Here is a 72089-nt window from a genome sequence, read left to right on the forward strand (position 1 = left end):
GTCTGCCAATCCTCACTCCCGTGATCACAAAGCTCATCTCTGTGGTCATGGATGTGGAGGCGTTAGCAGAACTGAATTCCCTCCCTGCCCTCGAAATGCATTCTGCGCTTCTATCTACAATGTCTCTGGACCCACCTTCCTTATGCATGTCTTCACAAACCCCTTCCTCTATCGACCAACTCCTCATGCAGGGAGCCCTTATTCATAACTGCCACCGCCCTGTTGACACTTACTGCTCCCCTCCCCAGTCCCACCAGTCCCAAAACTGCATGGTCTATACAGGCCAGCTTACCTCTGCCTGTAAAAATCCTCTCACCTGCACCCACTGCAAAACCTCTCATCTTCCCTCCTTCTTGTAATACATGTAATGAAGCCACCCCCACCTATTCCTCTAAATGTAGGGCAAATCCCCCCCCCCCCATACAATCCGTAACTCACTCCACTGTTCATCTCACTGATCAACATCTCGACCCCAACAAATCCATCCACCCACTATCCTTAGCCAAAGAGACCACCAGGTTTCTTAACATCGCCTTTTAGAACGTCCACCCCTTCCAATAATCATACACCCTCTAGCAGATCTCCGTTGGCACCCACTCCATAATCCATCTGAAAACCTACGCCACCTATTACAATAGCCAGGACCACTGTGTCTTTACCACTTCGACACTGTCATCTACACATTTCTCTCCCCCCTCCTTTCCCTTCCTCTCTCTCCATTCTGATGTGGCAACAGTGTTATCTCCTTTATCAAAACATCCGTTCCTTCCCTGCCAACAGGTTACTCTTCATGTGTCCCCTGTCGCAGCACCAGGTTTATGCTCATGAAATCTTCCTCCACATCTCTTCAAATGTTCAAATATGTGTGAATGCCTAAGGGACCAAACTGCTGAGGTCATCAGTTCCTAGACTTACGCACTACTTAAACTAACTTACACTGAGAACAACACACCTACCCATACCTGAGACAGGACTCGAAACTCCAGCAGGAGGGACTGTGCAATCTGTGACAAGGTGCTTTATACCGCATGGCCACTCCTCAGGCCACATCTCTTCCTATGTCTTTTACCATACTAATGATCCCTGCCTCGTAGCATTAGGTGAGGTCACTATTGACCACCTTAAGCATACCCTATCTGGCCACAACCCCTGCTCAATGATCCTACCAAACACCTGATACTTAGTCTTCTTCCCCACCCTCACTGTCACCTGTGCTAGAATCTAAGTTCAACCTGCTGTTCTCATCCCACTATGACTTCCATCCCATACAGATCGCACCTTCTGCACCTACATGATTGCCACTGATCATAAAATTCATAACTGCAACCCAGCCACCCTCTAGTGGTGGCATCAGCTCCTTTCCACCTTCCAAGGCGACATTTTACCCCTCCTGTACCGAGAGTAACACAACCCCTGATGTTGTCCTCGCTTCCCTCAACCTCCTTGGACGTGTCACTGTAGAAGTCTTGGATACCCTTGGCAGTGACCACCTCTCAGTCCTTCTAATCATATCTTTTGGCCCTCACCCTCCCCCAGCCTCCTGCCCTGTCGGCACTACCAAAGTCGCTTGTGACTGCCGCTGTGCAGACTGGAATACCTGCTAGGAATCCATCAGCAACAGGTTGGAAATTACCCCCTCCCTTTCCACCATCCTGATAATGTCACTCACGCCCCATCCTCCCTCCGGAATACCGTCTCTGACCCTGTGGTCGCCCACATTTCCATCAAACTTATCCACCCCCATTATCCCCCCCTTCCTCCACAGGCTGTACTCATTGTCCATTAATTCCACCAGCTCTCGCATTCCTTCCTCCACACTGGTGACTGGGACACACTCCTCCACCACAGGAAGTGACAAATACATGTTCGAAACCTTCTAACAGACACTCTCCCTGACAACTCCTCCAAGCACTGTTCTGCCTTCCACAGCCTTACCAGTAGCCCTCCACCCCCGTATTACCCATTCCTCCATGACAACCGCCCATTCCCTGGCAAACTCAGTAAAACTAATGATCTTGCTACCCACATCTCCAAAGTCTTCTCCATGCCTGATGTCCCTCTCTTTGATTACTCACTCTTCCCCAGTGTCCTTAACCACACTGATTGCATGGCCCTCCCTCCCCTCCCGCCCAATTGCTCACAGCTTCCAGTACTGCACTCAGAATTGAACAATCCTATCAAGGCACACGAAACTAAACTCATCTTCCAGTCCAAACGCAACATGGTCCCTGGCAACGATTGCATTATCTACCACCACCTCAAGGAATGCCCTCTCTCCTTAGCCTTGCCACCCTTTCCACCCTGTACAACTCCATCCTTTCTGCTGGCTTCCCACACTCTGTTGTTCCTTATATCTGTTAAACCCCCTCTTGACACGTCCTGCTATTGTCCCATATGCCTCACCTTTGTGTTCAGTAAGGTCCATCCTCTCCCACTGAATCCATCACCACCTTACTCGACAAAACTTCCTCCCTCCTACCCTGCGTGGTTTCCAGCCCTCCTTCTCCACCATCAACCAGTTCCTTAACCTTACCCGGCTCCTCTTCCTCCAATTTGACTCCCGTTGTTCTGTATTTTTGTTTCCCTCGAATGCCTCTGATCATGTGTGGCATTCTGGGCTCCTTTCCTGGCTCCAGACCTATACTCTTCCATCAACTTGATCTGTCTCATTGCATTTTTTCACACTATCATTCCTAAGCCACTATTCATGATACCAATTCTTGTAGCTCTTGCCCTACTGCAGGTGCACCACAGGGGCCCGTCCTTTCTCCTCTCCTTTATCTCCTGTACACCGCTGATATGCCCAAATCACCCCCACAGATACATCTTCTTCAGTATGGTGATAACACCACCTCCCTTGCCCTCTATCCTAACCTTAAACGGCACCAGCGTTTCCTCTGAACCCACTTAAACCAGTTTACTGCTTGGTGCAACTAGTGGCTCCTTCAAATCAATCCTTCCAAAACCCTGGCACTCATTATAGGACATACCACCCCATCCATCCAGTTTCATGATTTCTATGTCACCATCTATGAGTGTCCTATCCTACTTATTCCAACCTTGATATACCTTAGTCTCACCCTTGACCATCACCTCACCTGGTCTCCCCTCTCCTTACAATCCAACGCAAAGCCCACAGCATACTCCACCTCCTGTAGCTCTGTCTGACTGGACACAGGGATTGCACCCTTCCAACATCCTTCATACCTACAAATCCTTGATGCTTCCCATCCTTTGTTACCAGTATTGCCTAGATCTCCACCTGGATCTCTTTTGTAAAATCTGGGTACTCTCAAAGAATGGTAATATTTTGTGAAGACTAACAGTTACCCTTTTTCCTTTGCATACATTGTAATGCCAGTCTGAAGATGACAGCACGATTTTCTCGAAACGTGCAGTTCGAATAAAGATCTTAAATTCAAGCGATCTTGGCTTTCACAAAAAAATATGTGGAACCACATACTTCAAATGTTATCTGTATGGTAAAATGTTTAGAGAAATAACAGATCATGCAGCTTTATCATGGTTGTTGGAAGTTAAAGGATTCTTCTAGTTCATTGACGCGATGACCAATAAGACCAAGTAACCGAGTGAATTTGATTTCGAAGCCATGCATAAACCTCAGAAGAAACACGGAAATGCAGATGGCTTAAATAGAAAAAGTAGCTGTATTACATATTGGGTAATGAGCTTAAGGAATGGCACACTGCACAGAGAGCGGATGAGGAATGTTAGCCGTGTTTGGTAAGAAGAAAAACCAATTTTGGACCGCCGATAGTGGACCATCGAAGCTAAGGGAAAAGGCTCATGGTCACGCATTAGCGGGCCAAGGAGGTTGCAGATGTACCAATACAAGAGTAGCAGAAAGGTACAGGTGGGGGAACAGGCAGACAGACGTAAAGCAGTATGTGCAGTATTGCATACAGTCCGCACAAAGAGCGGATTTGTGTAGAAAAAGAGTAACATTGCAGAGATTACATGAAGCATCAGCACATTTAGAATTTCTGGAGATTGATGTTTCATAATCATTCAATGAATCACCTTCAGGGGATTAGTTCACACTCGCAATCATACATCATTTTTCAAGATACATAGAAATGATCGCGATGCGAATCCAGCAGGCAGCAACAGTGGCGCAACCACTTGTTAATAATTGGACGCTGAAGTTTTGAGTGCCTGAAACAATAGTAACATACCACAGAACGAACTTCATGTCAGATCTAGTCAAGGAATTGTGTAGGTTATTGATTGTGAAGAAGCTAAGGACGAGTCCTCTCCATCCAAAGGCTAATGGAAGAACTCGGCCGGCCGGTGTGGCCGAGCTGTTCTAAGCGCTACAGTCTGGAACTGCGCCACCGCTCTGGTCGCAGGTTCGAATCCTGCCTCGGGCATGGGTGTGTGTGATGTCCTTAGGTTAGTTAGGTTTAAGTAGTTCTAAGTTCTAGGGGACTGATGACCTCAGAAGTTAAGTCCGATAATGCTCAGAGCTTTTTGAACCATTTGAAGAATTCAAAGTGTGCATAGGACAATGGGGAAGTTGCTTGGATACTACAGTGCCTCATGTCACACCAACGGGGATGTCTACTTTAAGTTCGTCGTTTCTGCCTACAACTCAAAACAGCATACGAACACAGTATTATCGCCATATGAAGTACTGTATGGTCGTAAAATGTCACCACAGTTCGACATATTGAAAGCGAAAAAAGGGGAGACTGAGAGAGTTTGTTAAGGAATTTGCCAGTGTGATTAGGGAAATTTGGAATGGAGTACGGAGGGCAAGTACACGAGTATGAGGGACATTGGAAGAAGCAGTGCGCCATACGTGATGAACGATACAGTATGGGTTTGGTTAGTGGGTGATGCTATCAACTTCGTAAATGATGAAGGCAAAGACAAGGAAGTTTCTTGCAAAGTATCAGTGGCCACACCAAGTGGTAGAGACTAAGTCGCCAATAATTGTCAAGATTCAGTTGCAGAGGAGAACGACAATTGTGCATGTAGGACGGTTCGAACTTTATCAAGAGAGTCCGGAAGATAGTCCAGGGATAGTAGATGCGAACCAGAAAGGGATATTGAGGAGAAAGCTATTGGTGGATAAACAAGCGGCTGTGAATGAAACGGCAACGAGGCACCTGTATGCATTAGGCCCAGGAGATTGTAATTTAATATTTTTCTACATTAGTTATAGATTTAGTGTAATTGATATAAGAAGCTTCGGGGCAGCAGTGAATTTAAGGAGGAGGAAAGTAATAGGTATTCCTGCCAGTTAGTGAAGTGCAGAGAAGGCGAGATGATGCTATTCATGGCGGGACCACTGATCTTCGTAGGAGTGGAAGCATTACGGAACCAGCATCTGGAATTGGGAGTGCTATCCGCCAAGAAGGAAGAGACAGTAATCGCCACTCATCTCTGGGTGATACAAGTGGTATTCAGTCCATGATACATGCATAACGAGGTGAGAAGATTGGAAGAAGTATCCGAAAAATTCCATCAGAGAACGGAATGGCACGGGCTACTCAAAAGAAGTGCCAGTGTATATGAGAGAGTACATGTAGCATACGATAAATTAAGGAGTGAGATGGCCCAGGTACTGGCGGCTGTTCCACATATGCGCAGGAAGAGGAGTTGGATCTACGCTGGAGGTCGGCTTGTGAAAACAATATTTGACACTGCTGATGAGGAAGACATTCGAAGGGTGAACGACACCGTAGAAGAGGTTAAGCAGTGGGTAAAAGGGAACAAAGACATGAGTGATTGGCACACATGTCTCTTGTGACAGTTGACTGGAGAAGTAATAAGGTGTGCCCAAGCAGCAGAAGAGGCAGTTAAGCAGAATATCAGGGAACTATACACCTAAGAAGAAGTTTCAGAGAGGGAAGCAGTACTAAAAAAACTGGTTGCAGTCCATAGAAGATATTGTTTGGGAAGTTTGAGAGACAGTAACAAAACCACAGGAGGCTATGCTGCTGGCTTTAAGAGGTCAGTTCAGGGTAAAACTGTTGTCGACAGAGCAGTATTTAAAGGGACTAAGGTAAGTACAGAAGAAACTACCGCCCTAATTTGGGTTGGTTTTAGAGAATGAGCACAAAACTTAACTTTATATTTCAAGGTGGCCACAGTATATGTGAGAACTGATGGAGCAAAAATATCGATTTCCATTTCTATATCAGTAGCAGGGAGACAATCATATTACGAGTGCTACATAGTTCATGCGTGTCCTATCAAGTGGGGAATACTGAAGAAGCCCACCAAGATATAAGGTGCATCACATGAATTTTCAGCGGCCTCTTTTGTATTAGCCAGAGAAGTGCAAGGAAGTGCAAATCTAACCAGCTTAAAACACATTCTAGGGCCGAAATTATTGGAGTCTATAAATATGCTTTTTAAGCAGCAGGAGTGAGTCTCCCTGAAACCTTATTGCAGCACGTAAATTTAAATCTAGGAAATCAGTACCGGAAAGAGAGAACACTAACTGTTGTCATACCAACCACCTCAGTGTCAATTGTTCTACTGAGCACAGTCCTTGTTTTGGTGCATGTGAGACGAAGTAGAAGACTGAGTTCAGACCCAGTCGTTGTTCAGGTTCCAATGGATTGAATACCCTGATCACAGAAGCAGCAGAATTAAAATTAATGCACAGTGGGGTAGAATTAAGCATATCATTCATTTTCACTTGTACGTTTGGAACAGATATTTAGAAGTTATTGTACAAGAAGCCAAGTAATGAAATAAGTTCCACGTCGTTGAAGCTAAGGAGCACGACAAAGGACCCTGTAGAAACGTGAAAAGTTGAAAAGTTAAGTGATACGATTAAGGAGACCAACTGTTGGAACATTTTTTAAGAGATGAAACAGAGCCAGAAAGGTCCATCGACAGGAACTATAGTGTAAGGGGCCGCTTCTTGGTAAAAAATAGAGCTATGTTACATACCGACTGTATTCGATCAAAAAGTATACCAGAGCGGAAGTAAGTTGCAACAGAGACAGCTGCCGGAAGGCTAGAGTGTTTTATGGTACGAAACAAAACACGGACAACAGGTGTTGTGAAACAGAGCCAGCTGAGCACTGTGTAGTAACCGCCGACGTTGCAATAAACGGAAGCCTATCCTCACTCGCCACCACAGAACTGATTAGACGTACGTCTTAAGCACTAAACGAACATCGTCTAGAGCATTTAAGTACTTAGCCATTCGTGTACTAAACTATTGCCACCTCAGTGTCATAGCCTACACCACAGTTCTGTGACACACGGAGCGACATCCAGGAATGCAGTGCAGGATAGCCCGCCCTGAATTATGAGACAGCCACCAGCGGAGTAGAGAGCCGCCCACTCGCTGGAGGGAGGTCACAGCCACCCCTGCAGTACTGTCAGCTGCGCCGTCATGCTGTCACCATGGTCGCGGCTTGAGTCGTCTCTGACAGTGGCATTCGAGTGACACCATACTCGGTCCCACTCGGTCCCATTCTTTGCACTGTCAGCAGTGCCAGACGTCTATTGTTTTGCATGAGAGGAACTGGATGCCTCCACCAAACTCTTCCTGATGTACTATGGCCGAGAGACAGAAAAAGGAAATTAATTAAACAAACCTCCTGACATCTTGACATCTCATTTCACTCTCCAAAGGTGACAATCAAAAGTCATCTAACAGCAGATACGATTACGATTTTATTGAGAGGATGAGTCTGGCCACAATGTAGATTTGCACCAGGAATTGTCGATCCAGTAAGAAAAGAAACAATAAGAAAATGTGCTTACCAGAGCTTGTATGGGATGATTTGACAGTAACTGGACGGAGGTATCAGTGGTAAATCGAGCCTTTAATCTCATTATGTTACAAGCGACACATCAGACCCGAGCCTAATGGGTGTAAGTGATGGTGATCAAGTAGATTTTTCATTCAACCCATTTGTTCCATTGTGCGTCTAGGCATTTAGTAGACACCAGTGTATTGTAGTGTAGGTCATGGCCATAACTCAGTGTACAGTTTTCCTCCTTCTTTCTGTTCTTGATAACTTTTCTTTCTACTTCCTGGTTACTTATAAAGGTTGTTTGACTTATCGGGAAGAGTAGCTGAGTAGTTATGGAGTCAGTGAAGTCATTGAGGCCTTGTGGGACACATCGTATCAGTAGTATTAAACCCGTCATAGAATGAAACTTTAGATAAAAGAAAACAAGCATTAAGATAAGGTTTAGATAAGGTTTTAAGATAAGGTTTAAGATAAGGTTTTATTTCTATATCAGATAGGTTCTGCTCTTAATTTAATAGTTAATGACAAATTTTAACTGTTTCGTAGATTAAAAGGCTTGCACGTTCTGCTGGTCGTGTAGGATGATGAATATGAGTGCAATGTTGGGTCCTCTTCAGCTTCTCATGTCCACCAAGAAAGCAAGAGGAGCATCGTTCTGAAGTTCGATTCTCCAATGAGCTGTGTCATATGACGGTTTTTAAGTCTACATCAAAAGGTGTTAATTTTATAGAGGAGTTGAGATTATGGTATAGTCGCGCGGGATGTGGACCGTTTTAATTTCCAGTAGTAGTGTTGATTCCTTGGACTAGGCGACGAGTTTGTGTGTTAGCAACATAAATTGACTAACTGCTGAGCGTTAGCTGTTTTTTGTGGCCAGAGGCTAGTCTTATTTAGCACAATGGAATTTTCGATGCTTTTATTTTGTCTTTGATGTCTGTAGTATATTATAATTTATGTATTAATTTGAAAGCGAAAGTGATGAGGTTTTTGTCCATGCCAAGCAAGTTTTTGGGACCATTCTGAGGATTTGTTGGTTCATATAGAGAGTAAGTCAGGATACTGTGTAATAGATAAGCATGTCTTATTATCTTTTTTTCTTATTGGAGTCACTGGAAAAAGAAGATAGATGAGTAGTGGGAAAGTTTCCTGCAGTATGTTGATGTTCAATAAGTCACATATAAGAAAGAAGCTGAACATAACGAAGCGTGTGGCATCCAGCGGCCATAAACAAAGCACATGTAAACCGTATGTAGTGAAGCGATTAATGTAAAATGCTCTCCTCTTTTCTTTTGAGATAGTTCTGAGAGGGCCACCTTGTTGTGGAAGGAGGATGAGCAGTCATCGTCCAGTTTCCTTATTGACATCGTTTTCCAAAACATCTGAGAAAGCAATATTCTCCAGAGCAGTCTCACACTTAAATAGACTCAATGTACTTAGCATATCACAGTTTGGATCCCAGAATGGTTGCTCAATTGAGAATGCTAATTGTACATCGTCTTATCAAACTATAAAAGCCTTGAAGCATAATGTATCGCCAATTTGTATTACTGAGATCATTCCAAGCCGTTTGATTGTGTAGATCACGTTACTCTCAAAGAAAAAATGAAATTATATCGAATTACATACTTCTGCTTTGAATCGTACATAACGAAAACGGTGCAAAAATTTGTGCTGGATAGTTCAGACAGTGGGGGAAGGATAGAAAATCTTAGTGACTGGATGGGAATCAGAAAGGTAAACCCACAGGTTCAGTTTTTGGTCCATTACTGTTCCTTATACATGTGAATGACCTTGCACTTAACATTCAACAAGCAGAATTCGTACACATGCAGACGGTACTAGCGTCATAATAAATTCCATTAGGGAGAAAACAATCTCATCTTCGTTTGAGGTGAAAGGCTATAAATAATAACAAATCAGTGTTTACACATGCACTATGTGAGGTTACATTATTGTGCATTGAAGACAGTGGAAAGTAATGTTGTAGAGAGCAGAATGGGATGCTACTACATACGAACACTAGGGCCACACAGCTGCAGCCTTTTGTTAAGAATTGGAATTTAAAGATGCTGAACATAAGGAACAGGGAGATCGATGAACTGGAAACTGGCTTGGTATCCTTACTGATCTATGTGCATGTTGGCACACTCCATGATCAGATGTTGACTGTCAGAGACATCAATTTTCTAAATTAAGCTAATTAAGGGTACTGTATATAACATTAATCTACATTGGAAAATCAGCGACGATGAATCTAATTGTCACAGGGATGTCATAAGCTCTACATTGAAATTATGACCTTCCTTTTTACTGTTAACTAAGGAGTACAAATACATGGGTCTCACAACCTAACGTTTACTTGAGATTATTTTTGATGGATCTGTCTAAAGTCTCTGGATGCATAGATGCCATTCATATTCTATTCTTTCATTACTTGCTCTCTTAAATCAGAATTCACTTCTGTAATACTCTTTTGATGGTTACTATCTATGTTTTCAATCATTCCTCATTTGCAGTGTTCAGAACTTAGTATATTGTCGACATTGAGGTCACTAAATACTACTAGTAGTAGTACTAGTAGTAGCTTTATTCATCCGTAGGTCTCTTTTTACAAGAATATAGGACATGTTAAAGCATTTACAAGTTTGGACCAATTTAAAATAAGCTAATTCGTATACACATATATTTACAGACTTCTAGTTAGAGACAATCATAACATTTACTCCTGGTAGACTTTTTTTACAAATAACTTATTAAAGAATGTAATGCCACACTGTTCACTCACATCTCTCTATTATTCACTGCACACACTATACAAACATTGTTTCATAATACTTCATCACTACACACACACACACACACACACACACACACTGGTGATCTTTGGGCCATTTTCTGTAATGCACCTTCCCATTTGCTATCCTGAAAAACTGAGTCAGCACCCCTCCATAATGAGCAAAATGCTGAGGTCAGAAAGAGGATGAGGTGTTAGTATTGTGCTATGCATAGCTTGGGAGTAAGTATCTCCAGAAAAGGAAAAAAGAAGGGAGAAAACACAGAGGGAAGGTGTTATATGAAATGTTGAAGGTTTTATAATGGTTAATATTATTTATCTGTATAGCTTTTTTACCATTCCCCTACTCTGCTTTATGTAAGTAATCCTTCAATGTATAAAATGTATTGCATAACAGGTACTTTTTAGCTGCCTTTTTAAATAAGTGTATTTTTGCAATTTCTTTAAGCTCTTTTGGTAATTTATTGTACAGTTTTATTCCTTGGCAGAAAATGCTGTTTTGAATTTTATTTTTATTTTTTCTTGGTAAATGTAAGTTAGGTCTGTCGCTTGTTGCATGGTCGTGGACAGAGATGTTTGTGTTGTAATTAACAACTGACTGGTAAATGTATTCACATGGAGCAGTTATAATCCCCACTGTAATGAACAGATGTTTGCAATGAGCTCAACTAGTATTTTTGGTTATTATTCTTATGCCTCTTTGCTGGAGTTTCAAAACTGTGTTCATATTTTGTGCATTTGTTCCCCAAAAGAGATGGCTATAATTAAGAATTGAATGTACATATGAATAATATGTAACTAAAAGACACTGCATGTTACACACTGATGGTAGGTTTCTAAGGGCATAACATGCTGATGACATTGTGTTTGCGAGTACCTTTGTGTGTTCACAATACTCCAAATGAGAATCAATTTTCATTTGTAGAAGTTTTGCATTTGTTACACAGTCTATAGAGGTGCCATCTACATTTAATTTAATATTGTCATTTTACCTCTTCAAACTGAAATTCATCTGATTACTTTTCTTTATGTTCAATGTCACTATATTGTTTATTGACCAATCATAAACTTCCTAGAGAGTTTCATTTGCTTTCTTGGCAAGGACTTCTCTTGTTTTCTCAGTGGCTACAATACTGCTGTCATCAGCGAAAAGAATTTTTTCACCATGAATAACACTACTGGGAAAGTCATCGATGTATATCAGGAACAGTGTTGGTCCTAATATGCTAACTTTTGGAACCCCTATAATAACGTATTTTGATTCTGATAAGTGTTTTACTAAATGTTTATACCTGTTTGAAGTATGTGTTATCTCTACTTTTTGTACCCTACCTGTTACGTATGATCGAAACCAGTCATTAGCTACCCCTCTTATTCCTAATGCTTCTAATTTATTTAATAGAATCTTGTGGTCGACCGTATCAAACGCCTTAGAAAGATCCAAAAATATTCCTGTGACAGACTCATCTTTATCAAGAGCATCAAGTACAGCTTTTGTGAATTCTACTATGTCTGACTCCACATTTTTGCCACTTCAGGAACCAAACTGTAATTCGCTTAAAATATTGTATTTATTCAGGTAATTCATTAATCTGTCTTTCATAATTGCTTCTATTATTTTTGAGAATGCTGGCAGTGGGGAAATGGGCCAGTAATTTTCTGTTTTCTGCATTACCTTTCTTAAGCAAAAGTACAACTCTTGCCTGTTTTAACTGCTCTGGAAATGTCCCTGATGTGAAGGATTAATTTATTATATTTGTTAAGGGGCCTTGTGTACTCCCTATGCATTGTTTCTGTACACACATTGGTACTCCATGTAAGCCTACTGACTTTTTATTTTTTAGTTTTTCAACAGATTTATTGACTTCATTCTCTGTGGTTGGAAGTAACATCATTGTATGTAATAATTAAAATCAGGCATGTAATATCAACAAATAACACTACACAATTTTTTTCTCAGAAAATATTCGTTCTTAATAGCTGAGAATTGGTTACAATGTCAGTGAGGCATTTCTTTCACTTGCACCTTTTTTTTTACACAGTCCATCTCCCGCAGTATATTTACGATGGCTTTGGAACACTGTGACCGACCTGGAAACCTAATGACATCATGTGAGGTCACTGATCCTGAATGTGTTGTCATCGTATACATAATGAAACGAGGGTTGTGATACTTTCATCTACCTAGTTTCAACTACTTTTCAAGGTCATCATAGTTACACACTGTTTGCTTCTATGTAAACCACTATCCAAAGTACATACAAAAAAGGTTCTTTTAGGATTTCTTGTGGGATAAGAGCCTTGTACAAAATCTTTACACCTTTTGGATGTACATTTACACAGAAAATAACTCTTCCTTTAGTTTTCTTCAATAACAATCAGTTTAATTTATAGCTTCTAATTTGAATCTATGACTGAGCCTTCTAATTCTTTCTCAAGCCAGTCATTTAACAAACATAATGGAAGTACATTCTCAAATTTTAACATATATAAATTTTTTCCAACAATTAACTTTGTCCCTTCTAGCAATTCTTTCAGCTGAGAGCACTCATGAATTTCATGTTGCCTTTTATTACTTGCATTACACTAATGTTAAAGCACTTCATGTCTTTTTAGTGTATATTGTCAACTCTCTTTTTTCACATTCTTCTGAAATTTCTGTATAGAACTGTAAGTTTACAATTTTTGCAAAGGAATCCCTATTAGATGTAGTTGTTCCATCGTTCTTAAAGTGTGCATACAGCTTTGCTGTTGCTAGATGTACAATGTCCAGCCCACCACACTCAGATACAACATAACCGTCCTTTTTCAGTACATTCAATTGGGAAAGGAGGCTTACAGACAGATTTCATATGCATCCATTAATACCTTTAATATAGTAAAAATACTTGGAACTATGGTTTCAAGCTAGTGCTCCAACCTGCAGTCACATTCCATTTATAGTTTCATTAAATGCTGAGATCATGCAGTCCCCATTTCTATCTAATTTTTTTCAGACACTTTGTTTGAAATACAGTACAGCGTCGATTATCCGAACGTCGGTCAACCGAACGACCGCTTAACTGTGTACTCGCTCGCACCTGTTACACTCCCACCCTACCGTCCATCATCCCCCTCACTTTCAAACCAAATTTCCCACAGTAGTCCCCGCACTGGGCCACCGCTGGTGGAACATTGCTTCTAATGGGACCTTCACAAGGCGCTGCTGACCGGCCAAGCCGCCAGTCGCTGTGTTTCAACAATCGGCACACTTCTGTCGGCTTGGCACTGGCAGTAGAAGTAGCGGCTGTTCACAGCAACAGCTGCGCCAGCTTAGAGTTGAGGCGTGCCGCTCCGCGCGGTTTGAAGGACTGCGCGCCCCCAAGAAGAGCTTCTCACGGTGCAGTCACCTTCTGTTCTCTGTTACGACCACTTGTGTGCTGCTGCGTGAAGAAGTGAACTTGACGATACAAAATGCTTAAACGTAAAGGTATTGTCCTTTCTATTAGGGACAGGTTTACTGTACAGTACTTATTTTTGGCAAATAAACATGTGCAGTTCGACTATCTGAACAAACCAGTTTTCCAAACACCCATGTCCCCCAACTACTTCGCATAATCGACGCTCTACTGTAATATGTAAGACATGCTCGTACAACTGCTGTGGCTTCTTCCTTTTCTGGTAGCAGTATACATTGCTCTGTTATGGCAGATGTTTTCATAATATATTCTATTTCACGTTTCTTGATTTCAGTCTCCTCTATTTTCAGCTTTATTTTTCGGACAGTAACACATTTACTGTATTTTTTATTTGGCAAATCTATTTTGACGGTATTGTAGGGCATAATATCATGGTTTGAGGAAAATATGTTTCTCCATCTTTAATATAAAACTTCTAACCAATACTTATGTCATCTATGTTGGAGTCTGTGTTAGCAATTTCCATATAGTTGAGAGGTAAACGATTAAAACTATACGCAAGCAGAAATTTGTTTATAATCTTTCCTTGATCGTGATGGTCTGGGAAGCTTACTCAAACACCTCTCAACTTTTGAGTCTTTTTATTGCAGGAATAGGTAAACCGCAGAAGACCGTTACATACGTACAACATGTAGGGAAGCAGCCTACTCACGCTGTAGTAAATTCACATCAGTTTCCATTGTGTGCCAGCCAGTCTGCTGTAACTAGCTCTGACGTCATAAATGTTGCGCAATACCTTAAAAATCAAGCAAATGGCCTAAAACTTTTCTAGCATGTCAGGATTAATACTAAATTAATGTGTGTTAAATATCAGTTCGATAACTTCAGCCATTTTCGAAATTTGGACTTTTTTCTGAAAAAATTATTGGCGCAACAGAAAAGAGCTAGAGACTTCAAAATTTATATTTAGATTCATCTTTCATGATGATTTAATAAAAACAGTACTTTGGATTTCACAAATTGAGACTTTAGTGGAAATTCATGATTTTCTGGTTTTCGTCTCAAAACTGAAGGAAGCAAGATAGATTAAGTAGGCTGATAAATAAGGCTAGGATGTTTAGATTTAAATAGGTTGGAGGTCCGCTATGACTGTGAAGATGTGAAAAGTTTCTTTTGAATACCTATAAAATTATAGCGATAGCGGATCTCAAAAGGGCCAGTTCAGAGCTCATCTACTACGTGCAGTGTAATTTAATTAATTCTCTCGCCCAAAATATTTAACTTAGCCACGTCAAAATTTTATTATCAATACTTACCTGCGTGCTGAATGCACGTTTAAATTAAGAGCTTCATCGGCCATCAGCAAAAGAAGCTATAAATTATTATGTAACTTGAAGTGGTGCGTTACTAGCCCAGCGGCTAGTCGGGAGAGCCGATTTGATCAGGCGTTCCCTTAGCCGTCCGCACCGCGGCTATATATATAAGAACGCTGCGCGAGGAAGGAAGGCCCCAGTTCTCTCCAGACGCTAAATAGCACGCCATCTGGGTCGGGAGTCGCTTCGCATCGATATCACTGCTACAAACAGCCTCGGGTGCCGTATTAAGTTACTAGAGATACGCGGAACCGTGAAAGCATTTCGAGTGAAGGGTTAATTCTGGGATGATTTTCATTATCTAGCCTCAGTTGGCGTATTGTCGTATTTTCACGTGCCGTCGCGGGACAGACATTCTACCAATTATTTAGCGTTGCGTTTGATGAAATATTCTCATCAAATTTTGGCGAGCATTCTTTTTAACATTTAATTCGGACATTTATAGTTGCATCAGCGCATTAGACTCTGAACTGCTCTGTTAGTTAGGTTGTAGGGATACTTGTGTTTGTTATCAGTGAATTTCAGAATATACTCAACTATTTTGGAAAATCGTTTTTTATTAGAAATCCCGGACAATCTCCTAATTCCTCAGAGCTATAAGCTGCACCTATAATGGTGTTCTCAGATGAAGTGGGCACTAGGAACTCTAATTACAGGCTTCACGTTTTGTTAAATCACTTTCTGGGTGCTAAAAAGTAAATAGAGAGCCAGTGTTGAGAACGGCGAAAGACAGCATTAACAACATTCTAAAAGCCTGAAACTGATGCAACATTCAAACATTTGTACTGCAAGCATTTATACAGCAAAATTTTTATTTTCACGAGTTAACCGCCGCCCCACAAACACAGCATCTGTTCTATAAATTGTCTGATAGCTTTTAACATCAGAAAGTTCCACTTTGTATTGTACAACCACAGGATTTTTATATTACCTCGAAATGATTTCCTTGCAATTTTTTCCAATAGGCCACTTACTGACAGATTATCACTCCAGTGTAGGACAAATGGTAGCCTCTACTTGATGCCATATCTTGCAGAGATGAACTTGGAGGTTTTACTATATAGGTAATTGTTAAATGCACCTCATGCTTGCTTCTTTACCCAAACAGACTGCCCATTCTCTGATTATTCTTTGCAGTCCTCTTGACCATAGATTTTAACCATCGTAGTGTTGTCACAAAATTATACTGCAATAGGCCTCAGCACATTTGGGTTCTTCTTGCTAGGCAGCATAAAATTTTTCGTATAATTTACCTTACCAACAGCACTAACAAGATGTCCAGATTCTCCAACAATAACCACAAACCAAAGTTTTTTCCTCTTGTTTCCTCTTCCACTGTAATAGCTACAGGGTGTTTAAACCTTTGGAAGAAGCCATGTTGACACTTCTTATATACTCTGGCAACAGTTTTTGCTGGCGAAGTAGAATTTTTTGTGACCGAGTAGAATTTTTCTGACGGGGTAGAATTTTTACTGATGTAACTGCATATCAGGTTTCATCTGACTCAGCATTTCACCCAGTCAGACCTTCAGAAAATCATGTAAAAATAATAACGCTTTTTAATAAGAATACTTATTCACTACCCTGCCACAAATCCTAAAAGAATGTTTTTAGGGACTGAGGTCTAGCAAAGCAGCTGAAAGTGAATAGCTGGAGTATTTGAAAATAGGGAGTCGACAGCATCACAACACTTGTTTCTTACCTAACTGAATAATTTTTCCCATGATAATTTGCTGCTTTTGGTGATAACTGTTTAATGAAAATTCGTACATACGCAGGGTGTTTTACGTGCACCAGTAATTTCATCAAAAGTTATTTATACAGTTTCTCTGTTTCCATTTCTGTAGTATCTTGAAATATGCTCAAGTAATTTTGATTTTGTGGCGTGACATAACTTATTAATAATCACTTCAATGTTTCGCTATGTGAGTGACATACAAGAAAATAAAAAGGCATTCTGTATAAGAGTTAGCATGAGCTTGTTATTATAGTATGACACTCTTACCCAGCTACTAAGCACGTAAGGCACTGTGTAGAAAAACTGATAATTGGTCCGTTGTTTTTATGTAGATGTTCTGTATTGTCAGACAGGTATATAGATGTTGGTAATTTTGAAAATAATTTTGTCAAATTCTGTTAGCGAGTGACTGCGGAATAATCTTCGTTGGATTGGTAAAATGCCACAAACTAGTAAGCTCTGTCGAGATAAAAGAGGATCTCTGGAACTGGGGCACTCATTTGAGGAGCGTCAGGTCAACTCTGAGAATTGTGAACTGCATTTGATATTAGATTGTGGCCCAAGGAAGACAACAAATCTTAATTAATAAAATTTCTTCTACTGATATTTCGGCCGCGTATCGTCCGGCCATCTTCAGAGCGAGTCACAAGACTGACGACAAGGTGCCAAGCGCGGCCTTATATGTTCCACCGCGGCGGTACTGCGCATGCGGGTCACAGATGCTGCGCCGCCTGTGGCGAAGGCGTACAGACATTCGATTCGCTTATCGATGTTTGATCGGCGGCGGTGACACGATGACGACTTCTCTGCAATTTAATTACTCCAAGAGCCCGATTCCACGCTTTGTCCAAATTAAAACCATTATCTCTGTTTATTAAATTGTTGGATAATCGAATTTCTATAACTTCCTTGAATACAGATTCCCACAAAGAAGAGGTGGATGTTAAAATCTTCACATCACTGTAATTCATGGAATGACCCGTATCAATACAATGTTCGGCCACAGCTGACTTGTCTGGTTGTAATAAGCGTGTGTATCTTCGGTGCTCCACACACCTCTCATGAACGGTGCGTGTTGTTTGGCCTATGTATGACTGCTCACAATTTCCGCAAGGAATCTGGTACACACCCGCCTTACGAAGCAGTAAATCGTCCTTCACAGAGCCGAGTAAAGCCGCAATCTTCGTGGGGGGCCGGAAGAGCACCTTAACACAGCGTTTCTCAAGAATACGGCCTATCTTTGAAGAAAGAGCACCCACATAAGGCAGAAACGCCCTAGATCTGAAGAAATTACTATCTTCTTCCCCATCACATACCTTCTTTTTAGGTTTTGCATCGAATGCTCTATGAATTTGTTGCGGAGAATATCCATTCGATTTAAAAATACTCTTGAGGTATGTTAGCTCTCCTTGTAAACTGTCTTCATCGGATATACAGTGCGCCCGATGCACTAAGGTCTTAAGGACACTCATGCTCTGAGAAGGGTGATGGCAGCTACTGGCATGAAGGTATAGATTTGTGTGCGTTGGTTTCCGATGTACGGCATGTCCTAATGTGCCATCACTTTTACGGCGAACGACAACGTCCAGAAAGGGGAGGCAGCCATCTTTTTCTATTTCCATAGTAAATTTAATGCTAGCATGGATGGAATTCAAATGCTTAAGAAATCGATGTAATTCATCCATACCATGGGGCCATACCACGAATGTGTCGTCCACGTAACTCCAGAAGACCGTAGGTTTAAAACATGCTGAGTCCAGTGCCTTGTCCTCGAAGTCTTCCATGAATAAATTATCTACCAGAGGGGAGAGGGGGCTTCCCATGGCAACATCGTCAATTTGCTCATAAAATTCACCATCAAACTGAAAATAAGATGATAAAAGCACATGTTCAAATAAGGCCGTAATGTTCTTATCAAAATGTTGGCTGATAAGAGCTAAAGAGTCCTTTAAAGGTACCTTGGTGTATAATGATACTACGTCAAAACTAACAAGAACATCCATACTATTTAGCTTGACATTGCTAAGTCTCTGAATAAAATCCATAGAATTACGAATGTGGTGACTACATTTTCCTACCAATGGTTTTATGAGAAAATTGACGGTGTTGCCATGGGAAGCCCCCTCACCCCTCTGGTAGCTAATTTATTCATGGAAGACTTCCAGGACAAGGCACTGGACTCAGCATGTTTTAAACCTACGGTCTTCTGGAGGTACGTAGACGACACATTCGTGGTATGGCCCCATGGTATGGATGAATTACATCGATTTCTTAAGCATTTGAATTCCATCCATGCTAGCATTAAATTTACTATGGAAATAGAAAAAGATGGCTGCCTCCCCTTTCTGGACGTTGTCGTTCGCCGTAAAAGTGATGGCACATTAGGACATGCCGTATATCGGAAACCAACGCACACAAATCTATACCTTCATGCCAGTAGCTGCCATCACCCTTCTCAGAGCATGAGTGTCCTTAAGACCTTAGTGCATCGGGCGCACTGTATATCCGATGAAGACAATTTACAAGGAGAGCTAACATACCTCAAGAGTATTTTTAAATCGAATGGATATTCTCCGCAACAAATTCGTAGAGCATTCGATGCAAAACCTAAAAAGAAGGTATGTGATGGGGAAGAAGATAGTTATTTCTTCAGATCTAGAGCGTTTCTGCCTTACATGGGTGCTCTTTCTTCAAAGATAGGCCGTATTCTTGAGAAACGCTGTGTTAAGGTGCTCTTCCGACCCCCCACGAAGATTGCGGCTTTACTCGGCTCTGTGAAGGACGATTTACTGCTTCGTAAGGCGGGTGTGTACCAGATTCCTTGCGGAAATTGTGAGCAGTCATACATAGGCCAAACAACACGCACCGTTCATGAGAGGTGTGTGGAGCACCGAAGATACACACGCTTATTACAACCAGACAAGTCAGCTGTGGCCGAACATTGTATTGATACGGGTCATTCCATGAATTACAGTGATGTGAAGATTTTAACATCCACCTCTTCTTTATGGGAATCTGTATTCAAGGAAGTTATAGAAATTCGATTATCCAACAATTTAATAAACAGAGATAATGGTTTTAATTTGGACAAAGCATGGAATCCGGCTCTTGGAGTAATTAAATTGCAGAGAAGTCGTCATCGTGTCACCGTCGCCGATCAAACATCGATAAGCACAGGCGGCGCAGCATCTGTGACCCGCATGCGCAGTACCGCCGCGGTGGAGCATATAAGGCCGCGCTTGGCATCTTGTCGTCAGTCTTGTGACTCGCTCTGAAGATGGCCGGACGATACGCGGCCGAAATATCAGTAGAAGAAATTTTATTTGCGCGGCTGCATGCCCGAAATTTAATGGATTATTCATTACGCCGCGAGAAGTTGAAAATGCACAATAACAAATCTTATTCGTAGTGTATGTGGAGAAACATCAACACGTAACTACTGTGACAGAAATATGCAAGGATATCAACACAGCGTATGCTCAATCACATTTTTTTAAATGTTGTTAGCAAAATCAGGCACCATCAACTAATTTCAATTAACAAAACTTGTTCCTTGTTTTTATAAATGAGGGAAAGCTGCCGATGTCGTAAGCGTGTACACAAGCTTAGATTTTAATCTGTGGAACTTCCAACGCGAGCACCAACATAGAACTTGCCAGATTAGATTGTTAGGAGCATAAACAGGACATATGCATTGTTCGCTTCATTATCAAACGTTTAACAGTAACACATGGTTGCTATGATGATACTTAGTACAACAGTCTACAAGTAGGTAGTTAAACGATAATTTTTAAGAAATTTCTCGATCTATTCGTTACAGAGAGGTCACGTAACACTCCTAGTTCATTGGCAGCATCTGCAGTACACCATGCTTTTTGCTGACAGCATGATTGTGTGTCAGTTTTTTAGTTACAACTTCTCTTGGGTAAAGGAAATGAAGGAAAATGCTAAAACACAAATAAAATTAAACGCTTCAGTTTTTGGAAGCTGTAGAAAATAGGATGGGAATATCAATTGCTAGTAAACTGTACAGAGTTCACAGAACCATTCTAATGCATAAAAATTCTGCAAAATATCTAGTTCAAAGATAGAAGGGCCCTTTCTGTACGCTGGGTGAAGAATGTGAAGCACTGTTGTTTAAGATAATCTTGAAAAATCGAAATAACGGTTTCTCTGTTAGTAGAAAACAACTAATAGAAGATTTCACAAACCAGTTACAAAGATGAGACTCTATGCTCCATTCAAAGATGAGAAACCTGCTAAGAACTTCTGCGCCCAAAGTAGTAGGAGTGGGGGCACAAGAGAAATTTCGAATTTTCCCCTTAGTGTTGCAAGAGACAAGGAAAGCAGGTCAGTAGCAACCTCTGTGCATAATACCAACAAGGACTGACTGCCGATATTACATGCAATTCGACCACAAAATAGAGTTTATTGCTACATAGTATAACAACTGCGTTTTCAAAGTGCCAGTACAGCAGAAAAGCATCATAAAGAGAGGAGAGTGCTATCTTTGTGCTGACCATGCAGAATGAAGTAATAAGGCATAAGTCAGACATAAGGTCGATTATTCAGAGCAGACACACTGTAGAATACATCCACCATTGCTTCTGATACATTAAGTTTCAGCTACAGCTAGAGCGCCTAGAAAAATCCTGGCATAGGAAAACACGTGAAACACTTCCTGTATAAGATTACTCCTATAGAGTGTCTTGATCTACTTGTACTTAGTTTGCCGTTCACGAACATATTGATAGGACCGTGTCTGTTCATTTCCAGTGTCTCCAAAATTTTGATGGCATAGGGAATCCTGCGGCCTGGACTTCATCACTGCCAGCTGTAGTGTTGCCTTAAGTGAGAGCGACAATCAGAACTTCTGAAGGCATAACCAGTGGGGTCATGGAGCTGCCAACAACCTTCATCGTAGAGGGGCTTGCCATAGCTGCCACCCACCTTCCATCCTTGTACACGTGCTCTTAAGCAGTGGGTTGTCCTCCTCTTAAAAGTCGCAGTGAGACGCAGCCCGCCGTCACGCACGCTGTCCAGAGACTATGGGGGCATAACAGGGCGCTGTCTAGGAAGTCAACGAGAGCACTCTGACCACCCACCACCCTGTTTCATTGTCTACGTGCTGTGACGTCGCAGGGCGCTGAGTATGCGCCTCCAGCTCTGTAGTAGCCGACATGGAGCAAAGCGTATTGGTGTCAAAGCAACATGACGTGCTAACGTGCTTCTGCCCAGTACACTTTGGCAGCTGCAAATAAAGACAACAGTGTCTCTTAATGAGGTTTCACTAGCGCCATCAGCTGCCAAGTAGGCGTCTCCCACCGAGCTATAGCTCACCAATACCAAAGCTGAGACGATCCAGCCTGACCCCTGACATCGGCGACCCACCACCTTCGCCTAATGTACCAGCCTTTACCCTCGGTGACTACATCTGATGTCTGATATCAACACTGATCCAGCAATACGATTTCAGCAGCAGTTGCAGGTCTGCAGTACCAGGTAATGAACTGCTCTCTTGTTTTTGTTTTGGCCTTTTCTGTTTCTTTTGTTTATGGGCATGGTAGGGACTTGCTACTGTCATATGAACTTGTTTGTCAAGCAGCAGCAGGCTGCAGACCAGTCTCAGTTTCGCTGTAATTATCGGTAGGTTTACTTTCGACTGGTGAGATGACCATATCGTAATATGGCTAGACACGAGTTGCCGTGTATGCAGGAGGTATCAGCTATAAGTAGCACATGTACGCGTGGTGGCCACGAGGCGCTTCAAGGCGCTTCAGTGCTCTGCGCCCCGTTCGGCTATGACACAGTGCAATAGCTAGTATATTTTGTACCATAGCTGTGTACGTCATTATTGTGTTGTTGGATGGAGAATCGCTGGTTTTTTGACAGACTCCTGGTTGTATTTGTGTGGATACGATGAAGCAAGTGAACGCAGATGATGCTCTGAATATGTGCGTTAATTTGTACCCTTTGGAATGGACAATTTATTTCCTTGTGAGCAAGACATGTGATCCATTGTGTACAAGTGTGTAATAGTGCTAGCTATGCGTTGCCAAGTCAGGCAGAATTTTTATGCAAGTATTGTATTTAGGTGCCTGCATCGTCGTTCTTTCTCTTGTTGTCTGGTTTCGAGTAATTGTTGAAGGGTCAACCATGGCTGCGTCAGAAGCGAAGGAAGCGTTGCGAATTCTCACAGTGCAAGCGAGCCAAGCGGATATGTTTAAGCAACTACAGAAGGGAAAGCAGACCAACTAGTTATAGTACGTAAGAAGAAATTTGAGAGGGCTGTTAAACGAAACCCGTCAGTGTCTTCTTTATCCTCTCTTGCAGTGTGTCCAACTGCCACTGGCCTAATTAAATCTGAAGACCCTGTAAGGAGTAAGGAAAAATCAGGACGACTGGATGGACGATTTGGTAAATGGTAACATTAGAATAGTAAAATACTGTTGACATTTTGTGTTGTATTGACACAGCTAAGAAAAGTAGTGTAGATGTAACTGCCCCAGTATCTTCTGAAAACGCTGATTCATAAGTAGTTGTAGTGCCGAACACAGTAAGTGCAGGCTGTACGAAAGTGAATTAGTGAGTAAAAAGGAAAAGGAGTGATGCTAACTTACGTGCAGTAGTATCTACGTCACTGAGCGAAAATGGTTCTCGTTTTGAGGTCATGGAGCCTGGGGCCAGATGTACGGGGAAGTACATGTGCAACTGATTATTGGGTCGTGCAATGCGGAAATGTAGACGGTAATTTTATGGCAGAGAATTATCGCACAATCGGCTTAATGTTTCACACATCCAAGCTGTTGACCAGAACAGTAAACAGAAGGACAGAAAAGGAAATTGCCAGATGACGATCAGTTTGACTTTCGAAAAAGTAAAGGCACGAGAGAGGCAGTTGTGATGTTACGGGGGCAAGACTGAAGCAACACACGATAATGGCTTTTTCGATGTGGAAAAAGCGTTCCACAATATAGCATGGAGCTAGATGTCCGAAATTCTGAGAAAAGCATAGGTAAGTTACAGAAAAAGACGGGTAACGTACAATATTTATAAGGGCAAAGAGGGAACAATAAGACTCTAAGTCCAAGGACGAAGTGCTCGGACTAAAAGAGTGTAAGATAGGGATGTAACCTTTCACGTCTACTGTTCAACTTATACATCGAAGAAACAATGACTGAAATAAACGAAAGGCTCAAGAGTGGGAATAAAATTCAAGTTGAAAAAATATCAGTGTTAACATTGCTATCCTCACTAACAGTGAAGAAGAATCACAGGATGTGTGTAAAATGTAATGAGCTTTGTAATAAAAACAGAATATGGATTGATAGTATATCGAAGAAAGACAAAAGTAATGAGAAGTAGCAGAGATGAGAACAGCGAGACACTTAAGATGTGAATGGAGTGTCACGAAATAGACGAAGTTAAGAAGTACTCCTAACGTGTTGGCAAAGTAAAACATGATGGACGGAGCAAAGAGGATGTAACAAGCAAGAGAATTCGACTAGTATCAAGCATAGGTCTCAGTTTGAGGAAGAAAGTTCTTTCAAAGCACGTTTGGAGTACAGAATTGAATAGTAGTGAAACATGGACTGTAGGAAAATCGGAACAGAAGAGAATCGTAGCATTTGAGATGTGGTGCTACGGGAGACTGTTGAAATTTGGGTGGACTGATAAGGTAAGGAATGAGGAGGTTCTCCACAGAATAGACGAGGAAAGGAATGCATGGAAAACAATGACAAGAAGAAGAGACAAGTCGATACGACGTCGCGTAAGACATCAGGGAATAATTTCTGTATCTATAGTCCGTAGAAAAGGAGTAGGTCGCAAGGTAATAAGTCATTAACTGAATGCAAAATGGCTTTATTGATCCAAAATGACGCGACCTGGCGTATGCCATCATCAGATAATCCTGGCACTGAAGGTAACCCTTGGACCTGATAGTTACATGACACTAACGTAACCAAATGTTGATTGTGTTGATATCATGAAGCATATTGGTTACTTCAACATAATGTAGCTATTAAGTCCAATGCCAGGACTCTCTGATAATACGCCGAGAAGCGAAATTTTGTGTCAGTAAAGTCATTTTGTATTCAGTTAGTGACTTATTATCTTGTGACCAACTCAGCTTACTACAGATTACATATACGGTTTATCATGATCGCTTTCCTCCTGCGTGACTTTAAGTCACGGCTTCGTAATAACAATGTAGGTGAAACTTCCTGGCAGATTAAAACTGTGTGCCCGACCGAGACTCGAACTCGGGACCTTTGCCTTTCGCGGGCAAGTGCTCTACCATCTCAGCTACCGAAGTACGACTCACGCCCGGTACTCACAGCTTTACTTCTGCCAGTACCTCGTCTCCTACCTTCCAAACTTTACAGAAGCTCTCCTGCGAACCTTGCAGAACTAGCACTCCTGAGAGAAAGGATATTGCGGAGACATGGCTTAGCCACAGCCTGGGGGATGTTTCCAGAATGAGATTTTCACTCTGCAGCGGAGTGTGCGCTGATATGAAACTGAGTACCGGGCGTGAGTCGTGCTTCGGTAGCTCAGATGGTAGAGCACTTGCCCGCGAAAGGCAAAGGTCCCGAGTTCGAGTCTCGGTCGGGCACACAGTTTTAATCTGCCAGGAAGTTTCATATCAGTGCACACTCCGCTGCAGAGTGAAAATCTCATTCTGGAAACAATGTAGGTATTAGAGGGAGCATTAGAGGGTAAAACCTATAGAAGAATATAGAGATTTGAATACAAGTAGCAAATGACTGAGGACGTTGGCTGCAGATGCTACTCTGAGATGAAATGGTTTTCACAGTGTAGGAATTCGTGGCGGGTCGCATCAAATCAGTCAGAAGAATAATGATTAAAAAAAGAGGGAAAAGTTATGGAGGATGTACAGGAAGCTGTTGATGTGTTATTCATGTTGCTAAGACCGTCGATTATGAAGTAGTACGGATGCATTTATTTCCAAGAGACGTAGTCAATGCTGGTGGCACCGCCATCTTCAAAGAGGGGAGGTACAAAGAGAAGGAGGAGGAACATTGTTTGTCCGGCCAATGATTGAGCCAACGAGACTAAATCCTTTCAGAAACGTGTGCCTGAGGATAAGTGTGAATTTGACGATACTTGAAAATTTAAAAGTAATGAGGGTAAGAAGGAATATCATGTAGCTGTTGTTAAACGCACAAACCCTGGGAGACATTTTTTCAGCCAATGGAGACAGGTGCAAATGTTATCTCGTTGCACAGGTCTACTAGCGCGAATGTAGATTCACCTAAACTGTGTGCGGCACCACTGACCGTCAATAAATACGGTGAAGTACGGAGGAGCACAAGAAAATTGCTTGTGTAAACAAAGATACAAGAGAGGATCGTATTGCACGGCATAGTCAGTCTGTGTGTAAGTAAGATAAGACAGGTAATTGGAGCAATCAGCCAGTATATTTTACGTTAGGGCACTGTGATAAATTTGTGGGTATTCTTAGTTCCGAGAATGGGCGTATGGGGAAAATGTGAGAGAATTTTTTTTTCGTTTCGAACACAAAGTTACAGATGATGTATCGAAACAGCAGGTTAATAATCCACGTTGTAGACAAAGAAAGATGCCGAAAACATTTCTGTCGAATGATTTGCTGACGAGGAAAATTTTGTAATTTTCTTTTACTATGTCTGTACCTTATTATTTAATGGGGTAATATCTTTATGTGGAACCCACAGGAGTTGGTTGCATTACTAGCAGTTATTAACAATTAATTAACTAATAACAACAGTAATTCGTTACTAATTAAATGAGGTATAATTGAGATGGCAAACTTGAAAATGTATGGTGTATGTTACGCGAAAATGTTATGCTAGTTTTAAGTAATGGCTTAGAAATCATAAACAATAGCTAATCACTGGGAATTCCAACGTTAGTCGGGTAATGGAGGCCCTCAGGGAAACAACAGGCAGGGAGGGAAAGAACGCCAGTGTGCGCTTTGTATGTTTGGTGGGGGATCTCCTCCAAAACGTGGAGGATGCCCTGCAGGAGGATAACAAGCGCTCTAGGTGCCACTGCTTGCAAATAGTGGTGTAGGTCGACAAGAGTGACGCCTGCCGTTTGGGTTCTGAGGCAGGATAGATCTGAACCAGAGGCTCAGACGATTCTGCGACGGTATCGGATGCAAATTTCTCGACATCTACTATCGTGCGGATAATTGTAAGGTTTCCCCTAATACATCAGGCGTGAATTACACACAGAAAGTTGCTACTATGGTAGCAGAGTAAATGTGGTGTGCACATGAGGATTTTTAAGCTAGAGGAATTCCTCCTCCCCTTTCCCTTTGGGATCAGACACAAATCACATGCCAGAACAAAAGATACGTCAGCTACAATATTCCCTGAAAATGCCCGTCCTCGCAGATCGGATGTAGAAACGATTAATATGACATTTTTAAACTGCAGAAGTATCCTGGTAAAGGTCCCAACATCAGTACCGCTTATTAAAGGTTATAATGCCCAGATAGTATTAGGAGCAGAAAGTTGGTTGAAACCGAAAGTGAACAGCAATGACATCCTAAGTTCAGATTCGAATATTGGTCGTGAGGATAGGTTAGTCGCCAATAGCAGCAGTGTATTTATTGCAGTAAAGAATTCTGTAGAATCTAGCAAGATTATTATAGATTCCGAATGTGAATTAATCTGGGTGAAGATACGCGCCAAATGTCAGTCGGAAATGGTAAACGAGTGCCTTGGCAGTCCGCCTTGGCAAGAAGCCGTAGTGGTAGAGGGCTTCAGAAAGAACTTTGCAGAATGCCGTGAATGTTCCATTATCATGCTGCTGTAGTAAGGTGTGACTGCAGCTTGCCAGTCATAGACTTGGAGAATCATGCTATCAAGACCAGTGTGCGAGACGGGAATTCGTGTGGCATCATTCTGGACGTCTTGTCCGAAAATTACTTCAGTCAATTATTTATAGAACTATCTGGAGAAGGTAACGTCCTAGACCTCCTAACAACAAACAGACCCTAATTTATCGAAGCAGTAAATATAGAGGAAGGTATCAGTGATTATGAGGCTGTGATAGCAATTTGATTACGGGTTTTACAAGAATTGTTTAGGAACGTAGGAAAATATATTTTTGCAGGATACAAATTGCAGATTACCTGCGTAATGAAGGTCAAGCATTCAGTCTTGAGGACGAAGATGTGGAGCACGAATGGAAAAAATTCAAAAACATCGTTCACTGTGATTTAGATAAGTACGTTCGAGCAAGGTGTTAAGGGATGGGAAAGAAACACCGTTATGTAACAGCAGTGTTAGAAAATTGATACGTAAAGAAAGAGAGCTTCATCATAGATTCAAGGGAAATCCAAACCCAGCACACAAACAAAAGCTGAACAAAGAGAAAGTGAGTGTAAGGAAAGCAGTGAGAGAAGTGTTCAATGACTTTGAAAATAAAATTTTGTCAGCCGATATGAGTAAGTACTGTAAGAGGTTTCGGCCTTACGTAAAACGGGTAAGCTGTTCGAAGTCATCTGTTCAGTCACTCAGTAACCATACAGGCATCGAAACAGAAGATAACAGACAGACATGACCGAAATCCTGAATTCGGTCTTCCGAAATGGTTTCACAGCGGAAGATCGTCACACAGCCTCTCGTTTCGGTCTTCGTACGAAGATGGTAATGGCAGATATTGAGATAACCGAACCCGGCTTTGAAAAGCAACTACAATCCTTTAGCAGCGGAAAGGCGTCATGCCCGTGTGAGAAACCTATACGATTCCACAAAATTACGCGAAAGAACTTGCTCTCATTCTACCAGTAGTTTGTCATAATTCCCCGGAAATAGCGAATGGTACACAGCGACTCGAAAAAACTGCGGTTCATTCTAGTTTCCGATAAAGATCGTAGGAAAATGGCACATAGTTCTGTAACTTTGACGTAAATCTGTTGTAGCATTATCGAACATGTTTTATGCTAAAAAATTATGACGTTTCTGGAGAACGAATATCCCCTCTATAAAAATAATAATGAACATGGATTCCACAAACAGAGATCTTACGAAACTCAGCTCTCCCTGTTCCTCCACGAGATACACAGCGCTGTTATCACCAGAACGTAGGTTGATGCCGTGTTCCTTGACTTCAGGAAGGCGTTTGATACCGTCATGCACCGCGGTTTAATGGAAACAAAAATCGAGGTTGCTAAGTATCGAGCAGGTTTACGACTAGATTCAAGACATCCTTGCAGATAGAACTCAACATGCCACTCTTAACGGAACGAAGTCGACAGATGTAGTTTTCGGAGTACCCCAAGGAAGTGTGACAGGATCGTTACTGTTCACAGTCAGTACAAATGATCAAGCAGAAAGGGTCGGCCTGATGCAGTTCTCTCTAAGAAAGTAGCAACCCCAGAAGACAATATCGATTTGCAGAATGATGTGTAGAAGATTGAGGAATGGTGATGGCTCTGTTAGTTGATCCTGAACGTAAATAAATGTAACGTTTTGCGCGTACCTAGGGAAAGAACTCCGTTGCTATATAACTACACTATCAATGAAAAATTCCTGGAAACAATATCTACCATCAAACATCCAAGAGGAATTATCCAGAGCATCCTGAAGTGGAATGACTACATAAATCAAATAGTAGGCAAAGCAGACGCCAGACAGCTTCATAAGCAGAATCTTAAGAAAATATAGCACATTTACGAAGGATGAGTCTGACAAGGCAATTGTTCGACCGATTCTTCGGGGAACCTTACCAGCTAGGAGTGATAGAAAATAGAGAGAAAATCAAACAAAGAACGACTCGTTTCATCACGGGGTCGTTAAGTCGTCGCGACAGTGTTACAGAGAAGGTCTACAAACTCCGGCGCAGACGTTACACGAGAAGCGTTATGCATCATAGAGAGGTTTACTATCGAAATTTCGAGAGAGTACGTTCCGGAAAAAGCCGGAGAACATATTATTTCCTCCCCATACATCTCACTATATGTCCACGAGGAGAAAATTCGAGAAATTTTATTCAAATACAGAGACTTACCTCTAACCATTCTTCTCAGTCGTTATTCGCTAGTGGATATGGGGGATCAGGTAGTTGTACCGTAAGTGCCCTCTGACAACAGCTCCAGGTGCCTTGCGGAGTTTTGATGTAGGCTCAGTGAACTAAACTATGAGGAGTGATATTGTCAAATACAGATTAAGAGGAAGAACTTTGGGTCCGAGCTCAGATGAAGCAAAGAAGGATAAGTAAAATGTACAATGTAAACTTTTGCGTAATTATTTGTTAGGACTGTTCTAGAAACTCTTTAAGTCAAATCCAAAATGTATTTGTTAAAGGAAATCTGACTGAAGCGCCTGACGTAATAGGCTTGGGAGTGGAGTAGAATTCTAGAATTATCCCCTTGGTAACGCTAAAGGTGACCAAAGAAGTTCCTTAAGCTACAGCCGAGGGGAATGCCCACAAACGAATGACGGCTAATGTCACCTCTAGGCGAGCAAAACAGTTCATCATGCTACAGCGGAGTGGAATACAAACAAAAGAATGACTGCTAATGTCACATACAATACGATCGCAGTGCTATATTGCACTTCAGACACCCAGCTCTAACGGTATTTAGCAATTAACTCTGTCGTGTCGCCACTAACTGATGCCCCATCTCCCGTTCCACTCGGAATGGCGCGTGGGAGGAGGATGCCGTCATTGCGCTAAACACGCAGAGTGAAGTAACAAAGCTTTAGTCGGGTGTAAGAATGATTATTCAGAGCACTAATGCTGCAGAATACGTCCATCACTGCTTCTAAAAGTCGAAATTAAGACACCGTTCAGGTACCGGCTGATCAAAAAGTCAGTATAAATTTGAAAACTGAATAAATCACGGAATAATGTAGACAGAGAGGTACAAATTGACACACATGCTTGGAATGACATGGTGTTTTATTAGAACCAAAGAATACAAACGTTCAAAAAATGTCCGACAGATGGCGCTTCATCTGATCAGAATAGCAATAATTAGCATAACAAAGTAAGACAAAGCAAAGATGATGTTCTTTACAGGAAATGCTCAATATGTCCACCATCATTCCTCAACAATAGCTGTAGTCGAGGAATAATGTTGTGAACAGCACTGTAAAGCATGTCCGGAGTTATGGTGAGGCATTGGGATCGGATGTTGTCTTTCAGCATCCCTAGAGATGTCGGTCGATCACGATATACTTGCGACTTCAGGTAACCCAAAGCCAATAATCGCACGGACTGAGGTCTGGGGACCTGGTAGGCCAAGCATGACGAATGTGGCGGCTGAGCACACGATCATCACGAAACGACACGTGCAAGAGATCTTTCACGCGTCTAGCAATATGGGGTGGAGCGCCATCCTGTATAAACATCGTACGTTCCAGCAGGTGTTTATCAGCCAGGCTGGGGATGATGCGACTCTGTAACATATCGGCGTACCTCTCACCCGTCACAGTAGCAGTTACAAAACCAGAATCACGCATTTCCCCCAAGAAAAAAGGCCCGATAACGGTATACGTGGTAAATCCAACCCAGACCGTGACTTTCTCGTCGTACAATGGAGTTTCAACGACAGTTCTAGGATTTTCGGTAGCCCAAATTCTGTAGTTGTGGGCGTTGACAGATCCTCGGAGAGTGAAATGAGCTTCCTCGGTCCACATCACGTTACTCAACCAATCGTCATCTTCCGCCGTCTTTTGAAACGCCGACACCGCAAATGCCCTCCGCTTCACTAAATCGCCAGGTAACAGTACATGATGCCGATGGATTTTGTATGGATAGCATCGGAGGGTACGCCTCAGTGCCAACCAAACAGTAGTGTATGGAATGCCGGTGCGACGTGCGACTGCACGAGCGCTGACTTCCCCGTGCATAGACGAACCCGCTACAGTCTCCATTTCTTCCAGAACTGTCTCAGCAGCATTACGCCTTGTGCTCGGTCGGCCACTAAGGGTCTATCGTCTAAACAACCCGTGGCTTCGAACTTCGAAATCATTCTCGCCACAGATGCATTTGTCAACGGACCTTTACCCATTCGAATCTCCTTCCCATGGCGATACGATCGTAACGCTGAACTAGCACATTCCCCATCCTGATAATACAGTTTCACTAAAAGCTCCTTTTCACGTAACGTCAACATGCTGCAACTGCGGGCGCATCTGATTCTCTCTCTTTTTTTTTTTTTTTTTTTTTTTCCTTTATTGAATTTCAATTCCCCTCGAAGGGGGCGGGCTGGCAGCAGCTTAGGACGCCGCTCTGCAGCCTACAGATTTTCTGACAAAGAGCAGGAGAATAAACAATAATAAAAAAAACAGGCGATAAAATCGGGGACTTAGTGAGTAACAAGGTGAAAAGAAAATGGGGAAATTAAAACAAACAACAGAGGGATGATGAAGCGAATAAAAATACAGACGGAGCAGACAGTGGAAACAATAGACAATTAAAAAAACACGGCGACAGTCTGGATTCTGTTCGCAAAGTAGATAAAATGCACACCCAGCGACAGCATGGTTTCTGTTCGCAACACAACACTGAATAGTCACTAGAACACAGCACGAAAAAGTCGGCAAAGTTGACACCACAGTCGAGAGCAGGTGGGGGGAAACTGGACAGGAGATGGGAAAACAAAAAGGGGGGGAAAGGAGAGTAGAAGCGAAGGGGGGGGGGGAACCGGGAAAGGAGCTGATGGAGGATGAGGACCCATAAGAGGGGTGGGGGGCAGACGTGACAGGGAGGGGGGTAGGCAGAGGAGGGGAATACAAAAGGACTGGGGGGGAGAAGGGAGGTAGGGAGAGGTGTAGTGGGGAGGAAACAGTACGGAAGGGGGGGGGGAAGAGGGAGCCCAGGGAAAGGACAGAGGAAAGGAGGGGGAGGGAGGATCAGAGTTGATAGGAAGGATAAATGGAGGGAGAGAGGGCATCATCCGGGAGGGGGAGTTGACGGAAGCCACCTTGGGAAAGGAGATGGAGGGTGTAGAGATGGAGGGTAGGGGGGACACAACGGTGAAGACGGGGCAGGGGGCGAGGATGGGAGAGGAGAGGAGCAACCAGGGGGTGAGGGGGTTCAAGACGGCGGGAGGTGTAGAGGATGCGGATATGTTCGAGGAAGAGGAGCAGATGGGGGAAAGGAATGAGATGATTCTCTCTCTCATTACAGCTCCTTTTATACAAGATTGTCATGCGCAGTCACTGACGTTTTGCTGTCCAGCGCCATCTGTCGGACATTTTGTGAACTTTTTTTTTTGTTCTAATAAAACGCCATATCATTCCAAGCATGTGCGTCGATTTTTACCTCTCTATCTACATTATTCCGTGGTTTATTAAGTTTTCAAGTTTATACTGACTTTTTGATCGCCCGGTACATCCGAAGGGTCCAGAAAGCTGACTGGTGAAGAAAAGCAGGTTGAGTGAAGTCATCATCGGCCCTCAATAGCAATTCATACGGAACATTCCCTGTTTAAATATTACAGTGTCTTGATCTCCTTGGAGGCACCGTCTCGTAGTAACACTTTCCTTGCCGTCAGATGAGTCTGTCTGCTACGAAGAAGCTGAGACCTATATCGGCGGTAGCGTAGCTACTGGCAGATCTAACCTAGCTTGTCAGATCTCAGCAGAGGAGCCAAAGTCTACCCCACAACGATCCATCTTATGTCCGACATATCGTCTTTCCTACCTCCTCCTCAATTACAATTCCTTTTCCTCCGCTGACCGGGGTGGCCTGGCGGTTCTAGGCGCTAGAGTCTGGAACCGCGTGACCGCTACGATCGCAGGTTCGAATCCTGCCTCGGGCATGGATGTGTGTGATGTCCTTAGGTTAGTTAGGTTTAAGTAGTTCTAAGTTCTAGGTGACTGATGATCTCAGAAGTTAAGTGCCATAGTGCTCAGAGCCATTTGAACCTTTTACTCCTAATTACCTTATTCGCCACTGCCTTGTGGTTAATCTCAGGAGGGATGAGGACTGAGGGAGAAAACTCTGAAAAAGAATCTTCAGGGGGGCCCCAAAGGCGGCTGGAAGGCATACTACGTGCCTTCCAGGGAGTTCCTGCAACCGAAGTGATACCAGACATATTGGCTTGGCTTTCCTCTAGACACTTTCATTTAGGTCGAGAGGGAGACAGTGATGATTGGGCGACTCAAGTCTCTTTATCGTTATCGCTCAGGTAAATAGCATCCTGCAAAGGACATTTCAGAGACGTCAAAGGACAACAGCACAACACGGGAAGAGACATTTACAGGTAATAGGTTTTGTCTGACAGGCGTAAGACTGGAGCTCCAGGGACCACTTCCGACAGTGGGAGAGATCATTGCCTCTCACTGGACAGTTAGCGCCCGCCTCAAGCTGTGCAGACTCCAGCCAATAAAATGCTGGACTGCTGTCCAGCCAATACTCGCCGGCTTCTTACAGTGTGTGGAGCTTACAGGTAATCTTCGACAAGCAAGTTGCTATAGTACACATACTAAAAACAGGACGGAAATGATAAAGAAAACGCCACTTCGTAATGCCACCTGAAATATTAGAAACATGTGACAGACGCAAATGACGATACCGAAGAGGTTTATTTCATTCGTAAGTGTGCTGTAACTGACAGAGAGCTTCATCGCTTGAATTTGGATATTGTGGGACTGCAAGAGACGTGGCTTCCCGAAACAGGCTCTGTCACAGAGTCAAACTACCTACACATTCTTCTGGCAGGGGAGGTATCAAGACGAGCCGAGACTACATCGTAGGATCTGCAGTTAAAAACACCCTCCTGAATGCCACCATCTTGTGGAACAGCACGTATTATTACTTTACAAATGTGTTCTTCATGTGGTATTATCAACATCTTAATTGAGTATGCTCCCACTGTATCATCCAGCAAGGGAAACAATGGTCTGCTTTCTGGTTTACTCGGCGACAGAATAGCCAAACTACCTGGCTCCGAGTCTAGGGGAGTGCTCGAGTTGGTTCAGATAACGACACTCTGCTTGGGCCACTATGGCGTGGGAAAAATGAATGGAAATGGCTAGACCGGTGGAAGTCAGCTGCTTTTACGGACTATGCATTACAAACACATACGTTCAACTTAAGGATCGACACAAAGTGCCCTGGAGTCACCCCCGCTCTCATCACTGGATCAGCTTGATTTTGTCACAACTAGGCGTACAGATCTCAAAAATGTGCTACTGACACGAAGCTACCATAGCGCTGATTTCAGGGCTGACAAGGCTTTGGTTTCGTGCACAGTGAGGCACACCTCTAAGAAATATCACAACGCCAAACAAAGAGGTCATCCTATAACCACATAGTATCCAGAATGAGATTTTCACTCTGCATCGGAGCGTGCGCTGATATGAAACTTCCTGGCAGATTAAAACTGTGTGCCCGACCGAGACTCGAACTAGGGACCTTTGCCTTTCGCGGGCAAGTGCTCTACCAACTGAGCTACCGAAGCACGACTCACGCCCGGTACTCACAGCTTTTACTTCTGCCAGTACCTCGTCTCCTACCTTCCAAACTTTACACAAGCTCTCCTGCGAACCTTGCAGAACTAGTACTCCTGAAAGGAGAGCTTCTGTAAAGTTTGGAAGGTAGGAGACGAGGAACTGGCAGAAGTAAAAGCTGTGAGTACCGGGCGTGAGTCGTGCTTCGGTAGCTCAGTTGGTAGAGCACTTGCCCGCGAAAGGCAAAGGTCCCGAGTTCGAGTCTCGGTCGGGCACACAGTTTTAATCTGCCAGGAAGTAACATATAGTATGTTCGCGACTCATAACAAAAACAGGAATTTTCCAGTAATTTTGAAAGGTCTTTGCCAGAAAACGTACAAATAGAAAGGAATATTGATAAAAAATGGGCACAATATTCAGGCGTCATTTACAACTCAGCAGAACGGATGTATTGAATAAAAGAAAATAGAAACAAGGACAGGTAACAGCACAATCTCCAAGAGATGGAGCCAGCCACTGAGGTCAAACGGAAAACTTTGCTTGCTTACGAACCAGATGGAAGACGTCGGAATGACTTGCAGAAAGCAAATAACAGGGCACACTGTCCAGGAGAAGCGCATATAACTACCATTGAATTTATGTGCAGGTATACAGAAAGCGGCCGATTACTGGGACCTAATGTGATGTATGATGTTATTAAGAAAGGAATTGGCCCAACTGTCGTAAAAACAGTTACTCTGAAATCCAATACAGATGAAGCCATTACTGACGAAGGAAAGCAAATGGAACTTTCCACAACCAGCTGGAGGAAGTTTACGTCCCACTGAGTACGCTAAATTCGAAAATTGCTATTTTGTATAAACAGAAAGCGGACAGAAGTGACTCCAACAATTACCGAGGCATTTCACCGCTCAGCGTAACCAGGAAGGCGTCTGCAAGTGCCATCCTAATGCGATTACAAATCCTAGCTTCCAGAATCTACCCAGAATCTTATGTGGCTTCAGACCTAACCGATCAACTCCGGATATAATCTTATTCCTAGAAGTGCCGTGAGCAGCAGAGGGTACTTTTTATTGCTCCTACTGATTTAGTGAAAGCGTTTGACTTAATGAGCAGGAATGGGCTTTTGAAGTTGCTGCAGGAGATCTTTGGCCAGATAAATTACTACAAATAACTGTCTCTTTCCATGAGAAAACCCAAGCAACAATCTGCTTCAACGATGAAACATCGGAAGCATTCCATTTCAATAGCGGTGTAAAGTGGAGTTGTTTGATAGTTCCTTCTCTATTTGGGACGTTCTTTGCTATTTTTCTAATACTTGATAGACTGTGAAGATGGACTGTATTTATGTAATAGGTCTATGGAAATATTTTCAACATTGCCCGCCTCAAGGCCGACATAAAAGTAAATATAGTTGTTACTTGTGAATTGTTATATGCAGACGATGCAGCTCTGGAAGCAAAAACACAAAAGATAGGCTGCAGTATCTAATTAAAAACTGATCATATGCATGTAAAAAATTAGGTCTTACCATCAGCGTCAAAAATACTAAGATCATGGCGCAGGGCATCTCAGCCTTCCATCCATCAGCAATGAGGACATTTCTCTCTAGGTAGTTGATGACTTTCTTTACTTGGGATCTACAATGTGTGGCAACTTAGCTGTGGACACTGAGATTACTAACAGAATCGCAAAACCCTCATCTACCATAGCTTAATTCAGAAACAGAGTATGGAACAATGGACTGGTCACAATAAAAACTAAATTACCAAGTACATAGCGCTTGTGTTTTCAGCTCTTTCTATGCTTGAATCTTGACTGAACAACTTCCATCTCTGCTGTCTCCGGAGGATCCTTCAGATTTCTTGAAGAGATAGAGTTGCCAACACAGAAGTCTTACAGCTCGCAAGCACAACCATCTTTCATACACTCCTGATCCACCAACGGTTAAGGTGTCTGGATCAAGTCAGGTGCATGAATCCTGAGCGAATACCGCGAAAACCTACTGTATGGAGAACTTCAGGAGTGTGTGAGGCCAGTGGGAAGACTGTACCTTCGCTTCAAGGATGTCTGCAAGAGAGACTTAACCAATGTCAGTTTTACTCCAAGTCGCTGGGGAAGTACTGTTGATGACTGTGTCAGTTGGTGACTGTTGGGTTGAAGCTTGCAGAGGACGAACGCAAAGAAGAACAAATCAGGAGTAAGACAAGACAGAAAGAAAGAGCAGCTCCTGTTCGAAGTCCTTCACGTTTCACGTGCTCAAATTGCAGTAGGGACTGCCATTCTTGAGCGGGACTTTTCAGCCACAGCAGATGTGGCAGACTCTGAATCAAGTATGCTACACAATTGTCCTGGATGGGCGGATGCCACAACCGGTGGCTTGATCTATTTGTACTCAGTTTGCAGATGTGCTGGTCCACCCTCTATTCGTCTCGAGCGCCTTCAAATTCTGATGGGACAGTGAATCCTTCCAGGAAGGCTTACACTGCAGGCTGCAGTGCTCATATTCGAGTCAAGACTGGTGGGAGTCTATGGGCCAGACCCACCATCAGGCGTTCTAGATGCACAAAAACTGTGGCCACGTAGCAGTCATCTTAGAGGGGCATGTCGTAGCCACCGCCGGCCTTCCGTCCTTGTACGCATACCCCAACACAGCGTGCGTTCCTCCTGTCGATGGCTACAGAGTGATCCAGCCTGGCGTTGCACGCTCCATGCAGAGTCACTGGGTGGTGATGGGGATGCAGTTTAAAGTGACAACGAGAGTGCTCTGGTAACCCACTGCTCAAAATGAGTAATACCTGGGGCAGCGAGGACAACACCGAAAGATCTGCGGCGAACGTGCCGTACCGACGCAGTATTGAGTACGCGCCCCCATAACTGCAGCGGCCGAGACGGTGTGAACCACGCAAGTGTCAACGGATTCCAGCAGGGGCTAGCGTCCTGCGCCCCGCCGCTGCAACTGGCGGCCGTGAATGACGGAAACACAGTATCTTGAACAACAAATGCTTGCTTGTTAACGATATTTCATTAGCGCCTTCCAGCCCGAACAGTTCATATCCACAGACCTACTGCTCACCCTTGCCCAAGTGGTGATGCTCCAGCCTAATCCCAACATCGACGACCTCACACCGTCACTCAACATACTGTCTGGTTTCTAGGTAGTTATATCCAACTTAATAGCCCTAATTGAGGCTATATAGTGGAGTGCATATTGCATCCAGCATCTCACACGCATTCCATTACATAAAGCAATTAAATCAATTCCAGAGCAATTTGGCGACCACCGCTCTGTCATGAGTGAAGAGTATCAAGCTGCCCTTTCATCCATGACACACAACTCCCCCGTCCTTTATTCGTATAATAACTGTTAAATATCTCTGTGTAACATTTCAATCCTGCCTACATTTGTGTGCTCATTCTGTCTCCTACTGTGAATACAGTGGTTACTTTCTGGGGAAGGGTGTTTTGTTCAAACTAGTGCTTATGATTTAGTCTTAGGTAACCTTTTCAAATGTGTAATGGTCTGGACATACGAGGCTCTCTCAAATGTGATTCCCCCGCGTCATCCAATGATTTCAAACACCTCGTGGAGAGAACTTCTAAAACTCTAGGCAGAAAGTGCTACCTTAGATTAGAGTTTTAAGTGAAGCTGGAAATCGCCAATGTAATTATCTACTTTCTGCTCCAGATGCTGAGTGTCTGGATGGGTTAAATTGTAGCGGTTTGGACATTTGGAGATTTGAGATCGGAAGTCAGCTAACTTACCTTGAGTGGGAGTATAAGTGTTGTGCCCTCGACTGCGGGCTAAGGCGGGGACGAAGCCTCCCCGTCCTTTCTAGGCCCCCAGTTCCATACAATACAATACGATTATAGTTGGCCATGAGAAATTGGCCAAAATAGAATAACACTATGCAAGTTGTTGATAGAAAAAATTTAATCCATATCTATGCATCTTCAATCTTTATATGAGCTAGAAAGGGGCAAACGTCTAGATACTGATAAAATACATGCGGAAATCTTGCAGGTATATAGCAGAAGTAAGAATCTAGAGCTATACAAGCACGTGAACAAAATTTATGAAACTGTTGAAGCTCCATAAAATTCAGATAGTTTACTTATTATGCTTCTGAAGAGGAAAATATGAAAACCACAAAATCGTTCCAATATTACATGCGTTTAATTTACTGCTCCTTTACCACTAACTATATTCGTAAGTCGCTTTGATTTCACTGCAATTACGTTATAAGGATATGTGCTCATCTCTTACTCACCAAAGCAAGCCTGTTTTTACTAAATATGACGTGCTCTCACGATCATTTACTGATTTGTTACAAGATGGTTATTTCACATCTGGCATTTCGTGGGGGGACAATATTTTTCTTGAATGAGATTTTCACCCTGCAGCGGAGTGTGCGCTGATATGAAACTTCCTGCCACATTAAAACTGTGTGCCGGACCGAGACTCGAACTGGGGACCTTTGCCTTTCGCGGGCAAGTGCTCTACCAACTGAGCTACCCAAGCACGACCCACGCCCCGTCCTCACAGCTTTACTTCTGCCAGTACCTCGTCTCCTACCTTCCAAACTTAACAGAAGCTCTCCTGAGAAACCTTGCAGAACTAGCACTCCTGAAAGAATGGATATTGCGGAGACATGGCTTAGCCACAGCCTGGGGGATGTTTATAGAATGAAATTTTCACTCTACAGGTTCGCAGGAGAGCTTCTGTTAAGTTTGGAAGGTAGGAGACGTGGTACTGCAAGAAGTAAAGCTGTGAGTACGGGGCGTGAGTCGGGCTTGGGTGGCTCAGTTGGTGGAGCACTTGCCCATGAAAGGCAAAGGTCCCGAGTTCGAGTCTCGGTCGGGCACACAGTTTTAATCTGCCAGGAAGTTTCAATATTTTTCTTAATTTATGGCCAACTTTGAGGTTGACAATACTTGAAAATGGCATAAAATGTCGAAACCTTGGTTGTAATTAAATAAACAATGAAACAGTCAAATGGCAGTATGTTCCTTTAAAAAATGTTGTATGAATGCTGCTCGGCAATATCAAAAACTGTTTCCTTAGATATTACATTAAACAAAGTGTATGAAAAACCTTAGATTCAATACATTTCTCAGACAGTCACATATACTATTGGATGTACGAAAAAAGTGTATCATTCTAGGAGGCATAATTTAGGAGATACGAAGTAATAAAAATTTATCTGAGTGAAAATACGACTACTGGGCGAATTTCGCTAGAGATACAACGCCGGGTACCTAGATAGTTAGTGTAGTGTAAGAAATAACTTACTTCTTCACGAAGATCAGCTTCTTCCAACTTCTAAATTACTCTATGAAAACTCCACCTAAGGACATCACTCACATCCATGCCCGAGGCAGGATTCGAACCTGCGACCGCAGCGGTCGCTCGGTTCCAGACTGTAGCGCCTAGAGCCGCATGGCCACTCCAGCCGGCACTTAAAGTAACATATCACTCGCAAAACTAGTAACTAAAGACACAGCACAGATTAAGAGAGCGCAGTTTCATTTACTGTGTGTTTAGCTTAGCGAGTGTATTCTGCTGGCTTGGTACAGACGTTATTGTTGTGTTAAATGTAAATCAGTTACTCGTTTGCTTATAGTAAATTCAGCTCACTCTTTCAATAATTAAAAGTAATTCGCTGACCCTTCTCGAAACGTTGCATTACGTTATGCTGAGGTTGCTGAAAGTAAATTTTTTTACGAAACGAAGTTTCAGTTACAATCACTCATTTATTTAACCAGCTACTTCATTTAACTTTACTTTCAAAATTTAGTACTCCCCATTAACAAACTGTGAATTCAATGTTTCCTGATTCATTTATTTTCTCGTGGACCGTTATGCTGTGGGAAAGTGTGACAACCTTCTGTTGCCACGCCAGTGGTTATTTGCTTAATTTTCTGTGTCGTTATCTTTCATAAGGTTCTGGATATTCATTTCACTAGCGGGCTGGCGATCATTTAACTGCTCCTTTTTTTGCTAATCAGTATTTTTTTTTGTATTTTTCACTACTTTTTGTATTAAAATATTATTTGGTACCACTTTCCTCCAGTGTGTTTCGTGAGCGATTTGCACTGAATTCCACCCGTTTCAAAATTATCATCAGTATATAGAACAGATATTTCCTTCAGAAGGGTACGCTGTACACTCCCTCCTACTAACCGGTTTTCTTGTGCTTCGGTAACGACAGCCTTGCTCACAGTAATATTTCATTAGGAAAATGCCATCACAGTCAGTTATATGACAGTCCAGTAGGCTGTTTAGGAAGGGGGAGGTTACAAGCTGACAGTGAAGGATTTAGAAGCAAAAATGTTAATTGTGAACAACACAGATCACTCGAAATTAAATTAACCGTAAATGTAGAAGAGCTGTGTAATAACAGGTGGAAGATGGGTAGTACGGGACAAAAAAATTTAAATATGGTTACACATACGGCGTACACAGACTGAAAACGATCATTTCATGGAGGAAACGGAAGGTAAAACATTTTCTCAATAAACGTTTCATTATTTAAATTTACTCATGTGGTGTCGAATTAGGTGAGGACAACAATCGTATTCTACATTCATCAATTAATTTTTCATTTTGTAACAGTATGCGTCAGAGGATTCGCCTGTAGTAATGAAATGAAACAACAATAAAACCTAAATCTGGGTGCTTCTACGATTACTCGATCTGTATCCCGCTGGAAGAAGAATCCAGCGTCCCAATCACAAAGCCACCTCGCTCATTAAAGACATCAGGATCTAAACAACGAGAATACAGTGCAAACTGTTAACGAAATTTGGAACATAGGGGATAGGCTGATATGTGAGTGGCTAGAAGACTTTTAACTGGTACAATCCAATATTTCGTTTTGAATGGTAAGCGTTCACCACAGATAAAGATACTATATCGTCAGGAGTGTTCCATGGAAGCGTGATACGACGGCTCTTGTTCTGTGTCTCAGGGACAGGGTGAGCGGCAATCTGTGACCGTTTGCTGATGACGCTATAGTGTACGGGAAAGTGTCACCGTAAGAGTGACTATAGGATTAAACAAGATTACTTGGATAGAATTTCTATTTTGTGTTATGAATGGCAGCTTGTCTAAGGGTAGAAAAGTGTAGGTTAATGCAGTTGAGTAGTGAAAACAATAGTGAAATCTTATGGTGCAGTTTTAGTGTTGTGCTGCTTAATACTGACACATCGATTAAATATCTAGGCGTAACGTTGCAAAAATAACATGAAAAGGAAGGAGCATGCAAGGCAAGTTGTAGGGAAGGTGTATGGTCGACTTCAGTTGGTAGCATTACAACTAAATTGCTTTACTGGTAAAAAAATCTCTATTTTTGTTTTTCATTCTCATTCCAGAATTACGTTTAATACTCGTAATTTTCGTTTATAATATTGACATAACTCATAATGAAGCCTGTAGATAAAAAAAAGTCAAAATGCAGAATATTTTTTCAGTCTGCTTTGCTTCTTTTCATTTTATTATGTTGTATGGTATTATATTTTGGGATAAGTCCCCATTCTAAAAGAATATTTTTGGCTCAGAAACAGGCAGTTCGGGCAATAAGTGGTGTAAGTTCCTCTCGACCCCTGTTCACCAGTCTGGGTATTTTGACATTGCCCTCTCAACATATATATTCTTTACTGCCGTTTCTTGTTGAAAATATCAGCGTATTTTCCAAGAATTAGCAGCTTCACTCAGTTAATACTCGGCACAAATCCAGTCTGCGTTTGGATCGCACTCCCTTAACTCCTGTGCAGAAAGATGTGCAGTATACTGCTGCAACCATTTACTATAGGCCACCACAAGAAGTGAAAAACCTTAGCAGTAATCCACGCACTTTCAAATCGAAACTGAAGAGTTTCCTCATGGGTCACTGCTATTCTGTTGAGAAGTTCCTTGAAAACTTAAGCTGGGTCTTTCGTTATATTGTTGATTGCGTTTAATTAAACTTATGGGTTGACTTTTTTTGGTTCATAAACATTTTATTTTATATGTTATTACTCTTCTTATGCTGTAATTTCAAGTACTGACACTTTCCATGATCTCGGAGATTTGCTCCTCAAATTCTTCCTAAGAAACTGTACGTGTAAATAAATAAAATAAATAATTAGTAATTATTTTTACTACTCTTGTTTTCAAGCGAAAACTAACTTGACAACCGATAAACTGCTCTGCCAAGAACACTATAAAACAAATAATAAATTAATACAAACAACTCATTTTGGCATAGAATAATTAATATTTCATTTGCTGTCCTTAACTGGCGTCTTCCACAGAGTCCATCACCCCCGCTTCGCCTCTCCCTCACCCTCCCCACCCCTTCCCATCCCCAACGGAAATTTGGAACGGCACATTACGAAATGGGTGAGATAACAGCATCGCTGTTTGCAAACTTGTCCTCATCTTTTCGATGGCTTCCTGTAGGATCTGCATCCATAGCATCGGTTGCCACTCCGGTGGTCGACGATTCTAACCCGCGTCTGGCCATCATGATTTAAGTTTCCCGTGATGTCCCTAAATTGCTTCAGGCAAATGCCGGGATGATTCTTCTGGTATGGCGCTGCCTATTTCCTTCACCATCCTTCCATAATCCGAGCTTGTGCTCAGTCTCTAATGACCTCGTTGTCGACGGAATGTTAAACACTAATCTCGTCCTCCTCCTCCTCCTCCTCCCGTTGTTGCTTGCCTGAGGCGTTGTTCCCTGCTAGCGATTCCGTCAGTGGAACCTGCATCTGTGAAGTCCCAGGTAGATGGGGTATACAAAAATTGACGAGCCCTTTGAATCGACGCAGCTGTCGATAATCTGTCGTTCGTGGATTTTTTCATGGTGAAGATCACACTTTGCCGCGTTTACTACTGGATCAAATTCCCTTATTTTGTCCGTCAGTGGTTTCAAGTTGTTCCTCATGGAACTCGGCTGTCCTTTAATGTTGTCCTTTATATGTTGTTAAGATATACAAAGCGGAAATTCGGACCCCTCAACACCGTATCTACAAAACTCTTCCAGGCCTGAGCCGCATTCTTCAATCCAAATGGCATTTTGAGGTGTTCAGATAGTCCGAAAGTTATTATCACAGCCATCTTGGTAACGTCTTGTCTAGCGACCAGAATATGGCCATAGGCTATTCTGCCGTCGACTATTCTAAACACTGGCTCCAGCTAGTAAATTCGTAAAATCTGGCATGTCTGGCACAGAACAGGGTCAGGTATCGCCCGTGTATTAAGCTCCCAGTAATCACCACAGAGTCTCCACGTGCCATCTCTCAATGTAACGACGTACAATGGCGATACCCGACTTTCATATGATTCCTGCCTGCAACAAACTGTCAAACTCTGCCTTCGCCTTAGCCAGTCCAATGGGTGCTTATCTTCTACGCCGTTGGGAGACTGGCTGACACGCGATAGTCTTGATATGACGCACGATGTGGCGAAACAAATAAAAAAATTAAATTTATTGATATTTTGAAAAGAGAAAAAACTATGGATATGGAACTTTAGAAATGTTGAAAGGCTTTTTTACGGACGGTATTGACCGCATTGAATGCGGGCAAATTCAGTGCTGCGTGAAATTTGCCTGTAATATAATTTACAATTCCGGTTAATAATATTTTTGAATTCTACGTAATTGTCGATTTAATCGGAGTTCTCAGCTTAGACGTAGAATTAGTCCTTCTGCAACAATACTAATTCATTAGTCGCCATCGATGTTCTTCTCTTTGTTGACCGTGTGTATCTACCTAAGTCGGTATCGGTTTACTTCACGAAGATGGAAACAAGGGAATACAATGCTACGTCGCTTTAAATAATTCTGGCACAGTTTAGATACTTTTCACTATTTTTTATTCACGGGACAATAAGACTTGCTCTGCTCGTCGCACAAACCATAAATACATGCAAGATGGCTGCTTTTCAGCACACACCAAAAATTACGTCCATACCCTACAAGGTAACAATCGAATGTGTATCTTAACTCCTTCTTGGAGTATGAAAGAAAAGAGAATCCACCACGAACATTACAGAGATTATATTCTACATTCCTCTCAATTTAATCTTTTGCGCAAACTTTAATGTATTGAATCTCTCTGCGTCGGAATGTGTCATTACAACGATACCTCCTGTTTCGTCTATTGTGTGACCGATTCTCCCGGTAATGCGACGGCATTACTGGTACTTCAACCAGTCATGTCTGTCATGACTTCACTTCTCCACCGAACTCGCGCTGAACTCGGCTGTAGCCTCAGCTCTTGGTAGTGGATGAAATCTGCCCCAAGGATCGGTTCGTACACATCAGCCAACACGAATCTCGCTTTAAAACTGTTGCTGAAGCTGATAACCACGCTCGTCTCTTGTTCTCCATACGTCCTGTCTGGGGAGTTGTTAGCGGTAATTAAGTGGAGTAACGCGCCTGCCGGCTCTTCTTGTTTCCACTCCACTGGAAGTGCGCTAACTTCTGAGCCAGAATTGATCAGGTAGCACTGACGTGTTGTCCTATCGGTCGCATACAAGGGGTGTGCCAATGTAAACGGGCAAGCTTGCATAGGCATTTGCTTGTGCAGAGAAGAGTCTCCTTTAATGATTCGGCCCATCTTGTGTGCTACACCCCGGTTTCCTTCAATCACTACACCATCTCTCTCCGTTGTCGTAATGGGCCTTTGTTTTGTCACTAACCTGGCGCTCTTGCGTAGCTTTGCTGTCTGCCTCGCCCACTGCAGGCCACTGCTGCTGTTTGGGAACGAGCAGGGCAATGCGCATCTCATAATCAGCATGCCGCACTTTCCGAGGTACCAACAAACTCTACCATTTATTCCTTCTGAAACTTGCCTCTGTTGTGCCGACGCAAGCCATTCCGCTTTAGCACTTCGTGCGTTGTCTAGGTTGTCAAACACTAGCGCCGATAATTGTTTCTGCACTGCTTCCAATTTGGACTTCAAACTGCGGAATTACTCGTGGACTAACCTCCTTGATCCTTGTCATACAGTTGCAGTCTCAGCTGTGTTGCGGTCGTCGTTTTGGTTCAAATGGTTCAAATGGCTCTGAGCACTATGGGACTCAACTGCTGAGGTCATTAGTCCCCTAGAACGTAGAACTAGTTAAACCTAACTAACCTAAGGACATCACACACACCCATGCCCGAGGCAGGATTCGAACCTGCGACCGTAGCGGTCTCGCGGTTCCAGACTGTAGCGCCAGAACCACGCGGCCACTTCGGCCGGCCGGTCATCGTTTTCCTACCGCCAAGGTGCTTACCTGCCCTGCACCTTGTCAGCTACTGTCACCACTGAATTAATGTCGACCGTTCCACAAGTGACTCCCGCCATCTTCACTGTCAGCTTGTAACCTCCCCCTTCGTAAACAGCCTACTGGACTGTCATATAACTGACTGTGATCGCATTTTCCTAATGAAATCTTACTATGAGCAAGGCTGTCGTTACCGAAGCACAAGAAAACCGGTTAGTAGGAGTGGGTGTACAGCGTACCCTTCTGAAGGAAATATCTGTTCTACACTCCTGGAAATTGAAATAAGAACACCGTGAATTCATTGTCCCAGGAAGGGGAAACTTTATTGACACATTCCTGGGGTCAGATACATCACATGATCACACTGACAGAACCACAGGCACATAGACACAGGCAACAGAGCATGCACAATGTCGGCACTAGTACAGTGTATATCCACCTTTCGCAGCAATGCAGGCTGCTATTCTCCCATGGAGACGAACGTAGAGGTGCTGGATGTAGTCCTGTGGAACGGCTTGCCATGCCATTTCCACCTGGCGCCTCAGTTGGACCAGCGTTCGTGCTGGACGTGCAGACCGCGTGAGACGACGCTTCATCCAGTCCCAAACATGCTCAATGGGGGACAGATTCGGAGATCTTGCTGGCCAGGGTAGTTGACTTACACCTTCTAGAGCACGTTGGGTGGCACGGGATACATGCGGACGTGCATTGCCCTTTTGGAACAGCAAGTTCCCTTGCCGGTCTAGGAATGGTAGAACGATGGGTTCCATGACGGTTTGGATGTACCGTGCACTATTCAGTGTCCCCTCGATGATCACCAGTGGTGTACGGCCAGTGTAGGAGATCGCTCCCCACACCATGATGCCGGGTGTTGGCCCTGTGTGCCTCGGACGTATGCAGTCCTGATTGTGGCGCTCACCTGCACGGCGCCAAACACGCATACGACCATCATTGGCACCACGGCAGAAGCGACTCTCATCGCTGAAGACGACACGTCTCCATTCGCCCCTCCATTCACGCCTGTCGCGACACCACTGGAGGCGGGCTGCACGATGTTGGGGCGTGAGCGGAAGACGGCCTAACGGTGTGCGGGACCGTAGCCCAGCTTCATGGAGACGGTTGCGAATGGTCCTCGCCGATACCCCAGGAGCAACAGTGTCCCTAATTTGCTGGGAAGTGGCGGTGCGGTCCCCTACGGCACTGCGTAGGATCCTACGGTCTTGGCGTGCATCCGTGCGTCGCGGCGGTCCGGTCCCAGGTCGACGGGCACGTGCACCTTCCGCCGACCACTGGTGACAACATCGATGTACTGTGGAGACCTCACGCCCCACGTGTTGAGCAATTCGGCGGTACGTCCACCCGGCCTCCCGCATGCCCACTATACGCCCTCGCTCAAAGTCCGTCAACTGCACATACGGTTCACGTCCACGCTGTCGCGGCATGCTACCAGTGTTAAAGACTGCGATGGAGCTCCGTAAGCCACGGCAAACTGGCTGACACTGACGGCGGCGGTGCACAAATGCTGCGCAGCTAACGCCATTCTACGGCCAACACCGCGGTTCCTGGTGTGTCCGCTGTGCCGTGCGTGTGATCATTGCTTGTACAGCCCTCACGCAGTGTCCGGAGCAAGTAGGGTGGGTCTGACACACCGGTGTCAATGTGTTCTTTTTTCCATTTCCAGCAGTGTATATACTGATGATAATTTTGAAACGGGTGGAATTCAGTGCAAATCGCTCACGAAACACACTGGGGGAAAGTGGTACCAAGTAATATTTTAAGACAAAAAGTAGTGAAAAATACAAAAAAATACTGATTAGCAAAAAAAGGAGTAGTTAAATGATCGCCAGCCCGCTAGTGAAATGAATATCCAGAACCATATGAAAGATAACGACAAAGAAAATTAAGCAAATAACCACTGGCGTGGTAACAGAAGGTTGTCACACTTTCCCACGGCATAACGGTCCACGAGAAAATAAATGAATCAGGAAACATTGAATTCACAGTTTGTTAATGCGGAGTACTAAATTTTGAAAGTAAAATTAAATGAAGTAGCTGGTTAAATAAATGATTGTAACTGAAACTTCGTTTCGTAAAAAAATTACTTTCAGCAACCTCAGCATAACGTAATGCAACGTTTCGAGAAGGGTCAGCAAATTACTTTTAATTATTGAAAGAGTGAGCTGAATTTACTGTAAGCAAACGAGTAAATGATTTACATTTAACACAACAATAACGTCTGTACCAAGCCAGCAGAATACACTCGCTAAGCTACACACACAGTAAATGAAACTGCGCTCTCTTAATCTGTGCTGTGTCTTTAGTTACTAGTTTTGCGAGTGATATGTTATTTTAAGTGCCGGCCGGAGTGGCCATGCGGTTCTAGGCGCTACAGTCTGGAACCGAGCGACCGCTACGGTCGCAGGTTCGAATCCTTCCTCGGGCATGGATGTGTGTGATGTCCTTAGGTTAGTTAGGTTTAATTATTTCTAAGTTCTAGGCGACTGATGACCTGAGAAGTTAAGTCGCATAGTGCCAGAGCCATTTTATTTTGTTACTTTAAGTAAATGAAGTTAATACTCAGAACTGCAAATTAGTGAAGCCTCTGTTATGGAATACAAGAAAGAACAGTTACTGAGGCAGTAAAATTTAGACTGAAACTGGTCATTAGCGGACAAACGAAGCTGGCAGTAAGTTGTTGAAGGATTTTCATATTTTTACGACACTCGGTGACTGCATGCAAAGGAAAGGGATCCTGATTAATAACAGTGTCTGAGGACGGTGACAACACAGGAGCCCTACAAGTTTTAGCTATTGGTGGTTATTATTCATGAAAGTTAAACTTTGTGAAAGAAATACCAGTGAGTATTGCCTGTACAATATTAGTTGACAGTCTTACGATGTTGCGTGGACGACGTAGGATTAGGCTGACGACAATGCTGAGCTGCCGCTGTTGCTGCTGCTACTGGTTGACAACTACGAGTCGTCTACAGAGCCACGGGTAACCATGGGACAGGCAGTAGTTAGAAATGCAGCTTCCTCCGCCTCTTCATTCCTACCGTGCTCTCTATACTTGCGGGTTAACGAATTAGGTGCGCCTACGTTGGCACGATCATAGCTGCACACCACGTCTGCGGGAGCGCCCAACAAACACTTCTGCACTCTTTCATGACTCAAGATGCTATGCTTTCTCTTATGCCCGTAGGCGCGACAGAGACTCTCCATATGTACAGATTAACAACGGCGCAGCTTCTATCAATACGTCGTTGCTATCGATATATTAAAATAAAGTTCCCATGGCGATTACACAGCTATTTACAATGTTTACATTGTAATTACTATCAGCTATATACATTCACAAATCAATACACTGTTACATCTATTACATGTTAAATATAGTTTCTGTAACAAAGCCCACAGATTCACAACTAGAAGTACGTACGTCAACGGATATTAAACGGCGAAAAATTTCGAATAGTGCAGAAGGTCTTATATCTGCATTTTAGGAGTTACAAGCGGCAGTTGCATGAGCCACACATGTCGAATAGTCTCATCCGACATTGCTGTTTTTCCACATTGTTCCTGAGATGTCGCCAGATGGCCATGGCTTCCTGTCTCCGATACGTTCGCAACTGTAGATTCTGTCTCATCCATTGGTCTAACGACTTTCCCATGCGTTGAACCACCATGTACAGTAAGTTTCGATACGTTCGTGGACAGGAGGCTTCAAAATGACGTCCTCACCCATTTCCACCGCTAGTGCGCCCAGGATATTCTACATCTACATCTGCATCTCAATGATTACTCTTTAATTCACTATCAATTGCCTGACAGATGGTTCATCCAACCACCTTTAAGCTATTTCTCTACTGTTGCACTCTTGAACAGCGCGCCGGAAAAACGAACACTTGAATCTTTCCGTGCTAGCTCTTATTTCTCTTATTTTATTATCATGATCAGTTCCTATGTGTAGGTGGGTGCCAACAAAATATTTTTACACTTTAAGGAGAAATTTGGTGACTGCAGTTCCGTGAGAAGCTCCTGCCGCAGCTTTCTTTTAATGACAGCAACTTCAATTCATGTATCATACTCGTGGCACTCTCTCTCTGCTATTTCGCGGTAATACCAAACGAACTGGCCCTCAATTCTTTCAATGTCCTCCGTCAATCCTAGCTGATGCGCATCCCACACGGCACAACAGTACTCCAGAAGAGGGCGGACAAGCGTAGTGTAAGCAGTCTCTTTAGTAGACCTGTTACGTTTTCTAGGTGTTTGCCCAATAAATTGGTCTTTGGTTTGCTATCCCCACAACATTATCTGTGTTGTCGTTCCAGATACCTGAATATTTAGTTGAATTTTCAGATCTGTGTGATTTATCGTGTAACTGAAATTTAGTGGATTCTTTTTAGTGCTCATGTGGATATTTTCACACTTTTCGTGATTTAGAGTCGATTGCCACTTTTCATACAATACAGATATCTTATTTAAATCACTTTGCATTTCGTTTTGATCATCCGATGACTTTACACAATGGTAAATGATAGCATCATCTGCAAACAATGTAAAAGGACTGCTCATGCCTCCTAAATCGTTTTCGTAAATCAGGAACAACAGACGGGCTATAACACTTCTATGGGGAACGCCAGATTTTGCTTCTGTTTTACTTGATAACTTTCCGTGATTTATTGTGAACTGTGACCCTTCCGATACGAAATACGAATCCAATCACACAACTGGGACGATACTCCACAGGCATACAATTTAATTAGAGGTTGCTCGTGAGGAACAATGAGAAAAGCCCTCTGGAAATCTAAAAAATAATGGGAAACAAGCGATTTTCATGACGATTTTTTTCATTTATACCTTGTGGAGGGTCTCTAGTCTAGTAGTAAACTGCGTGCATTGAAACCGAAGGGTTTTTGTGACCTTGCAAAGTAATACATTCGAGAAAACTCAGTCAAAAACTAAGATTAACTTCTCGTAACTGGGATTCAAGGTCATGTAAAATTTTGTAAGTGATGTTGTGCTCGTCTTTTGAGAGCAAAATTGTTTATTTTTCAAATCTAGTCTTGCAATTTCGACCGTATGGCCATAATCAAGTAGAAATAATTGCGCCTGAGCACATGTCAAATGGTAAAAATTATCTGCCTTGACACGACACAGAGGCTGGATTTATTGCATTGTATTTCTGATTACGTTTTCACGTGTGTATTGTAATCTTTGAATTGAATTCTGGATATGTTGCTCGTATTATACTTTATTTTTGCATGCGCCCATAATATTGGGTGGAGAAAGAAATTTCTATTTTTGTTCATAGTGTTCCTTGGACGTTTGTTCCTGCCTATGAACCCGTGTCTGAACTGCTTGGTTTCAATGCGTTAAAAGTATATATCTCTTATTGTAATTTGTTATAGTTTGCATCCACCTTAGAAGCTCCTGACAAAATTGGTGTTCAACAATATTACATCTTGTCAGAGAAAGAGTAGGGTTTACGTATTTCTCCTTCGAGTGCTGTTGCTTCTTGCAACTGTAGTAACCCAAATTTGTTCACAAGTTATTGACAAGTAATACAAACATTACAGTTTAACAGACAACAATGTACCACAATCATCCTCCTACTCCAGTGAAAATGCTTTCATCATTGGCTCTACTCACGAATTCTGTACAACTAGAGTTAAATAAATGCGGTATAATTCAATACTGAGGTCCTACATTCAAACTATCAACACATTCTCATGTGCAAATATGTAATGCCATGTACAATATTTTGCTGTATCATAGCAAGTGGCGCAGTAACTACGTAATCTGGCACTAATACTATAAATCATTCTCAGTGGCAAGAAGCAACATCATTCGAAGCATAAATAAATACTCATTCCATGAGAAGACCTAATAATGTTGAATTCAAATTCTGTCAGTAGCTGCTAACATGGATTTCTCCATTAAAGGCGAGTAAGTACGAAAACCGGATTGAACTAAAACAATGTAGAATATGAATAAGATTCATACAATGCATTTAAATGTAGCCGTTCACAAATGCATTCCGAGACAATGAGAAATGTCCAAAGTACAATATTCGTGAACACCACCAATCTCCTGTCTTGTATGAAACAAAAATGTAGAATCATTTACTCCACGAAATATTACGGATGTAAACAAAAATCAAGCATAAATCTTCATCTACATCTACATTTATACTCCGCAAGCCACCCAACGGTGTGTGGCGGAGGGCACATTACGTGCCACTGTCTTTACCTCCCTTTCCTGTTCCAGTCGCGTATGGTTCGCGGGAAGAACGACTGTCTGAAAGCCTCCGTGCGCGCTCTAATCTCTCTAATTTTACATTCGTGATCTGCTCGGGAGGTATAAGTTGGGGGAAGCAATATATTCGATACCTCATCCAGAAACGCACCCTCTCGAAACCTGGCGAGCAAGCTACACCGCGATGCAGAGCGCCTCTCTTGCCGAGTCTGCCACTTGAGTTTGTTAAACATCTCCGTAACGCTATCACGGTTACCAAATAACCCTGCGACGAAACGCGCCGCTCTTCTTTGGATCTTCTCTATCTCCTCCGTCAACCCGATCTGGTACGGATCCCACACTGATGAGCAATACTCAAGTATAGGTCGAACGAGTGTTTTGTAAGCCACCTCCTTTGTTGATGGACTACATTTTCTAAGGACTCTCCCAATGAATCTCAACCTGGTACCCGCCTTACCAACAATTAATTTTATCTGATCATTCCACTTCAAATCGTTCCGCACGCATACTCCCAGATATTTTACAGAAGTAACTGCTACCAGTGTTTGTTCCGCTATCTTATAATCATACAATAAAGGATCCTTCTTTCTATGTATTCGCAATACATTACATTTGTCTATGTTAAGGGTCAGCTGCCACTCCCTGCACCAAGTGCCTATCCGCTGCAGATCTTCCTGCATTTCGCTACAATTTTCTAATGCTGCAACTTCTCTGTATACTACAGCATCATCCGCGAAAAGCCGCATGGAACTTCCGGCTCTATATACTAGGTCATTTATATATATTGTGAAAAGCAATGGTCCCATAACACTCCCGTGTGGCACGCCAGAGGTTACTTTAACGTCTGTAGACGTCTCTCCATTGATAACAACATGCTGTGTTCTGTTTGCTAAAAACTCTTCAACCCAGTCACACAGCTGGTCTGATATTCCGTAGGCTCTTACTTTGTTTATCACACGGCAGTGCGGAACTGTATCGAACGCCTTCCGGAAGTCAAGAAAAATAGCATCTACCTGGAAGCCTGAATAGCATCTACCTGGGAGCCTGATCCGGCAACATATTCACAATATAAATCAGAAGGTGAACTACACATAATAAGTCATAACCAGGAAGACGATGAGATGAAATCAGCTTCTTTTTACTACGAAAAGAACCAAATATGGTCGAATTTAAGACACCCAATAAGAATCCGAGTTAGCGGATTGATAGACATGCGCTCGCCAAGTCACACTACAAGAAACCAAGGTCGTGTTACCGGAAGTCCGTATATGAGTTTCAGCTCCCGTGCTATAAATGCACACAATAATAGCAAATGTTTTGCATGTGGTGTGTCATGTGCAACATTCAGCTTTTTACACACGTATCTTACATAGGACATACAGATGTATGTGACTGCTGAAAATGGAGCCATTTCGTCTGGGTATTGTTGAAGAAACAGAATTGGTACACAATTTGCCATTTGGATTAGAACATTTTCCTTTATCAGGTGACAACTTGCTTGATTGTACCAAGATTAACTACTTTTCAGTTAGTCGCGATCGTAGTTGACCTTAATTGAAACTCTGGGGTATTTAATTTCAGAAACCCGTGTTCAGTAAATCTGCTTTCGCAGCTAGGTCAACATGCAATTGCGATACTGATGTTTTCTTAGTCCTGCGCTTAGGTTGTCCCCTTTCTAACGACTACTTAGACATTTCAGAGATTCTCTTCCCTAAAAAACAAACCGTTCAGTCCACGCTACCCAACCTCCGTTAACTACACTCCTGGAAATGGAAAAAAGAACACATTGACACCGGTGTGTCAGACCCACCATACTTGCTCCGGACACTGCGAGAGGGCTGTACAAGCAATGATCACACGCACGGCACAGCGGACACACCAGGAACCGCGGTGTTGGCCGTCGAATGGCGCTAGCTGCGCAGCATTTGTTCACCGCCGCCGTCAGTGTCAGCCAGTTTGCCGTGGCATACGGAGCTCCATCGCAGTTTTTAACACTGGTAGCATGCCGCGACAGCGTGGACGTGAACCGTATGTGCAGTTGACGGACTTTGAGCGAGGGCGTATAGTGGGCATGCGGGAGGCCGGGTGAACGTACCGCCGAATTGCTCAACACGTGGGGCGTGAGGTCTCCACAGTACATCGATGTTGTCGCCAGTGGTCGGCGGAAGGTGCACGTGCCCGTCGACCTGGGACCAGACCGCAGGGACGCACGGATGCACGCCAAGACCGTAGGATCCTACGCAGTGCCGTAGGGGACCGCACCGCCACTTCCCAGCAAATTAGGGACACTGTTGCTCCTGGGGTATCGGCGAGGACCATTCGCAACCGTCTCCATGAAGCTGGGCTACGGTCCCGCACACCGTTAGGCCGTCTTCCGCTCACGCCCCAACATCGTGCAGCCCGCCTCCAGTGGTGTCGCGACAGGCGTGAATGGAGGGACGAATGGAGACGTGTCGTCTTCAGCGATGAGAGTCGCTTCTGCCTTGGTGCCAATGATGGTCGTATGCGTGTTTGGCGCAGTGCAGGTGTGCGCCACAATCAGGACTGCATACGACCGAGGCACACAGGGCCAACACCCGGCATCATGGTGTGGGGAGCGATCTCCTACACTGGCCGTACACCACTGGTGATCGTCGAGGGGACACTGAATAGTGCACGGTACATCCAAACCGTCATCGAACCCATCGTTCTACCATTCCTAGACCGGCAAGGGAACTTGCTGTTCCAACAGGACAATGCACGTCCGCATGTATCCCGTGCCACCCAACGTGCTCTAGAAGGTGTAAGTCAACTACCCTGGCCAGCAAGATCTCCGGATCTGTCCCCCATTGAGCATGTTTGGGACTGGATGAAGCGTCGTCTCACGCGGTCTGCACGTCCAGCACGAACGCTGGTCCAACTGAGGCGCCAGCTGGAAATGGCATGGCAAGCCGTTCCACAGGACTACATCCAGCATCTCTACGATCGTGTCCATGGGAGAATAGCAGCCTGCATTTCTGCGAAAGGTGGATATACACTGTACTAGTGCCGACATTGTGCATGATCTGTTGCCTGTGTCTATGTGCCTGTGGTTCTGTCAGTGTGATCATGTGATGTATCTGACCCCAGGAATGTGTCAATAAAGTTTCCCCTTCCTGGGACAATGAATTCACGGTGTTCTTATTTCAATTTCCAGGAGTGTACATAGTCGCGTCCCGTTTGTAGAGGACGCCTCATCCATTTAGCGGAACCCGACAAGGCACCACGCTGTTACGCAAGTCGAACAGTACACAGACACTTAACGTCACCGAAACATCTGATCCCGTAATTCAGACCCTCCGCTACGATCTGTACCAGGAATCTGTAGCACATCCTGTCAGTGATGCTTCATATGATGAACGCCTTCATCTTGAAAGGAAGACGCTCACTCCTTACCAACGGGAAAAGTATATCTTCCGATCTGATGCGGTTGACGCCGAAATCAGATAACGCCTTCAACTAGCTGCACAGTATACTCTTCATGATATACAGGAGAGTCAATTCCACATCTTGGGTAACAGGGCAAGTATACAAAGAGTGAACGCTGAATTTCCTCACCTCCTTAGCCGTGACATTCCTAAGCGGCTCCACTACCCAGCCTACATGGGGAATACCAAGTACCAATAACGAGTAACGTTGTGCCTGCTCCAAACTTGCGAGGCAACTTCCGTCAAAGGGCAGTCTAATGTACGTGACTCAGGACTATTGCTTTACACGTGGAAACTGCCATGCAGATAAACTGGAACTGCACACCAGTAGGCGTTACGCCACTGCCTCTCACACATATTTTGAGCCGCCTCACCGTTCGACCAAGAGTTGTCATCCTCAATGTGGGCAATGTCTGGAGAACGTGACTGTTGAAAGGCGCTGGGCATATCTTGGATCAGCTCGTTCGGCCTTATACAGTGATGTCCGCTAGCAGTTGCCTCAGGGTATGTAACTGGAAGCAGCACAGTCTCCAGCTGTGAGTAGAGAGAAACACACGAGTCAGAATGCAGCATTTACAACAAGAGGGATGAAACTCATATACGGACTTCCGGTAACACGACCTTGGTTTCCTGTCGGGCCACTTGGCCAGCGCACGTCTATCAATCCGTCAATTCGGATTCTTATTGGATGACTTAAATTCGTCCATATTTGGTTTCTTTAGTAAAGAGAAGCTGATTTCATCGCATCGTCTTCCTGGTTAAGATTTATTATGTGTACTTCACTTTTTGCATTACATTGTGAATACGTAGCCTGTATTCTGCTAGATTTTTGTTTACGTCCGTAATACACTCCTGGAAATGGAAAAAAGAACACATTGACACCGGTGTGTCAGACCCACCATACTTGCTCCGGACACTGCGAGAGGGCTGTACAAGCAATGATCACACGCACGGCACAGCGGACACACCAGGAACCGCGGTGTTGGCCGTCGAATGGCGCTAGCTGCGCAGCATTTGTGCACCGCCGCCGTCAGTGTCAGCCAGTTTGCCGTGGCATACGGAGCTCCATCGCAGTCTTTAACACTGGTAGCATGCCGCGACAGCGTGGACGTGAACCGTATGTGCAGTTGACGGACTTTGAGCGAGGGCGTATAGTGGGCATGCGGGAGGCCGGGTGAACGTACCGCCGAATTGCTCAACACGTGGGGCGTGAGGTCTCCACAGTACATCGATGTTGTCGCCAGTGGTCGGCGGACGGTGCACGTGCCCGTCGACCTGGGACCGGACCGCAGCGACGCACGGATGCACGCCAAGACCGTAGGATCCTACGCAGTGCCGTAGGGGACCGCACCGCCACTTCCCAGCAAATTAGGGACACTGTTGCTCCTGGGGTATCGGCGAGGACCATTCGCAACCGTCTCCATGAAGCTGGGCTACGGTCCCGCACACCGTTAGGCCGTCTTCCGCTCACGCCCCAACATCGTGCAGCCCGCCTCCAGTGGTGTCGCGACAGGCGTGAATGGAGGGACGAATGGAGACGTGTCGTCTTCAGCGATGAGAGTCGCTTCTGCCTTGGTGCCATTGATGGTCGTATGCGTGTTTGGCGCAGTGCAGGTGTGCGCCACAATCAGGACTGCATACGACCGAGGCACACAGGGCCAACACCCGGCATCATGGTGTGGGGAGCGATCTCCTACACTGGCCGTACACCACTGGTGATCGTCGAGGGGACACTGAATAGTGCACGGTACATCCAAACCGTCATCGAACCCATCGTTCTACCATTCCTAGACCGGCAAGGGAACTTGCTGTTCCAACAGGACAATGCACGTCCGCATGTATCCCGTGCCACCCAACGTGCTCTAGAAGGTGTAAGTCAACTACCCTGGCCAGCAAGATCTCCGGATCTGTCCCCCATTGAGCATGTTTGGGACTGGATGAAGCGTCGTCTCACGCGGTCTGCACGTCCAGCACGAACGCTGGTCCAACTGAGGCGCCAGGTGGAAATGGCGTGGCAAGCCGTTCCACAGGACTACATCCAGCATCTCTACGATCGTCTCCATGGGAGAATAGCAGCCTGCATTGCTGCGAAAGGTGGATATACACTGTACTAGTGCCGACATTGTGCATGCTCTGTTGCCTGTGTCTATGTGCCTGTGGTTCTGTCAGTGTGATCATGTGATGTATCTGACCCCAGGAATGTGTCAATAAAGTTTCCCCTTCCTGGGACAATGAATTCACGGTGTTCTTATTTCAATTTCCAGGAGTGTATTTCATGGAGTAAATTATTCTACATTTTTTTACATATGAGCCGTGGTTAAAAAAAATGCTGTTTTGAAGAGCGTGCTGCAGCGCGTTGTGTGAAGCAGTCGCCCTCCGGGGTTCGAGCGGTAGCGCCGCTGTGGTAATCGCAGCTTCGGTGTCTCCCTCTGGTGGAAAAGCGGAAAGGTTGCCTGTTCACGTGCATGTAAGGGGCGCTATGAGCTCGGTAAAGGGGAGTCGGTCAGTCGAGGCTAGGCTAGTCAGTTGGTCAGCCGGCTCAGTGTGGGGCAGTCAGTGTCTGTCTGTCGTCTGGACCAAACTTTAAGCCAGGAAATGAGAGTCTTGCCACTCCGCCAGTAACAGAACTCAGCTAGTTGTCGCCCGGTCGGGACTGAGTTCCTGCATCTGAGTCTGCGCGTTAGGCCGACAGTCTGCTCGAATTGCTCGGGCAACGGTGAGGTCCCCACGTGAGTCCAGTGGGCAGCGCCGTGTAGAAAGGGGTAGTGGCTTCGCGGTCGATACGAGAGCAACAGGAGTCAAACCACAACATCGGGCTGGCCGGGGCGAGCTGCGACGCTGTGAGACGGGAGATCAGCGCCTGCGTCTGTTGAAGCGGCTGGCAGCGGATGGTTCGGGAGAGCGTTGGGGTTGCTGCGCCAGGTCTTCGCCAGATATCGCAGTTTATTAAAAGTTAAGTGATTGGAGATACGTTGTTTCATTTACTTGTTAAATTCTACTTGTTTTCTTCGCGAGGTCACCAGCCGCTTTGTTTTGGGGTCGTCCCACCATTCTTCTCCGTGTGCCCACCCGCGGAAAGGTGGTTATTGTGAATTGGGTGGTCTGTTTTTCCCTTGTGGAATTGGGGAGGTTTAGAGCAATCTGCCGGTCGGTTTGTTTAGGAACCCCCCCGTCAATCTGCCATACGTCAATAGCTGCCTCTGTCATGTTTGTCGGATTCAGTGTTAACAAATTTATTGCTTAAAGGCCGAATTCTTGAAATATGTTTCTATCTTACTTATCATCTTGCGAGGTGGTATATGTGTAATGTAGAGCATGTTGTACATTTTATATGAGCCTGCATTTTATGGGTTTTATTTAAATAGTCATTTTAGGTTATAAGCTTGCCACCCTTCCACCGTAAGAGTCCTTTGAAAAAATAAAAAATAAAAAAAATTGCACCTTCGGTGGCAAATAATTTGAAGATCGTACCATTTCCATTCATCTTACGGGGTGCATAGTTTACATGATTGTATGTTGTTAAAAAAAATTTTTTTTAAGTAATCTGGTGTGTTGCAGATTTGCACCAGTGTACTCTTTCAGAGGTTGTTGAGAGCGGTCGTGACTACGGCCGTATTGAAAGGGAGCAGGCGAGCTTCTCAGCCCGAAGGCTCCTATTGTCAATATTGTTCTTGCCTCTCAATAAAACTCTAACTTAATATTTCGAGTGTGCCTTTCTGCTTATAATTTTAAATTTGTTTTGAAAAAGCTTTTAGGAAGAAATTCACATTTGTTAAAGGTAATTTTCCATCAGTTACCTCCTGGCAACTACTTCCACGCTCACCTAGTGTGATTAAATGTGTCAATGTTCTTGATGAATCACCAGTAAATAGCGTAAATTCTTTAAGAAAAGATTTTGAAAGTAAATTCATGGTTCAACATATAAGACAGGAGATAGGCGGTGTCGTCGAATATTGTACTTTGGACATTTCTTGTTGTCTGAGAATGCGTGTGTGAACGGCTACATTAAAATACACTGTATAAATCTTATTCATATTCTTCTTTATTTCATTTCACATCCTGTTTTCGTACTTTCTTGCATTTTATGGAGAAATCCATGTTAGCAGCTTTCTACAGAATTTCAGTTAAACACAATGTCTTCTCGTAGAATGGGTATGTATTTCTGCTTCGAATGATGTTTATTCTTGCAGCTAGGATTTGCAGAATTAGTGCCAGATAACGTAGTTATTGCGCCACTTGCTATGATACAGCAAAATATTGTATATGGCATTACATATTTGTACATGGGATTGTGTGGTATATTTTGAATGTAGCTTCTCAGTACTGAATTATACCGCATTTAGTGAACACTAGTTGTACATAACTCGTGAGTAGAGCCAATGATGAAAGCATGACATTCTATATTATTGCCTTTTAAATTTTCATTGGAGTAGGAGCATGATTGTAGTACATTGATGTCTGTTAAACTGTATTGTTTGTATTACTTGTTAATAACGCGTGAACACATTTGGGTAACTACTGTTGCAAGAAGCAACGCCACTGAAGGCAGAAATTCGTAGGCCCTACTCTTTCTGTGACAATATGTAATGTAGTTGAACACAAATTCTGTCAAAAGCTGCTAAGATGGAATCTTCCATTAAATGCGGGAAAGCAATAAAAACGGATGCAGACTACAACAAAGTAGAATAGGAGCAATTTACTCATAAGGCATTGAACTCAAGCAATTCACACACGGATTCGTAGGCAGGAACAAACGTCCAAGGAACACTATGGACAAAAAGAGAGTGGAATCACTTACTCCACCCAATATTATGGGCGCATGCAAAAATAAAGTATAATACAGGCAACATATCAAGAATTCAATTCGAAGAGTACAATACAGACACGGAAACGTAATCAGAAACACAGTGCAATGAAACCAGGCTCTGTGTCATGTCATGGCAGATAATTTTTACCATTTGACATGTGCTTAAGGCGTAATTATTTCTACTTGATTATGACCATACTGTCGAAATTCCAAGAATTTATTTGAAAAAGTTTTACTATCAAAGGATGGCCACAATGTTATTTACAAAATTTTAGGTGACCGTGAAGCCGACCGCTATGGTCGAGTGGTTCTAGGCGCTTAAGTCCGGAACCGCGCTGCTGCTTCGGTCGCAGGTTCGAATTCTACCCCGGGCATGGATGTGTGTGATGTCCTTAGGTTAGTTACGTTTAAGTACATCTAAGTCTAGGGGACTGATGACCTCAGATGTTACGTCCCATAGTGCTTAGAGCCACTTGAACCGTTTGATGACCGTGAGCTACAGAAGTTAATCTTAGTTTTTGTCCGACATTTCTCGAATGTATTACTTCTCAAGGTCACAAAATCTTTCAGTTTCCATGCACGCAGTTTACTACTAGACTACGAGGCCCACCCGCAAAATATAAGTGAAAAATATTGTCATCTACATCTCTTGTTTCGCATTAAAATTGCGGATTTTCGCGCTGTATTTTCCCGCATTCAAAGTTCACCGTCAGGCCGCTAGGAGCGCTGCTATCGTTATGTTTCCACATTGTAACATGGACCTTGCACTTACGATGTTCTGGTTTTCTGTGGTTTACAGTCTCTAGCCACACTACTGCTCTATGTGCAAAACTATTGTAAGTCTAACGAAAGCTACACTGTGGAAGAATTGTCAACAGCCCATATCGGTGTAATTAATCAGATAAGGAATTACATAAAATGCAGAAGCCACTAACTGTACCTCTGTTCTCTGCTTGGTGCGACTTCTACATCCAAAATCCGATTGTTCCAAGGTGTTCAGGTATTTGCTTGTGTGCACTAACTTTTGCAATAGCTACAGCGACTTCCTGCTGCAGCACACACCTGCTGTTCGCCGTGAGGTGCTCTCGGCGGCTACGAAAGGGGGGGGGGGGGGGGGCGGGCTGCTGGCGTGGTTTGGCTCGCCCCCTTGCCTTGCTAATTATGCACAACAGCCGCGAAGCCAGGGGCGGCGCGTGTTCCCGCATGGCCGTGCCCTGGCTACTCATTACGCACGCAGCAGCTGGATCCACGTTCATAACAAATTCAGTACAACAGCAGCATCCCTCGTCGTCGTCGAAAAATGGAGTTAATAGGCGTTCCAAGATTAAAACGCCATTAATATTTTCTGTTTAGCCTTCTAATTTTTTACGTATCCTAACCTCACAAAACACATTTCCAATAAGTAGGAACTGCAGTGGGTCGCAGTACTGTTCACAATATTTCAGACAGCTATTAAATTACTCAATTTTTAGAGTTCCGTACATCAGTTGCTGAAAACGGAACCATTAGAGGATGACCTTGCCGTCCATCTGTTCATCTGTCTATCTATCTGTCTCTATGTCCGACTGTTAAAAAACCTTTTTCGCAGGAACGGATAGCCGGCCGCTGTGGCCGAGCGGTTCTAGGTGCTTCTGTCAGGAACCGCGCTGCTGCTACGGTCGCAGGTTCGAATCGTGCCTCGGGCATGGATGTGTGTGATGTCCTTAGGTTAGTTAGGTTTAAGTAGTTCTAAGTCAAGGGGACTGATGACCTCCGATGTTAAGTCCTATAGTGCTTAGAGCCATTTGATCCATTTTGATCAGGAACGGATAGACGTATCAGACTGAAATTTGTCACATATTGTCTACGGTCCCATGACGATGTAAAACATCTGAGTTTCCGAGTCAATGCGTGCAAAACATACGGCCATTTACATGTATTAAGATATTCTTATACTCCTAATTTCACTCATCAAAACGTTTAGGATACTTTCTGTTGACCTAAAACAATGAAATTTGGCAAGAAACAAAATTTTACAGCACAAGAAAATTACAAAAAATTGTTAATTTATATCACATGGATCACCCGGAATTTACGGGACCGATATTTCGCCAGTATCGATATCGATAACAGGCAAAAATCGTAGTGATTTTCGATTTACAGGATCGATGAACCGTTCATGTACATCCATGATTAAGTTTTTACGGAACCCAGAGAGCGCGAGACCTACGCGCACTTGGCAAACTTTGTTTCCTTTCCTATTCCTTAATAGCGTGATCCCCTGGTCAACATTCGCCTGTTCTTTCGATTCAGTGCGTCTTCTGGATGTATGCTGGATGTATTCTGGGTGAACAGGCCTCCCTTATTGACCATTGAAACATAAAGGACAAATATTTAATCTAGAAGTTTTACTATAAAATTATCTTTCCCATAGTTTCAATTTGGACATAGGTTCTTGAGGATGGCAGTTCAAATCCCCTCCCGCCCGTCAGATTTAGGTCTTCCGCGGTTTTCCTAAAACTCTTATAATAAACGTCGCGATGGTTCCCTTCGAAGGGACGCGGCAGATTTCATTCGACAGCCTTCGGCAATCCGAGTCGTGTCTAATGATCACGTTATAACAGAGCATCCTGCCTTCTTTCCTTGTTCTCGGCTCAGGTACTCAGTTGATATTCCTCCGTCGAGTATTTATATCCAGCGTTTCTTTAATGTTGGGCAACGGCCTTGCCGCAGTGGATACACCGGTTCCCGTCAGATCAACGAAGTTAAGCGCTGTCGGGCGTGGCCGGCACTTGGATAGGTGACCATCCGGCCCGCCATGAGCTGTTGCCATTTTTCGGGGTGCACTCGGCCTCGAGATGCCAACTGAGGAGCTGCTGCTCGACCGAATAGTAGCGGCTCCGGTCAAAGAAAACCATCATAACGGCCGGGAGAGCGGTGTGCTGACCACACGCCCATCCTATCCGCATCCTCAGCTGAGAATGACACGGCGGTCGGATGGTCCTGATGGTCCTGATGGGCCGCTTGTGGCCTGAAGACGGAGTGTTCTTCTTTACTGTTCCTCGCTGTCTTAGATTGTCCATATTGAGCAGGTATGCAAACCTCATCACCATGTCGTGAGTTCGTTGCTCTCTGGTTCAATAGATGCAACATATAAAGGCAGTCCAGCATCTGCTCTGCGATTTATTTCAGTTGACGCCGCCTGCGACAGTCGCTCCTCTTACCGACGTATCATTTGTAGAGCTGAACAACTTCTGGCTTTGATAATTCTCTAGGGTGCGATCAAAACGTTTCTGCTTCAAGGCGTATCTACAGCGTGTATGCAGTGGAGTATATATGGGGTATATATGACTATATAAGCACCGACATGTAGGCAAGAGATTAGGGTGACAGTCGTGTCTCCCCGACGTGCGTGCAGCTAATGTGGAAACGTGAACTATGGCAACGTTATTAAGAATTGCGTCCAAACAGGACTAAAGTGACGTTGTTCTTTTCTTGGCTGCCGAAGGGAAAACACCGGCAAACATCCATCGCTGAATGAAGAACGTGCGATGATTAGCATGTCTGTCGGTAACTACCCCTGCGGAATGGTGTACGGAGGGGTGCTGCTGCTTCATGATAACAACTTCCCCATATAATAGATGTCGCAACGAAAAAGTTGCGCCAACGAAAGTAGCAGATACTCGAGCGCCCTTCCTATGGTCGTGACTTCTCCCTAAACTGTTCTAACGCCTTCGGTCCCTTAAAATAGGTCTTGAAGGGTCGACCATTCCTGTCGGACGAGGACGTGCAGCAGGCACTGATTTCTTCGAGCAGCAGGACACGATGCTTTACCGAACGGTTATCGGTGCATCGGTGGCATGATTTCATCAATTCTCACGGCTGTTTTGAAAGATTGGTGTACCGATTCTGCACTGGACAGCCTTCGAGCGGAAACTTCTTGATCGCTCCTTGTACCACCTCTAGACCGGTGTCGATTACTTAAATGAATCGCGGAGTTCACTGGTTTTCCAAGCACTCAGTCTGGTATACTTTCATACGCAGCCTATATTGATGTCAGTCTTCAGTCTGTTGTGGGAGGTTTTCTCCTGTTGTGACAGTAAGCATCACCGTATGGCGGAGTTCCTGTGACTTCTTTCACCAGATCGCGTAGTAGATGAAGTAGATCCTTGATGTGTTAAAGATAAACTTTCCGATACTCCTGCTACTCACTTCACTCTTTCAATAACGTCTTCATCAACTCAAAAAGTAGCTCTGTAACACTGCGATATCGATTCCAAGATAATATATTAGCTGATCGGGCACGCAATCAAAGGCACTTTTCTAATAAAAGAAGGTTTTATTCTTCGTTTTAGCTGTATAAAACTCAGTTTCGGGGCCACGAGATAGGTTGATCAGAAAATGCTATCTCAATCTTTGTTTGTTTTTATCACACTTCCGACTCGTTTGACGCGGACCGCTACGATATCCTCTGCTTTGCCAGTCACTTGCAAGCAACGTTACTCACTTACTCGTTGTGTATGCACTCCGGTCTCTTTCTTCCTCTAGAAGTTTTGTCCTATGGGGCTTCCACTAGTACAGTGGAAGCTACTCTCTGACGCTGCGGCTTTCGTCGCCGCCGCTCCGCTGTTGACCACGTTGTGACCTTGTCGACATTCATCATGAACAACTTTTTGCGAAAGCGCCAAACGGTCGCCGTGTTTTTCGGTTTGGAGAAGGCTTATGATACCTGTTGGAGAGGAGGTATCCTCCGCACTATGCACAGGTGGGGTCTACGCGGTCGCCTGCCCCTTTTTATTGATTCCTTTTTAACAGATCGAAAGTTTAGGGTACGTGTGGATTCCGTATTGTCCGACGTCTTCCTCCAGGAGAACGGAGTGCCTTAGGGCTCCGTCTTGAGCGTAGCCCTTTTTGCCATATCGATCAATCCAATAATGGATTGCATTCCACCTAATGTCTCAGGCTCTCTTTTTGTCGATGACTTCGCGATCTACTGCAGTGCCCAGCGAACATGCCTCCTGGAGCGTTGCCTTCAGCGTTGTCTAGACAGCCTATACTCATAGAGTGTGGCAAATGGCTTCCGGTTCTCTGAAGAGATGACGGTTTGCATCAACTTTTGGCGATATAAAGCGTTCCTTCCGCCATCCTTACATCTCGGTCCCATTGTTCTCCCATTCGTGGAAACAACTAAGTTTCTAGTGCTCACACTGGACAGTAAACTTTGTTGGTCTCCGCACGCCTCTTATTTGGCTGCCCGTTGTACACGTTCCCTTAATGTCCTCAGAGTTCTTAGTGGTTCATCTTGGGGAGCGGATCGCACTGTCTTGCTTCGCTTGTATCGGTTCATAGTCCGATCAAAGCTGGATTATGGGAGCCTCGTCTACTCGTTTGCTCGGCTATCCCTCTTACGCCGTCTCAACTCCATCCACCATAGGGGGTTACGTCTTGCGACCGGAGCTTTCTACACTAGTCCCGTCGAGTCTTTATGCTGAAGCTGCCGAATTACCATTGACCTACCGGTGCGACGTCCTGCTTTGTCGGTATGCCTGCCGGCTGTTGTCAATGCCCGACCACCCCTCTTATCAGTCCTTCTTCGCCGATTCTCTCGACCGTCAGTATGGGTTGTATGTGTCTGCCCTGCCCCCCTGGAGTCCGCTTTCGTCGCCTGCTTCGACAATTGGATTTTACCCTCCCTAACACCTTCAGAGAGGGTGAGAGCCCAACACCACCTTGGCTCCAGGCTCCGGTTCATGTTTATCTCGACCTCAGCTCGCTCCCGAAGGAGGGTACTCTTGACTGCAGTGTATTGCTCACGGTTTGTCGAACTTCGTGCGCGACTTGCCAGTCACACCTTTATTTACACTGATGGCTCCAAATCTGACGATGGTGTCGGCTGTGCCTTTATCGTCGGGGCCGTCACCTTTAAATACCGGCTCCTCGACCAGTGTTCCAGCTTTACGGCCGAGCTTTTTGCACTCCATCAGGCCGTTCAGTATGCCCGCCGCCACCGCCATTCATCGTATGTACTCTGCTCTGATTCACTCAGTGCTCTTCAGAGCCTTGGAGCTCCATATCCGGTCCATCCCTTGGTGCAACGGATCCAGCAATCCCTCCATTCTTTAGCTGAGGGTGGCTCTCCTGTCAGCTTTCTGTGGGTTCCTGGCCATTTAGGAGTGCCTGGGAATGAGGCTGCGGATGCTGCAGCCAAGGCTGCAGTCCTCCTGCCTCGGCCAGCCTCCCATTGTGTCCCGTCATCTGACGTTCGTGGGGATGTATGTAAGAGGCTTGTGTCGTTGTGGTGGGATGCTTGGTCATCCCTCCAAGGAAACAAGCTCCGGGCAGTAAAACCGTTCCCAACTGCTTGGACAACATCCTCCCGACCATCTCGGCGCGAGGAGGTCCTACTGACCAGGTTGCGGATTGGACATTGCCGGTTTAGCCACCGCTACCTGCTCTCCGGTGACCCAGCCCCGCAGTGCCCTTGTGGTCAGGCATTAACAGTGCGCCATGTTTTATTATCGTGTCCCCATTTTAGTCAATTTCGTGTTGTCCTGTCCCTGCCATCTACTTTACCGGATGTTTTAGCTGATGACGCTCGACCAGCTGCTCGTATTCTGCGTTTTATAACTTTAACTGGCTTGTCCAAAGACATTTAACCTTTTTACTTATTTTATCTGCATCTTTGTCAGGTCCTTCTGGTGTCCCCCCATCCCCTTGAGTTTTACCAGATTCCATGTGCTCTAACAACAGTGACAGGGCGCTAATGACCTCAGCAGTTGAGCGCCCTTAAACCCCCCCCCCCCTGCAGGTTCGGGGGTTAGAAAAGGCCCGCGGTATTCCTGCCTGTCGTAAGAGGCGACTAAACGGAGTCTCACATGTTTTGGCCTTATGTGATGGTCCCCTCTCGGGTTTGACCTCCATCTTTCTAAATTATTCCGAAGAGCGAGCCAATTGGGGAAGGGCGCCTTACATGGTGCACTGTATCCGTTGTGCAATTAGACCTTAAGCCGGCTTTCACGTCGTTGCAATGGTGTCCCGCTCGTTTTCGATCTTTAGGGCGGGGATACGTCCCTGGGTGCGATTACCACGCTGCCCTCTGCAGTGTTTCTTTTAACTGCGACGACGACCTTGGACAGTTTTGCACCTAAGATCCAGCACGGTAGCCTGTCCGTTGTGGTGGGGCCGCCATGTACCCTCTTGGTTGTAGCCCCCTGACAACACAGGGATCGCTCTACTGATGCCTGCGCCGTTAACTCCCCACGTATGCCCCCCCTGCGGGTCCGGGGTAAGAATAGGCCCGAGGTATTCCTGCCTGTCGTACGAAGCGACTAAAAGGAGTTTCAACCGTTTCGGCCTTCCATGTGATGGTCCCCCTTGGGGTTTGACCATTTTTCTAAATTTCTACAGAAGTACGAGCCTTTTGGGGAAGGACACCTTACGTGGTGTACCACTGGTCCTAAGTGCACTCAGACCTTGGCACTCAGCATTGCACCGGCGTTGTAACCATACCCACTATTACTCAAATTGGGCCTAAAAGCCCTTTGGGTTGTCACAGTTACGCCCATAGTGCATCTCCATCTGCACCAGCGATCATGATGGACTTTCCATGGCACCAGAAATCCAGCACGGTAGCCAGCCCGTTGTGGTGGGGTCGTCTGTACCCTCTAGGTTGTAGCCCCCTGACAACACAGGGATCGTACTGCCGATACCTGAGCTGCACCCTCCCCACGTCGGCCAAGGAGTAGATGCCCGTTCCCTTGGGGCATCAGGACTCCCGGCAATGGTCATCCTGCCAGGTGGCCCTTGCTGCGGCTGGGTGGCGCCCGTGGGGAGAGCCCCTGGTCGGAGTGGGTGGTATCGGGGCGGACGTTTCGCAGATGAAACGTCACCACGTATCGGGTTGCTCTGCGGCCGAGTCTTTCAAAAGAAAAGGTACCGTTTCTAGTTCTGGTTCTCCTGGCCCTTCCTCCTTGGCCACTCCATGGGAGGAGGGACAGGCCCGCCGGCTTGGAGCGAAGTACTTCCCCCGCTATTTGGTCTGTTCTCGAACCGATGGGGGGACATTCGCCACCTCCAAGCCCATGTTCTTTGTTCAGCACATTGAGGACATCTTCGGGGAAATCGAGGCTCTCAGCAAGATGCGTTCAGGGTCCGTTCTTATCAAGAACACGTCCGCCACACAGTCGGCAGCGCTCCAGGCGTGCGACCACCTAGGGGACATCCCAGTCTCCATTGTCCCACATCTTGCACTCAATAGGACGCAGGGGGTTATTTTTCATCGTGACCTCCTGCTACAATCTGATCAGGAGCTCAGGGCCAACCTGGAGCGCCGAGGCGTGCATTTCGTCCGGCGAGTCCAGCGCGGCTCCAAAGACCGTCGCATCGACACTGGGGCCTTTATCCTTGCCTTCGAGGGGGACGTTCTCCTGGAGAAGGTAAAGGTAATGTGCTACCGGTGTGACGTGCGACCCTACGTTCCACCTCCTATGCGCTGTTTTAGGTGTTTGCGCTTTGGGCACATGTCGTCACGGTGTGAGGCTGAGCCCCTCTGTGGCGATTGTGGACGTCCTCTTCGTGAGGAACATACATGCACCCCACCACCTCGGTGCGTTAATTGTCCTGGCGTCCACTCGCCTAGATCCTCAGACTGCCCCGCATATCAGAAGGAGAAGAAGATACAAGAAATCAAAACTTTGGATTGGCTGTCTTATTCTGAGGCCAGGAAGAAGTACGACCGCCTCCATCCCGTGCCATTGACCACTTCGTTTGCCTCAGTTGTGTCCACTCCTTCCGCGGTATCCTCACCCCTCTCCTGTCCCCCCTCCGCCTCCTCCGCCCATCAGGGGGCTATGCCTCCGCCTCCCAAATCCCTCCCTTCCAAATCCTCCCCCCCCCCGTGGCCCCCACCCCCTCTGCCCCAGGGGCCACCCTTCCTCCTCCTTCTCCCCACACGCCACCTGAGAAGCGATCCTCTTCTCAGGCGTCCATCGGGGAAACGCTCCGGACCCCGGCTTCTGAGGTCCGGCGTTCCAAAACGGACCCCGCGCGTGAGGACCTTCTTCGGGTCCAGCCCACCATCCCTGTGCCTCCTCGGCCTTCCAAGAAGGCCTCCAAGAAGAAGTCTCTATCCCCTTCTCCACCCCGGCGCGTTTCGACTGACGCTCCATCCGTGAGTCGCCGCTCCCGGCCTTCCTCAGTTTCGCCGGGACGCTCTGCTGCCAGGCGCTCAGCTGGCCTCTCGTCGGCAAATGATGCTGCCCCTCCTACACCACCAGGGACAGCGGCCGCAGCTGGCGACCAGTCGATGGAACCGGATCCGCCTCCCGTCTGTTGTAGCGTTGTTCCCTCGCAACCTGGCCCTCCGCGGCCGTCGAGGTGACCAGCCCTTCCCCCGTCTCGTTCCCCCGACTTTTTGACTAGCGATGGCGTTGTTTCATTGGAACATAAGAGGTATTCGATCTCATCGGGAGGAATTACAACTGCTCCTCCGCCTGCACTGTCCGCTCGTCCTTGGACTCCAGGAAACCAAGTTGCGCCCGACTGACCGTATTGCCCTTAACCACTATACCTCGGAGCGGTATGACCTCACCCCTGTGGACGGTGTCCCAGCTCATGGTGGGGTCATGTTGCTCATTCGGGACGACGTCTATTACCATCCCATCCCATTGACCACCCCACTCCAAGCAATAGCTGTCCGCATTACTCTTTCTGCTTTTACTTTTTCAGTTTGTACCATCTACACTCCACCGTCGTCTGCTGTTAGTCGGGCTGACATGATGCACCTGATCGTTCAGCTTCCCCCGCCGTTTTTATTGTTTGGCGACTTCAATGCCCATCATCCCCTTTGGGGCTCTCCTGCATCCTGTCCAAGAGGCTCACTCTTGGCAGATGTCTTAAACCATCTCAATCTTGTCTGCCTCAATACCGGCGCCCCGACTTTCCTCTCGGACTCCACTCATACCTACTCCCACTTGGACCTCTCGATATGTTCTACCACTCTTACCCGTCGGTTCGAGTGGTATGTCCTTTCTGACACCTATTCGAGCGACCACTTCCCCTGTGTCGTTCGTCTCCTGCACCACACCCCACCCCCACGTCCTTCGAGCTGGAACATACTGAAAGCTGACTGGGTACTTTACTCATCCCTGGTGACCTTTCCGGACCACGATTTTCCCAGTTGTGACAGTCAGGTCGAATACCTCACGGCTGTTATCATCCATGCTGCTGAACGTTCCATTCCTCGTACTACTTCTTCACGTCGCGTTTCCGTCCCCTGGTGGAACGAGGCTTGTAGGGACGCTATCCGTGCTCGACGACGTGCTTTACGCACCTTTCGCCGCCATCCTACGCTGCCGAATTGTATTGAATACAAACGACTCCGAGCGCAATGCCGTAGAGTCATCAAAGACAGCAAACAAGCTTGTTGGGCCTCTTTCACCGGCTCCTTTAACAGTTTTACTCCCTCTTCCGTCGTTTGGGGTAGCCTGCGCCGGCTGTCGGGCATTAAGGCCCACTCCTCGGTACCTGGCCTGACCTCAGGTAATGCGGTCCTTGTTGCTCTGGTGGCTGTCTCCAACGCCTTTGGCCGCTTTTTCGAGGAGGTTTCAAGCTCCGCCCATTACCATCCTGCCTTCCTTCCCAGGAAAGAGGCAGAAGAGGCTCGGCGACCTTCCTTCCACTCGCTGAATCTGGAAACCTATAATGCCCCCTTTACTATGTGGGAACTCGAACGTGCGCTTGCACTGTCCCGGTCCTCTGCTCCGGGGCCAGATGACATTCACGTTCAGATGCTGGCACACCTTTCTCCGGCGGGCAAAAGCTTCCTTCTCCGTACCTACAATCGCGTCTAGACCGAAGGTCAAGTCCCCA

The sequence above is a fragment of the Schistocerca cancellata genome, chromosome 3 (assembly GCF_023864275.1).
Source record: "Schistocerca cancellata isolate TAMUIC-IGC-003103 chromosome 3, iqSchCanc2.1, whole genome shotgun sequence".
In the NCBI taxonomy this organism is placed as follows: domain Eukaryota; kingdom Metazoa; phylum Arthropoda; class Insecta; order Orthoptera; family Acrididae; genus Schistocerca; species Schistocerca cancellata.